Raw genomic sequence first — 72,089 nt, 5'->3', positions numbered from 1 at the left:
TCGATGGGCCCAGTCTTGGGGTTCACCCTGCAGGAGGGAGATGACGAACCCTACCTTCACGGATTCAGTCACGAAGGTTCGGGGTTGTAGCTCAAAATAGAGGAGGCAGGACTCGCGGAATGATCTGAAGCGTGTGCGGTCCCCGTGGAAACGTTCCGGTAAGGGTACTCGGGGGTCGGCCGCCGGGAGTGGTGCGGATGCCTCAGACACCAGCACAGGGGCTGCTATGGCTGGAGGTGCGGGGACCGTGGCCTGTGGGGCGGGAACGGATATAGTGCAGGTCTGGAATTGAGTTTCAATCCGCTGACATCTATCCTGCAGGGCCGATACGGCCTGTGTCAAATTGGACAGGTGCCTGCAGATCTCCTCCAGCGGCGAGGGACCTCCTCTAGACTCAGTCATGGCCTTCTGGTACTGTAAGGGACCGCCCGGCGGTACTACTAGCACTCCACTGAATAGGCGTCCCCAGCGCACGGAGTCTAAGTCCCAGGGTGCTTGTTCACCAGGGCCCCTGATGGTGGGGATGGACTTGGAGCTCCCTGAGACCAGGTCGTGACTACTGGGTGCGCCCGTCAGTGGTAGTAGTATGCGCAAGGGGCTCCCACGGGGAAGAGTCTGATGTGAGGAGGTCAGAAGACCCCGCTGCAAGGGATGGATGGATGGATGAGCAGGGTCAGACGGGCCGGGTCGGTAACAGAGAGGACGGCAAGGTACAAGGCAGCGGGCATAGAATGGTCGGGTCACACGCCAGGTCAGCAACAGCAGGTCAAATCCAATAGGGGGCATTCAGGAGAGAGGTCAGGCAAAGCAAGGGTCAGAGCAGGAGAAAGCAGCAAGGTCAGGTACAATCCGGGTCAAAACTTACAAGGGGCACAGGATCACAGGTTCACAGGATGCAGGGAAGACCAGAAGGCACTGAATGACAGCTCAGGGCCATTTAAATATCCCGCCCTGCGCTGCCATTGGTGCCCAGCGGGCGGCCGCGGCTTCTACTGCGCATGCGCGAACTCGAACGCCGCGGCCGGCCCGGACCTAGTGCCCGTGTCCCTGCACAGGGCGGTGCACTGCGCCTGCGCCGGGACCACCGCGGCAGGGATCGAGGAGATCCCTGACACAAGCACTCCACCATCTCCACAAACCCCTTAGGCATCCCCATTTTCTTCAGAACTATAAACAAAAACTGGTGTGACACTAAATCATACGCCTTTTCCAGATCGAACTCTGCAGCTGCCAACGGTGTATTGTTGCACTGGGCGTAATAAACAAGATCTCTTAACTATATCAAATTGTAATCCTCCTGCCCGGGACCGCACACACCTGCCCATCCCCCACCACCTTGTCAATAACCACACACATCCTGCAAGCCAGCAGTTTCGCCAACAGCTTGTAATCACAATTCAAAAGAGTGATTGGCCGCCAATTTTTAACCTCTCTGGGATCCCCTTTCTTTTTGAACAGTAGCGTAATCACCCCTTCCTTCATAGACCGTGACAATCTTTTCCTTGCCATACAGTGCTGTAATACCTCACATACATGTCTCTTCAAAACGTTCCAGAATCTTAAATAGAATTCCACTGGGAGTCCATCTCCTCCCGGCGTCTTATTTTTCTGCATCCTCTTTAGGGTATCCTCCACCTCCCTTTCCACTATCGGATCCACTAACATCTCTCCATCTTCCTTACCCAATTCTCCCTCCAACACCTCACAATATTCCTCCATTTCTGATTCAGAGACACCACCTTCCCCCCTATACAGATCACTGTAAAAGCTCTTAATCGCCTCCTCCATCCTCCTGCCCTTCACTTCCTCCTCCCCATCCATCACAGACACAAACACTTTTTTAGGTCCAAAGGCCTTCTTAAAGAAAAAACGGGAGCAGCCTTCACCCTCCTCCATCTCTTCCACTTTTGCCCTGTACACAAACCTTTCCCCCCGCTCTTTCAAAAACTGATTCCTCACATCACGTGCCTCCTTCAACTCCTCCTCCACCTCCAACCCCATCCTCTTACACTGAAAAAGAAAATGTAACTTAGCCAAGATTCTCTCCTCCTCCTCTCTTTTTCTCTTAGCCTTTTCCTTCCCCTTCCTCTTGAAGAAGGCCCCAATGCACCGCTTGGCCCAATCCCACCATACCAACACGTCCTCAAACTCCTGCTTTCGGAACACGAGGCTTTCAAAAAAGGCCTCAAAACGTGTACACACATCCTTCTCCTCCAATACAGCGCAATTGAGCTTCCATACACCTCTGCCAAAGCTCACCCCACCTTCCAGATCAAAGGATCCCGATATCAAAACATGATCTGAAAAAAGCACAGGGTCCACTTCATATCCCACCACCTCCATCATTGCAGAGCTAAGAATAAAGTCAATTCTAGACCTCACTGATCCCTTGTCAGAATTGAACGTAAAGGATACATTCCCACCCTCCACCTCCTGCGCGACATCTTTCAAGTGAAAACCACCTATCACCTCATTCAGCAACCTAGATGATGCATCCACCCCACCCTCCTCACTTTCACCTTGCCGCTCCTCCTCACGCAATTCAGGTCCCCTACCACCACCGTTGGCATTCTCCCAGGCAAGCATGCTTTTAAGGTTTCCAAAAACGCAATCCTCTCCCTCTTATCTGCAGGCGCGTAGCAGTTTATTACCCGCACCTTCTTCCCCAAAACCTCGAGCACTGCCACTTGCATTCTCCCAAGCACCACCACTTCATGTGATACGCACTGCACAGTATTATTCTTAATGAGAATACCGACTCCCTCACTCCTGGAGGCGCATACAGGAGACCACAAGGAAGCTCCCAACTCCCATTCACCATCCGGAGCTTTCTCCACCCCACACTCCTGCATGCAGATAACATCAGCCTTAACCTTTTTTAAGTAATCGAACACCACAGCCCTCCTCCACCCTGAACATATACTTCTCACATTCACAGAACTAACCGTCAAAGCCATAAGTAGGTACAAACAAATCAGCATTTTCCCAGCCATCACCAATCAATTTACTGATTTTCCATCAACTCCACATTTCCACTGTCTCCACTCACCACATTGCTTTGCCTTCTCCTTGAAAATGGAGAGCTGGCGGACTCCACTTCGGAATCCCCATCACCTACACCTGGCAGACCGCCCTGACCACCCCCACCAGAGTCCTCCACCCTCGCCCGTTTGGACGAGGATGCCGATGGCATCTCGGACCCCTTGGTGGCGATAATCAGCCGCTGGCCGCACTCCAAACTCTCATCGCTGTCCACCCCCACCATCTCCTCCTCGCTCTCTTATAGTTCACCTAATAGGGCTGCGAATCTTCCTGGACTGTACATCCCCGAGAATAGACTCTCCACCTGCCCGACATCTTCCTCTTCCTGTGGAAAAGCCGGAACGGATCCTCCTCTTCCATCGTCCTGACCTCCTACAAACATGCCATCCGCCACGTGGCACTCCGTCACCTCTCCGGCCGCAGCATCATCAGGGCAGACACTGACACCCCCCACCGGAACCCCAGCAGCAGGGGCAGCATCACTCACCCCCTCCACTGCAACTAGCCATTCAGCAGGCACAGCCTCATCAGCCAGGCGCTCCGGGACCGGGACAGCCGAGTCTGTTACCACAGGATCCGCATTCTCCCCCTCCTCCCGTCGCGACCTTCTCGGCCTCCGCTGCTCTTTGAACCTCCCACCTGCATCTCTGTGCCAGTTACCAATCCTCTCTTCCATAGCCGTTCTCCTCCTGGCATCAAAATACTCGTCGCATTGCCTCGCCAAATGTCCGACCTTCCTACAAATGTCACATACCTTCCTCTCCCGGCAGTCCTTCGCAGGATGTCCCATTTGTCCACAAAACCTGCACTTCGGGTTCCCCTCACACTCATTACTGGTATGTACATATACAAAGCACCTCCAACTGTAACTTGGCTGTCCAGCGTGGAAAAGGAACCCTCTTTCACCTCCAACATTAAACACAGCAGGGGGTCTCCTCACACCACCTACACATCCCTCATCCTCACGGAATCAGCCAATAAATCTGTATTTGCCCGACCATATCCCAAACTTATTCATTACCTTAGTTCCTCCTCTCAATTCTTCACAGTATGTCTGCAGAAAGGCTCTTACCAAATTTAAGTCAGCAAACGGGTTATATAAGTGCAAGACAATAACCTTCTCCTCCTGCATAAAGAGGGGTACCACTTCAAACTTGGCCACAATCTCCTCTTCCGCACTCCGGGCTTTCTCATACACATTCCAGCACACCTCGGTGGAAACAAATGTAACGTCATATAACCCTTGCTGAGGGAAGTCCTGCAAGCACACAATGTCTCTTACCCGGATATCCAGGGCCTCCATCAAAAGATCCACAACAACCGCTCTCAAATCCACTTCATCCTTCCTCCCCGGCTTCACCACGAACCTTATAGAGTCGCGAAGTCCCCGATTTGCCATGTCTGCGGCACAAAAAGCGTGCCTCGCCTCCTCCGTGTACCGAAGGAGCACCCCACAAAGGGGGCCCCCCGGTAGCTCTTCCCACACGCGACCAACAACAATTGATCGTGCCAAAAGGCCGAGAAGCGATGAGCTCTAATCAGGTGCAAACTTTGGCCAGTGATGGTTTAGGCCTAAGTTGCAGCCCACCCACTATAAAAGGCTGCTCTGCCAGTATGTGGGCATTTAGGGAGAGTGAAGGACAGCTGAAATTGCTTTTAGGTGAGAGAGAATTGGTCAGTGTAGTGTGCTACCACTGCTTTGTGCTTTACAGTCCCACACTATCCTAATCTTTATTATGTCTGGCAGGCCTACAGGCTGAGGCAGACTTTGCTGTGCAGCTAAAAAGGGGTGAGCAGTCTATATGTTCACAGGCTAAATTGGTGGTCATAGGTGTGGTGCATCATCTACATGCAGGGCACGTTTGTCATTTCTTTCAGGTGCTGGGCATTCTAAAGCATGTGGAGGAGGTGGTGAGTAGCTAACTAAACCTTCAACACTAATTAGCGCGTTGTATAATATAGAGGTGGTTTGTCAGGTATCCCTTCTCAGGGTGTATCTGGGGGTAGTCAGCCTTCCTTTTGATTACAGGAAAGATGGTCAGCCGGAATTCCCCTTTAGGAAATGTGTGGAACACCCTCTTCCAGGCACTGGGATGGTCATCAGGGGATAGCTGGGAAGTTAAAGTGCTCGGTGCAAAATAAGGGTGGGGATACCCATAGTGTAGTATTTTTAAAATTAACGTGCTTAAATAGTAACTCATAAAAGGTAAAAGTAAACATACACTGTGGTTTGTGCAAAGAATAAGGCAATACAATGGAAATTGCTCTGTAAATACTGACCAGCTGGTGAATTAGAGTAGCCGCCGGACCTCCATGATCCGGCGGCGTGACGTCACGGCGTGCCGGGCTCCTCCTTGATGCGTTTCGTACTATGGTACGTTTTCAAAAGGGGTGTGCTCCATATGCAGCCTGAGTCTTATGCAGCTATATATAGCCTTGAAAAAGCGCGCACTAATTAACATGCGCCATCTTTCCAAAGACAAAACGCTAATGCGTGAGCATGCGGGCGCCATTTTGCGTTAGTCTATAGGCAAGATAACATGGGACCGGAGCTCGACAGGGAGTGCGCATGCGTGGGCGCCATTTTCCCTGTCTCTGCTTCATAGATAACACGGCTGAAAAGATGTAGTCTCGCTAAGCCTAACACCATAATATTCAGGGGAATTAAGTCTATATTCATTATGCAATGGTGGCATAGCGCTGTTAGTAATTATAATAGTTTGATTGACGTGAATAATAGCGTATATGGAACACAGAAAAAGTCCATATGGAGACATAATAGAATGATGATATAAAATTATAAGACCATGTAAATAACAATGCTATAAGAAATTATAAAAAAATTATATAAAAATTATATTTAAAAGCTGCCTGTGTTGCATAAAAAGGTCACCTTGGGTATTAAAAATTATTATAATATATAAAATTGCTCATTAAACAGTACAGTATATAGCATGGAGTAATATAGTATAGTATGGCCATACAATATAATCTTAAAATAGAGTAAAGGGTACAGATGGTTAATAATTTTATTGTGTGGTAGTAATATATTTGTCTATTATCCATTATATGTTAAAAGTTACCCAGATTATATAAATAATCGTATTACTTGATATAAATGTGGTGGCTGAGTATTGTAGTCTTTCTTTGGACTCCTAAAAAATGGCCACCGGAGATCCCTGAATAAAGCAATAACGCATAGCTTTAGAATAGGCATTTGAATATAGAAAGTTTTTTTTCCCCTTTGAGCTCCTTTTAAAATGGCAGCTGGAGACTCCGTGTTGTTAATATAATGACCGAGAGTCTGCCTATCAGCATTGGAGTGACATTCAGGCTCCTATAAAAAGGACGTCCGTTTTCTGTAGTGCTAGCCCTGAGGAAGTCACGTGACTAAAGTGATGTAACGCGTAAGCGCGGTGACGCACTTCTGAGGCGGATGCCATCTTGCTGCGCACAAATTGAACTACCCATACAGATACACGCAGAACATGAGGTTCTGAAATGCTGGTTTGCTAAGGATCCAAAGGTGATCCAAAAGTGTTTTGACCCCCTGCGGGTCGCAGCAAGGAGGTGAGCGGCCAATCCAGCATTTGACGAACACCCTTCTGTGATTACTCACACCATCCACGTGCACGAGTGTCATTTGTTTATTTGAATATACAGTGGTGTAGTGCCACATTTGGACTTTTTTTCACATTTTTTTCACATTTTTTCACTTAAATTTGGAGTCATGCGTTTTGCATGATATAGGTTTACTATTGTTTTTAATATAGATTTTGTCTGGTTTGCTTATGCATTGATTTGTGTATTAATATTTTATTATTATTATACAGTATTTATAAAGCGCCGATAGTTCGCTCAGCGCTGTACTTTACAAAGGGGGACAGAACATGTGACAGAACAATAACAATACAATGCAAAACATGAGGAGATTGAGGGCCCTGCTCTTTCGAGCTTACAATCTAGGGAGGGAGGGGATGGTGGCACAGGAGGAGATAGCTGTGGGGGATGGAGTGGTAGGAAGAGTGGAGGAGGTCGGCAAGTTAGCAGGGGGTGGGGTAGGCTGAAGAGATGGGTTTTCAGGGTGCGCCTAAAGGAGAGGAGAGTAGGTGATAATCTGATGGGTTGGGGCAGGGAGTTCCAGAGGATGGGTGACACCCTGGAGAAGTCCTGGAGGCGGGCATGGGAGGAGGAGACCAGGGAACCAGAGAGAAGGAGGTCTTGTGAGGAGCGGAGTGTGCGTGCTGGGCGGTACTTGGATATTAGGTCAGTGATGTAGTTCGGGGCAGTGTGGTGGACGGCTTTGTACGTCAGTGTTAGGATTTTGAATTTGATCCGTTGCGCAATCGGAAGCCAGTGTATGGAAACACTTTATAATTTTTGGGGATTTGGATAATTTGTTTTTACATGTTTATGCACTTTTATGCTCTTTTATGTGTTTTTTGAGTCTTAATGTTGGACATATCACCTATTAGTCCGATTTGGGCTATATATATTTGTTTGTTTGATTTGTTTACACTAGAGATGAGCGAATTATTCAAAAATTCGATTCGGCCGATTCGCCGAATTTCAGGAAGAAATTCGATTCGATGCGAATTAATTCGCTACGAAGTTAACTTATAAAAAGGGTTTCTAGGTTTCAGAGAGCCTTTAAATTAGTGCAGAACACTGTACCTTTAATTTAAATGCCCTTGGAGATGAGGAAGGAGAAGGATGAGAAGGAGAAGGATGAGAAGGAGAAGGAGAAGGATGAGAAGGAGAAGGAGAAGGATGAGAAGGAGAAGGATGAGAAGAAGGATGAGAAGAAGAGAAGGTTGAGAAGAAGGAGAAGGATGAGAAGAAGGAGAAGGATGAGAAGAAGGATGAGAAGAAGGAGAAGGATGAGAAGAAGGATGAGAAGAAGGAGAAGGATGAGAAGAAGGAGAAGGATGAGAAGAAGGAGAAGGATGAGAAGAAGGAGAAGGATGAGAAGAAGGAGAAGGATGAGAAGAAGGAGAAGGATGAGAAGAAGGAGAAGGATGAGAAGAAGGAGAAGGATGAGAAGAAGGAGAAGGATGAGAAGAAGGAGAAGGATGAGAAGAGGGATGAGAAGAGGGATGAGAAGAAGGAGAAGGATGAGAAGAAGGAGAAGGATGAGAAGGAGAAGGATGAGAAGAAGGAGAAGGATGAGAAGAAGGAGAAGGATGAGAAGAAGGAGAAGGATGAGAAGAAGGAGAAGGATGAGAAGAAGGAGAAGGATGAGAAGAAGGAGAAGGATGAGAAGAAGGAGAAGGATGAGAAGAAGGAGAAGGATGAGAAGAAGGAGAAGGATGAGAAGGATGAGAAGGATGAGAAGAAGGAGAAGGATGCGAAGAAGGATAAGGATGAGAAGAAGGATAAGGATGAGAAGAAGGAGAAGGATGAGAAGAAGGATGAGAAGAAGAGAAGGATGAGAAGAAGAGAAGGATGAGAAGAAGAGAAGGATGAGAAGAAGAAGAAGGATGAGAAGAAGGAGAAGGATGAGAAGAAGGAGAAGGATGAGAAGAAGGAGAAGGATGAGAAGAAGGAGAAGGATGAGAAGAAGGAGAAGGATGAGAAGAAGGAGAAGGATGAGAAGGATGAGAAGAAGGATGAGAAGAAGGAGAAGGATGAGAAGGATGAGAAGAAGGAGAAGGATGAGAAGAAGGAGAAGGATGAGAAGAAGGAGAAGGATGAGAAGAAGGAGAAGGATGAGAAGAAGGAGAAGGATGAGAAGAAGGAGAAGGATGAGAAGAAGGATGAGAAGAAGGAGAAGAAGGATGAGAAGAAGGAGAAGAAAGATGAGAAGAAGGAGAAGGATGAGAAGAAGGAGAAGGATGAGAAGAAGGAGAAGGAGAAGGATGAGAAGAAGGAGAAGGAGAAGGATGAGAAGAAGAAGGATGAGAAGAAGGAGAAGGATGAGAAGAAGAGAAGGATGAGAAGAAGAGAAGGATGAGAAGAAGGAGAAGGATGAGAAGAAGGAGAAGGATGAGAAGAAGGAGAAGGATGAGAAGAAGGAGAAGGATGAGAAGAAGGAGAAGGATGAGAAGAAGGAGAAGGATGAGAAGAAGGAGAAGGATGAGAAGAAGGAGAAGGATGAGAAGAAGGAGAAGGATGAGAAGAAGGAGAAGGATGAGAAGAAGGAGAAGGATGAGAAGAAGGAGAAGGATGAGAAGAAGAAGAAGGATGAGAAGAAGGAGAATTCCAAGCCGGCAAAAAGTGTATCTGCAGAGCTCCGCTATTTCTTAGTGGAGCTCTGCAGATACACTTAGCGGAGCTCTGCAGATACACTTTTTGCCGGCTTGGAATTCTTCTTATTTTCATCCTACTTCTTCTTCTTCTTCATCCTCATCCTCATCTTCTTCTTCTTCTGAGGATGAGGATGAGGATGAAGAAGAAGAAGAAGAAGTAGGATGAAAATAAGAAGAATTCCAAGCCGGTAAAAAGTGTATCTGCAGAGCTCTGCTAAGTGTATCTGCAGAGCTCCGCTATTTCTGACAGTTCTGTGACATTCCCTCCATACAGCGGTTGAAACATTGTATCTATTTGTTTCCATAAATGGTTCCATTTATGGAAACAAATAGATACAATGTTTCAACCGCTGTATGGAGTGAATGTCACAGAACTGTCAGAAATAGCGGAGCTCTGCAGATACACTTAGCGGAGCTCTGCAGATACACTTTTTGCCGGCTTGGAATTATTCTTATTTTCATCCTACTTCTTCTTCTTCTTCTTCTTCTTCTTCTTCTTCTTCTGAGGATGAGGATGAAGAAGAAGAAGAAGAAGTAGGATGAAAATAAGAATAATTTCAAGCCGGCAAAAAGTGTATCTGCAGAGCTCCTCTAAGTGTATCTGCAGAATAGAGGAGCTCTGCAGATACACTTTTTGCCGGCTTGGAATTATTCTTATTTTCATCCTACTTCTTCTTCTTCATCCTCATCCTCAGAAGAAGAAGAAGAGGAAGAAGAAGAAGTAGTAGGATGAAAATAAGAAGAATTCCAAGCCGGCAAAAAGTGTATCTGCAGAGCTCCTCTATTCTGCAGATACACTTAGAGGAGCTCTGCAGATACACTTTTTGCCGGCTTGGAATTATTCTTATTTTCATCCTACTTCTTCTTCTTCTTCTTCATCCTCATCCTCTTCTTCTTCTGAGGATGAGGATGAAGAAGAAGAAGTAGGATGAAAATAAGAATAATTCCAAGCCGGCAAAAAGTGTATCTGCAGAGCTCCTCTAAGTGTATCTGCAGAATAGAGGAGCTCTGCAGATACACTTTTTGCCGGCTTGGAATTATTCTTATTTTCATCCTACTTCTTCTTCTTCTTCATCCTCATCCTCAGAAGATGAGGATGAAGAGGAAGAAGAAGAAGAAGTAGGATGAAAATAAGAATAATTCCAAGCCGGCAAAAAGTGTATCTGCAGAGCTCCTCTATTCTGCAGATACACTTAGAGGAGCTCTGCAGATACACTTTTTGCCGGCTTGGAATTATTCTTATTTTCATCCTACTTCTTCTTCTTCTTCTTCATCCTCATCCTCTTCTTCTTCTTCTGAGGATGAGGATGAAGAAGTAGGATGAAAATAAGATTAATTCCAAGCCGGCAAAAAGTGTATCTGCAGAGCTCCTCTAAGTGTATCTGCAGAATAGAGGAGCTCTGCAGATACACTTTTTGCCGGCTTGGAATTATTCTTATTTTCATCCTACTTCTTCTTCTTCTTCATCCTCATCCTCAGAAGAAGAAGAAGAGGATGAGGATGAGGATGAAGAGGAAGAAGAAGAAGAAGAAGTAGGATGAAAATAAGAATAATTCCAAACCGGCAAAAAGTGTATCTGCAGAGTTCCTCTATTTCTGACAGTTCTCTGACAGCTCCTTCACATGTACAGCGGTTGAAACATCTGTTTCCGAATAAAAACATCTGTATCCTAAATGGAAACAAATAGATACAATGTTTCAACCGCTGTACATGTGAAGGAACTGTCAGAGAACTGTCAGAAATAGCGGAGCTCTCTGTAGGGACACTTTTGCCGGCTGATCGGGAAAAATCCGATTCGCGCACCCGAAGTAGGCAAATATTCGGATTCGACGCGAATTGAATTTTTCCTGAAATTCGTATCGAATTCCACTTCGCCTGGTTCGATTCGCTCATCTCTAGTTTACACCATCACTTTGGATCCTAATTTTGGATATATGCGCATATGCACATACAATTAGTATTGGTTAATATCTGATATTACCATCTTTTAAGTGGTCTAACATTCACTGTGTATACTTTGGATCCATTGAGGATCAGTTGACTTATAATTATAGATCCCTGGAGGATCAGGTCACTGTTTGTGTGTCTGTTGCACATTGTGTCACTTTATATATATATATCATTCATTTATGTGTATATATTTATTTAGTATCAGTATTATTATTATTATTATTATTTATTATTATCAGAGTAGTGCTGCATCACTTCCTTATTGTATAATTTTTTTGATATACCTTTAGACTGCCTTGGCTGTTGAAATCTCTTAAAAAATCTCCTCTGAATAAGCCCGTGAGGGCGAAACATGTAGGGAGTAACTACAATTATATAATCAAGTCTTATTTCATTATCCTAGATCATTTTGGTATATGATTGGATGCTAGCAGCTTCCTTATATTTGTTTAGATTAGTTATTTTTAGGTTAAAGCGCAGGAGGTTTCCACCATCATTTATCAAAAAATGTATACAGTTACCAAACAACTTTAATATATCAAGTACAAACAGTGTATCAATCAAATATGTGTATGGGACTCAATGGCTCACAGAGCTAAAAGGAAATAACCTATCAAAGATCTAATCGGCCTATACGTCAAAAACAGTTGTAGAGGATATAGTGGGCATCAAATATCCATCTAGGCATAATAGGATAGACATAGGAAACAAAAAAGTAATTCAATTTTACGAAGGATATAAGGAGGAGGTCATAATTTGTTAAATGGTTATGGTTAACTTAAGCAGTTTTACCTGTTGAATGTTGTAGAAGGATATATAGGTTTAACCTAACAAGGATCTAATTGACCCATACGTCCAAAACCATAGTAGAGGGAATAATGGACATCAAACGTCCATCTAAACATAGTAGAATAGACATAGAGGAATCAGAAATTAATTTAATTTCAAGAAAGATATAGGGAGGAGGTCAAAAGTTGTTAGGTGATTAAAATTAACTTAAGCGGCTTTACCTGTTGAAAGTTGCAGAAGGATATATGGGCATATTCTGTCTAAAGCTTTAATTGCCCTACACGTCCAAAACAGTTCAAGGATATAATGGGCATCAAATATCCATCTAGGCGTAACAGGATAAACATAGGGGAATCAAGAACTAATTTCATTTCAAAGAGGGTATAGGGAGGAGGTCATAAATTGTTAAATGGTTAGGGTTAACTTAAGCGATTTCACCTGTTAAATATTGCAACTCAGGTAGCAAGGACAGTGTGCGGAAAATTTTTTTTTAATTGAAGATCAATTTCAAACTCCGCCATTAGGTGTCAGAAATGGACACCAGTCCAGACGATATTAGCTGAAAAAACAATTCACTACAGTAAGGCCCCATGTACATGAGACACTTCTCATTGATGGAAACTGACCGCTGGAAAACATAGGTTAAAAAAATGTCTGTTTAGCTGCGTTTGCATAATGCGTTTGTGCGTTTAGAAGTGTTTTTTAAATATATGCACAGGCGAACCTCCCAAATTCTCAGAATGCACTGAAAAGTGGTAAATTATTGACTGTTTCAGAGAAATACAGAGAGTAGAAGCATAGACAGCAGTAGATGTTGAAATTAGCTTAGGTGTGAGTAGCTCATTAGCATTTCTTTTGTTTCCTAGGGTGGAAAGGTGTCTGCTGGAGTGTGTCATTAAGGCCACCTGCCAGGGGGTCTTCATGAGGAATTTGAGGTGTGAATGAACATATCTTTTGTTTCCAAGGGTGGGAGAGGTCTGAGGTGTGAATTGGTCATTGCAATGTGTGACAAGCTTGGTAGGAACATCCTGCGTTCAGTGTTTTGTCCATCTGAGTACCTTGAAATGCTTTGCAGGCATTTTTCATGATGAAAAAAGGCTCTGGACAGCATCAGGGACTGGAAGAGTTAAAAAAAAATTTCAGACATAAACACGATTTGCCACATTTGAAACGCTGATAAAAGTTTTCTGCGTTCAAAAAAATGACTGTAAACGAAGATGTGTACATGGACACACAGGAAAACATTAGGGAGAGTTCAGGGGCTGCTCAAAAAAACACCTGAACAGCTCCTAAACGTGAGTGTATATGAGCCCTAAGAATGCAATATAAAGCAAGCCCTTAGGTGACAGAGAAGTCATCATTTTCTTGAAGCCCACCCATTTGAATAGATCAATCAAAATACTTCCCTTCTGTTCCAAAACAGCTTCCAAGATACTGAATATAAACTGGTGATTAGCAGAAAGGCCATTTTAAAATTCCCGCCCTCATTTATATCCTCCACGCCAGCCGGGTGTGGATGTCCGGGATACATGTGCGAAGGCTCCACTGCGCATGCGCAAGCCAATAATAGGCTGTCACAATGAGAAATAGCTGACAAGACAGAGATCATTAGGGGAGGGATCAATACAGATGAAACTTCCCCAGGACTGGCCTGAATAGACCAGACCTCAATTCTATTGCCATCTTGTGGCTGAAAAAGAAAATTACAGCCAAAAGAAAAGGAATATATTAAGGATTGGTCAACATGGAAACATATATCACTGAATAAGAGAAACAGAACACAAGAACATAGATAAGCAAATTAAAGATTTACCCAAATAAACTAGCCCTTTTCTCTACTGCCCCCTTGATACTGGAATCAAGAATTACTTCAAAAAATTAATAATTAAATGGCACAAATTCAATGGATTAGTAAAAGTGAACCAGAAGGCGCAATTTATATATCCTGCGCTTAAGATTATGGATTTGTTTCGTTTTTGAAGCCTTAAAATGGCCTGTTTCACTTGCATGGACAGCTCCTTTGAACACATGATGTAGGTTCACAGCAATAGATTTCAAATGCAAATACCACACTTGGAATCAATTCCAGACCTTTTACCTGCTTAATTGATGAAGAAATAATGGAGTAGCCCACACCTGGCCATGAAACCGCTTTTAATTCAATTGTTAAATTACTTTTGGTCCATTGAAAAGGAAGGATGGCTACTCTTGAGCTGTAATTCCTAAACCCTTCCTCCAATGTGGATGTACATACCCTCAAATTAAACCTGAGAGTGTGCACTTTCAGCCCATATCCATTATATAACTATAGCTTGAATATGTTTTGATAAATATCTAAAAAAAACTGAAATTGTGCCAGTGTCCTGATATATATGGGCCTAACTGTTTGTCAGTAACCAATACGTATAAAGGATAACCCTTTTTATTGGTTGCCCTGGCCCCTATGCCCTTACTCCAAGGCTTACATCTAGCCCTGGTAAGAACAATTATTTCCTAATGCAGTATCATGAATAACAAGAAATTGATTTATTATTTTTTTGATTTTTGTTCTGTAATTTTCTTGTTGTATTTGTTGTTTTTGGATGGTTGGATCATTCTTGTGTAATATTCTGTATTCAACTCATGTCCGTTATTCTTTATACATATTGGTTACTGGCATACGTGTTGTATTTTCTATAAGATTTGGATGAAGATATTTGCATATTTGCGGAGGATTGAAGACCCACCCTACAGGTATCTGAACCCACAGGCAGGGTCCACAGTGGATTAATTATGTAGTTTGCAAAGACGTCTCCCCATTCATGAGCATGTAGAGGTGGGGAACAGCCTTTTGGGACCACTGTAGGGATGCTTGGGGCGTTTGGTGTTTTGTCCATGATCTTTGTCCTCTTGGCTAACCCAGTGTCCCTTAATCTGGGGCACTGTGTATGACGCACCAGGTCCCATTTGATGTCTCCCCTCATTCATGCCCCTGATCTCCCTTATCAGGATAGGGAACTGACACTTTGAAGATGGTGTCATCATTGTTTCTTGTCATCTTCGATATCACCTGTAGGGGATGCTCGTTGTACCAGAGAAAGGCTTAATTTCTTTATGGATGCTTCCTTGTTACTCAAGCCTCGTATACAGCCACAAACTTGTAGGTTAGTGGGTGGTCTGAGATGGAGTTCCAGGTCTGCAGTGCGCATGCACGGGCCTTGATATCATGTCTGCATCCTGCCGTGATGTCACACACTGGCGGGATGGAGGAGGTAGATAAGTTCAGGGTATTTTGCAGAAGTTTAGGGAGCCAGTGGTATCTTCACAGATACTCTTTGCCCAAGCAAGTGTACCTCACATACTTTTTCGCTGCAAAGTGACAGTATAAACTATTTGTTTTGAGGGATGGAGGAATTAAAACGCCTTGTTATCGTATGAAATTTCCCTCTTGTACTTTATTTGATTACTTTAATACATATACAAGTATATTTTTGAGCACCTATCTATTTATATATGGAAAAATATTTTTCTATATATGTATTATTTGTGTATTCATATATATTGGGCTTTTCCTATTCTGTAACACCCTGACTTTCCCTTTGTTGGGACTGCTTAACCTGAAAACCCTCTATGAGTATGGAATGTATAAGAGAGGGAATAGTTTTAACTGTACCTTACAGAAATTAAATAATAATAAATATAACTCATATTTATAGGATTTTATATTTGCTGATTATACCTCCTCTGCGGTGGACCCCAGACTAAAACACTCCTTTTGTTGGCTGTTTGGTGAGGTTTATTCCATCTTAGTGATGCCTCTCCATTGTGGACCGTCTGTGGAGTGCATACTTGTTTGTGGGTGGGTTTCTTCGCCTCTGCATATGATGCACTTACTTTAATCAATTGTGCTTTATATCTTATATTTAGTTTTGCTAGTATCCTGTATGCATACTTCCTGAAGAAGCCATATGGCGAAACATGTAGAAGAAAGTGCATAGAGGACCCTGCTTACAACAATTGTAGAGGATAATTATCAGAACCATTTTGTGAAATTCTTCTTTGGTTTTAAATGGACTTGTAATAAATATTACTGAATTTGAACTGTTCCATGTTTTATTTATGGATATAGCACCTTTAAAGTCCCATTCCCTTTAAATCTATCTTCATATTTTCTTATACAAATTGTTGTCTTCTAGCAGGGAGATGCTCAGCTACCAAAAGCCCTGTCCCACTTTTGGTTCAGCTGGGCTTGAATCTCTAAAGATCACCACCTTTGTGCAGGCATTACAATGGCATTAAATATTTAGAAACAAAAATATAATAAATTCTTGAGCCAGTATCTTTACTTTTCCATGTATCCCTATTCATTAAAAGCGCATTTTTGTTTAAAGCCGTACTAACGTCCATAATATTTTTCACTATCCGACACCTGCAAGGTAGGTACCTTCTTCTTGTCTTCTTATACTGAACTGCGCATACACAGCTTACATTGTAAAGACTGCAAGCAGGCTGGTAGGTTTATTTTATTGCAGAAGAGACATTGCATGTCTTTTCTGCAATAGACAGCTTTCCTGCTCGCAATTTTTTAACCACTTCAAGTCCGGACACTTTTACCCCCTTCCTGTCCAGGCCAGCTTTCAGTGCTATCACACTTTGAATGACAATTGCGCGGTCATGCAACACTGTACCCATATGAATTTTTTAACATTTTTTTGAGACAGATAAAACTTTATTTTGGTGGCATTTTATTCACCACTGGGATTTTTTTTTTTTTTTTTGCTATATAAATAAAAAAGTCCAAACATTTTGAAAAATAGTTTTTTCTTATAAAATTTTGCAAATAAGTAATCTTTCTTCATAAATCTTGACCAAAATGTATTCAGTTATCTTTTTAGTACAAAAAAATAACCCAGATTAGTTTTATAACCAAAAATTATTTTTTTTAAATTTTTTTTTAAATTTTTGTTTATATTATTATTTGTTTTTTTAACATACTGTCACTCTAGCAGTACAGTGTCACCATAGTGACACTGTACTACTTGTGGGGGGTGATGATTTTTTTTTTTTTACACTGATTGCTTTTACACCCATAAATGCTGTAAAAGCAATAATTTCTCCTTCTCTCTGCCTGCATTCTTGCAGCCATTGATAAATACTGTGTGAGCTGTGATTGGTCACAGCTTGTCACATGGTACAAGGCTGTTGTAAATAGCCCTGTACCATGTGACCTCTGTGATCATTCACAGATTTCACATGTAGTAAGCAATGATGTCAGAATTGACATCGTTGTTTACTACTATTCATTTGATCACTGTGATTACATGATCAGGACCTCACACAGAGGTCCCGTACAGGATCGTGGTGCCGCACGCTCACAGGGAGCGCGCACCGTTCAAAATGGTGGGCGCCGTTTATGAACGGCAACCCCACCCTGCACTGCCCCCGTCTGGCCGTTTATATACATGGGCCGGACGGGAAGTGGTAAAAAGACTTTTTACTTTATGGTCATAAAAATATCTTTAAACTTAAAATCAGTTATAATGATTTTTAAAGGGTTAGCTGATCTATCCGTATTTCTAATGCCTGGTTCATATCTGTCTATATAGTTTAAGGTACAGTATTCTGACTCCAATTGATGTGATAGAAACTATCCCTTCCTGAGACCTTTTATGCATGCCCTGAATGTGGCAGACACTCAGCAACAACAATCTTCAGATAGTTGAACTCATGAAACACTTGGCATCTGTGTATCTGTATTGAGGCAATACACTTAATATTCAATGTTTAGGTGGCTATCCTAGCCCCAATGGGTGTCTTGAAATGAAGGAAGAGGAAGAGGAAATTACATCACAGAAAGGGGAAGAAATTACAGAAAATTACAAGTAATAGGAACAATGGTCACAAGGTGGCAGCATAATCAGTGAACAATGTACTAGAAAACATCTTAGGGGTGCTATGCTAGCTATACACAAGCAATCTGCATTTTCCATACATTCCTAGAGGCAGCACACATGGTTAAAATCACCTGCTACAACTGTTGGTTTAACATTAAAAAAAAAATCTAATGAAAAAAATGTATAGTTTCAAACTTTCCAATGTGGTCTTATGTATCTGGTACTGTATACACATTTATAAGATTCCACGTAATGCCATCAATAAAAACAGTAACTAAGAAACTCTCCCTGGCACAATATCTTGTACCTAATATACAGTATCTTTGCTGGTCCTTTCAAAAGAACCGCAGCTCCTGCATTAGTGTTCACATTTGAACCTGTCCTCACAGAAGGGCCAAGAGTCCAGTCTTTTGCAAAAGTCTCATAATGAATTGTGTGTGGTATAGCACATTCTTGCAGGAATAAAATGCTCACATACAGTTGTGCTCAAAAGTTTGCATACCCTGGCAGTAATTGTGAAAATGTTGGCATTGATATTGAAAATATGACTGATCATGCCAAAAAAATGCTCTGTTATTGAAGGATGATGATCATATGAAGCCATTTATTATCAAATAATTGTTTTGGCTCCTTTTATAAATCATAATGATAACAGAAATCACCCAAATGGCCATGATCAAAAGTTTACATACCTTGGAATGTTTGGCCTTGGTACAGACAAACACTGGTTAAAATGCCAATTAGAGGTTCATATCCCACATCTGTTGTGTTTTTAAATTGGAATTAGTGTCAGTGTAAAAATAGTCAATGCGTTTGTTAGCTCTTAACTGGAAGCACTGACTAGGCTAGATACTGAGCCATGGGGATCAGAAAAAAAAACTGTCAGAAGTCCTGCGTAACAAGGTAATGGAACTTTATAGAGATGGAAAAGGACATTAAAATGCAATGGGTGCTCCAGCTAAACAGACTTGTGGCGAATGTAAGAATGGTCTAGATGGGGCCAAGCTGGCAATGGTTTTAAAGATTTTGAGAGCTTGTCCACTACCACAAGTTGGATTTCATCTTCAGATTAATAAATGTTCTCTGGGATAGAAACCGCTGTTGAAAAAATCATAGTTGCCACCTTGCCCACTTCTTTTTTTTTTTTTTAAGAGGTGTTTATTTAGTTTTAACAAAAGTTACAAGAGGCACATAAGCAATCAGTAGCTCCAAAAAAGTAGTGACAAAGTAAGCTGTACACAGCAAGAACCAAAATAGCAAGTGTGTAGAGATTTATACAAAGTCAAACTTACATACACCTCCTTCTCCCCATAATCACCAGGAGAGAGAGAATACCCATCACAGCCACCACAGCAGTGATGAAGCAACCAGCTTAATTTGTGGAGCGATAGTGACTGAGGAAATGGAATATCAACCAGAAAGAATCTGAGATGTTTAACCAGGGTTGCTACACATTTTGTGCAGAAATTTGCTGGGAGAAGGGAAAATGAGTACTTTTGGCAGAGATTTACCTAGTGTAGGGAGATTTTTTTATTGAACGGCAGATATTTTTGCTTAGAGGGAAGGATAAATATTTACTGATATGTAATAGGTACATTTTTGCCAAGAAATATTTTACTTGTGGTGGGGGCTGTGGAATGGGGAGATGTTTGCCTGAACTCTGTGTCTGTGTTAGGGCTCATTGACACCAACAGTCGCTCTGAACACATGGTCACTGACACTGAGCGTAGACAGCACCATGTGCATTGTTTCCTATTTTTGTAAGAACTTTATTGAAATGTTAAAGGTGACATTTTATTCTGTTCTGGTCAATATGAACAAGTGCAAAGAAAAATATGCTGGCATGCAGCATACGGTTTCTTTTGTGTTTATTTTTAACTCTAAGAGCGCTTACCACTGTTTTGGTGCCCTTTGCAATGCCCAGGTTGCACAGTATGTTAGGCTAGTATCCAGTTGTAGCATGCCACTTGGGCAGCTGCAGAGTGCACCATATTGTGGCAGTCAGTTCACTGCCTGCCATAATATGGTGCTGTTTGGACCTGCTCAGTTTGTACACTAAGACTGGATAAGAGCCAACCCTACTGACCAGGTGCAAAGGGCACCATTTTATAGTAGGTAGTTTTCTTAGAAAACATTTCATAAAATTTATTATTTTAGGGTACAGTTTCTTAACCACATGCCGCCCAGCCACTGTATAAATACGGCGGCAGGTCTGGCACGGCTGGGCAAAAGCACGTTTTAAAACGTGTGTTTTGTAAACAGGTAAGGGGCGCTCGCGAGGTGCGCCGCCGCCCTACCTGTCCCACCGATCACAGCCGCGGATGTCAGTCGTTGGGTCACAGCCGGTCGTTACCGGCTATGTCCCGGCAATTGGCGGCAATCGCTGACAGAGATCACAGCTGCAGTAGCTGTGCTTTCTGTCAGTTCCCTGACAGCTCCAGGACACGCTGATCGGGACAGAAGAGTTCCTCTCTCCCAATTAGCGGTGTTCCCTGCAGTACACACCCCCACCCCCTAGTAAAACACTCCCCTCACACAGTTAACCCTTTCCCTGAAAAATAAATTTAACCCCTTCCTCCCCAGTGCCATTAGTACAGTGTCAGTGGTTTTTTTTTTTTGCACTGAATTGGTGTCACTGGCGATTTCAGTGACCCCAAGTCAGTACCCCCCAATGTCAGAATGTCCGCTGCAGTCCCGCCATAAGTCGCTGATCGCCACCATAAGTCGCTAATCGCCGCCATTATTAGTATAAAAAAACCCCTAAAAATCCCAGTATCTTTCCCGCAATTTGTAAACGATATAACTTTCACGTAAACCAATTAATTTAAAGCTATTGGGTTTTTTTTTTAGCAAAGACATGTCGCAGAATGCATTTTGGCAGAAATTTATGACTCAATTTGATTTTTACATTTTTTTTTACTGGACATGTTTTATAGCAAAAAGTCCAAAATATTGTTTTTTTTCCTCAAAATTGTCAGCCTTTTTTTTTGTAGCGCAAAAAATAAAAACTGCACAGGCGATCAAATACCACCGAAAGAAAGCTCAATTAGTGGGGAAAAAAAGATGTAAATTTCATTCATGTACCGTATTGCATGACTGCGCAATTGTCCGTTAAACTAGCGCAGCGCTGTATAGCAAAAAAATGGCATAAATTGCAGTATCTATACCATAGTTTGTAGACGCTATAACTTTCACACAAAGCAATCAATATACACTTATTGGGATTTTTTTTTTACCAAAAACATGTAGCAGAATACGTTTTGGCCTAAATATATAACCAACTTTGAGTTTACTATATATTTTTTATAGCTGAAAGTAAAAAATATTGTTTTTCTTCAAAATTTTTGGCCTTTTTTTGTTTTATAGCGTGAAAAATAAAAAGCGCACAGGTGATCAAATACCACTGAAAGAAAGCTCTATTTGTGTGAAAAAAGGGTGCAGCATTGCATGACCGCGCAATTATCAGTTGAATTAGTGCAGCGCCGAGTAGCAAAAAGAGGCCTGGTCATTAAGGGGGGGTAAATCCTCTTGAGGTCAAGTGGTTAAAGTTAAATCAATCAATCATTGAGTTTACTGCCTAGCACAATATGTTGCTCTTTTTTACCTGCTCAGGTTGCACAGTAAGGTTAGCCAACATCCAGTCTTAAAGTTATTATAAAGTCTGAAGGTTTTTTTTTTTACCTTTATGCCCTCCCTCCAGCTCTACCAATACTTACCTAATGCAGGCCATAGATGGGGAGAAAAACGACAGATTTTTCTTTTAAAAAACGAAAATTCGGTCGTTCAAGCGGCCGACGTTGCCATCAATGGTAAAAAAAATCGGCCGATTTTCATCCCTTCTACAGCCAGCAAAAAGTGTCCCTGAAGAGAGCTCTGCTATTTCTGACAGTTCTCTGACAGTTCCTTGACATTTACAGCGGTTGAAACATTGTATCTATTTATTTCCATTTAGGATACAGATGTTTTTATTCGGAAACAAATAGATACAATGTTTCAACCGCTGTAAATGTCAAGGAACTGTCAGAGAACTGTCAGAAATAGCGGAGCTCTCTGCAGAGACACTTTTTGCTGGACTGGAATTATTCTTATTTTCATCCTACTTCTTCTTCTTCTTCATCCTCATCCTCATCCTCTTCTTCTTCTTCTTCTTCTTCTTCTTCATCATCCTCATCCTCTTCTTCTTCTTCATCCTCATCCTCTTCTTCATCCTCATCCTCTTCTTCATCCTCATCCTCTTCTTCTTCTTCATCCTCATCCTCTTCTTCATCCTCATCCTCTTCTTCATCCTCATCCTCTTCTTCTTCTTCTTCTTCTTCATCCTCATCCTCTTCTTCTTCTTTTTCATCCTCATCCTCTTCTTCATCCTCATCCTCTTCTTCTTCATCATCATCATCCTCTTCTTCTTCATCATCCTCTTCTTCTTCTTCTTCTTCATCCTCATCCTCTTCATCCTCATCCTCTTCTTCTTCTTCATCCTCTTCTTCTTCCTCTTCTTCTTCCTCTTCTTTTTCTTCATCCTCATCCTCTTCTTCTTCTTCTTCTTCATCCTCATCCTCATCTTCTTCATCCTCTTCTTCTTCTTCATCCTCATCCTCATCTTCTTCATCCTCTTCTTCTTCATCCTCATCCTCTTCTTCTTCATCATCCTCTTCTTCTTCATCATCCTCTTCCTCTTCATCCTCATCCTCTTCTTCTTTTTCTTCTTTTTGTCTTCCTCTTGCAGGTCACTGCTCATGCGCAGTTTTTTTATCGGTAAAAAATCGGCCGATTCGCCCACTAATTGCCGCGAAAATCGGCCGATCGGCAAAATCGGCCGATTTTTTTCCAACTTTACCGAAAAAAAAAAAACGGCCAAAATACCGAAAATCGGCCGACCAAATCGCCCACTAACGATCCGAAAATCGGCCGATTTTATTTTCGGCCGAAAAATTGGCCGATTTTCGACCCATCTATGGCCTGCATTAGCCCCGTCGTGATCCATGTGCACAGCAGCCTTGGCTCACTGGCTGAGATAACAATGGGAGCTATTGTACAAGCAGGTATTGGCAGTATATTTGCTGTACCAGGGAAAGTATTACTGACACCTAAGACTGGATATTACATAGCTAATCAGGTCTTTGTGAAGTTGACCTAATTTCTTTAATTTAAAAAATATTTAGCTGGTACTTGCTGCATATTGTTACAAAGTGAAAATATGCAGTACGTATAAAATACCAATTACAACTTTTTTTTTTAAACACTTTATATTCTGGCAATCCTGTAAAGAAACAGGTAGATTATAAATCCACCCATGTGCCTCAGGATCCTCCCTAATTCTTACTTTAAATTTTATTTTGCTGTTGTATTGCCAAAAGTAATTCTCAGCTCTTTCCCATCACTCACTAAACACAAACTCAAAAAATTGTGTATAAGGTGGGTTTCCTAAAAAGGTTTGTAAAGGTGACCTGTAACATACTGTGACCCTGAATGAAACCTAAACTCAACTGCAGACACCACACAGTGCTCCCACACTCAACTTGGACCAATTATAAAATAGAGCTAGTGCTGCAATAGTAAACACACACCTAGGGTTCTAATACACTAATTGAAATTGAGAAATAAAGGGTGTATGAAATAACTAGTGGGAACAAGGGCAATAGAAACAAATAAACAATATGCTCATTTTTTTATTGTTATATAGGTGGAGCTCAGCCAGGTGTTTATTCAAAAGCAAATAAATGTGTGATTTGTGACAAGTATTCACATAAACTCTATTGTCAGGGATATCCTAGAGGGGAAAGATATCATTCAACATGATTCAAGATTCCATGTAGAAAGGTTTAATGGAAGTGTTTTTTTTTACCAAACTCCAATTACTACTAGGGGTTCATAAGTATCCTAAACATGATGTGTACCTCCAGCTTTAGCATATCCATTGTGCGCTATTAGATGATCACACCCATTGTTATATAACCTCAGGAAAAGCCCCCATCATCTAATAAGCAGGCATCAAAACCGACTTGCTCCACCAGAATGAAAAACTGAGAAAATTGTTGAAGCGCTGAACAAGTGAGTGTAACCCCTTGCAAATAATATAAGTGCAGTCAGAATCATATATCCTCCCTTGCACAAGAGGCGACGATGATAACAAACGACTAAGCAATATCAGAAAAAACAAACTTAAAATGTATTTTTGCAAAGTTCATAATATTCATTAGTCTCTTTATAAAATGTTATCTGCTTTATTATTATTATTATACAGTATTTATAAAGTGCCTTTATAAGTATATATATTTCATATTATGGAGACTACATCAGAATTATATAGAGTATAAATAAAATCAATATAGGTTGTCAAACAGACTGGCACTCCCCAGTTGGGGCTACACTTTGTCCCCACACTTTCAGAGTATTTTCCAGAAATTGCAGGGATCAGCACAGCCAGAGTGCCTTGCCCTGGCAGAACCACCTTCGTTTTCGTTTTTAAATAACTTTTATTAAAGCAAATCATAGTATACAAGTTCAAAATTCAAAGTTAAGCATAAAGATTGGTACAGAGTTCACTTTACATGCAAAACATTCTGTCTTTTCATTAGTACATCACATTGGAAGTCTAGACCAGGTTTCTTTGCACCACAATTTACTTTTATGTTTGTGATTCTTTTCATCAAGCAAAACATATAAATGTATTACACTAAAACTCAAGGATAAGCATTCACTTACTGGTACCTCGTTAGAATTGAAAATTATTTTGTTACGGACTTTCCATAAAGCTTCTTTGAATAAGTTAATCATTTTCCATAAGATTACAAATTTATCCCTTGGTATAGTTTCCACCTTTCCATAAAGAACCAACTCAATGTACATCCTTAATTCCCGACACCCTTTCTAGAAGCGGTTTTACCACCCTCCAGAGCTCTTTGGCATAAAAGCAATCCCACAGAAGGTGCTTTACTGTATCATTGGATCCACAGGAGGACCTTGGGCACTTAGCTAATGGTACCACACGTCTTTTGTGCTGAAAAACTCTGGTAGGCAGACACTCATGAACACAGGCCCATGCTAAATCCTTTTGGCTATTAAAGAGCTGTTTAGAGCTAACCTTTGACCAAATAGATTTGGCCTCATCTTCTGGGATTTGTGCGATAGGGATCAAAATCTCTGCAGCATTAAAGTACAGTTTCAGCTTTAAATTGTTAGAAAGCTCTTCCAGTGTTTTACTATGCAAGTTAAAGTCAGAGATGATGGTTGACAAAAGGTTATAAAACCATGGAGGATGAAAGCAGAATGGGCTTTTCAGAGATAGATTGTACCAACCATGCTTTTTAAACGTAAACCCTGCTGAGTACTTCAGAAAAAAAGACCAAAAAGAATCCGTATTGTAAGCTTGGAGACATAGAACCAAGTATTTTGTATGCAAAAAGCGCTTTATATTTGGCATACCTTTCCCACCTTTCTCTGGGGGTTTCATCATGTGTATTCTTTTTAACCTCTCCATCTTTGAACCCCAGACAAATAAAAAGCATGTTCGGACAACTTGAGTCAAATGCAAATCTGTTGGAGGGAAAGTGAGAGCTATATACAATAAAATAGGCAACAGAACCATTTTAATCAATAAAATCTTCCTTTCCATGGTCAACTGTCGCATTGTCCAGCCTATAACCTTTCTGTTTATCCTTTCCGTGACCACATTCCAGGACTCTTCTCCGTCATTCTTAGAAGTAAAAATTAAGCCCAGGATTTTGATCGATTCCTTCTTTTGTAGTGGGCAATCTAAAAGGGGCTCCCAATTCCCTACTTCCATCATACTGCTTTTATTTACATTTAATTTAAAACCCGAATCGCCACAAAAATATTCTGTTCTTCTAATTGCTCTTTTTACAGATGTAGTGTCAGTGCACAATATTGCAATATCATCCATGTATCCAATTACTTTCACCTGCAACCCTCCACTACCTGGCACATGGACTCCTCTGATCACCTTATCTTTTCTGATGGAACACAAAAGTGGCTCAATGGCACAGACAAATAGTAATGGTGATAAAGGGCATCCCTGCTTGACACCACACTTCAAGATAAACCCATCTGTCATGAAACCATTAACTAGAACCTGACTGGTACATTGGTTGTATAGTGACTTTAAAGAGGACAGGAAGCCATCTGGAATACCCATTTTGTGCAGAACATTAAATAGATACACGTGTGATATGCGGTCGAATGCTTTTTCAAAATCTAAAGACAGGATTGCCAGGCGTTGCTTACGGTCTTCAGTGTACCAAATAGAATCCCTAATAAGGTTTGTGAAGTGGTGAATTGTACGCCCCGGGATACCGCACACCTGATTACTATGGATCACTCTGTCTATCACTCTTTTCAGCCTGTTTGCCAAGACTTTGGCAAAGATTTTATAATCCAGGTTTAAGAGTGTTATAGGCCTCCAGTTCTTTAAATTGTCTTTATCCCCCTCCTTTGGAAGCAGAGTAATGATTCCTCTCCTCCAAGAATGGGGCAGCTCCATGCACAGAAAACGTTTGCTAAAAAGATGTAACAAGTCACTTTTCAAAATATCCCAAAACTGCAGGTAAAAATCAATAGGTAACCCATCCAAGCCAGGTACTTTCCCTTTTTGAAACCCCTTGATGGTTCTTAAAAGCTCATCTTCAGTTAAACTCTCATTTAGGGTCTCTGCATCATCTGGGTTTAAAACCATAGTTACATCCTTGAGTGTGTCATTCATGAAATCAGTGTCAATGTTTTTGGTGTCATATAGGGATTGATAGAAGGCAAACACTTTTCCCATAATGCCACTCCTGGAGTTCTCCCCTTCTATTTCTCTTATTCTTTCCTTTGACATGTGGATTTTCCTAAAGAAACACCTAGTACATTTTTCATTCTCCTCTACATGCTGTACACGACTTTTAAAAATGACCTCCTTCGCTTTATCCTCCAGATCTTTTTTAATCTTCTCTTTTGCTGCAGCTATGTAATCAGCTACATCGCAACCAATTCCTTTAAGTTTATACAGAGTTTGTAGCTGGGTATTTAAATGATCAAAAAATTCTCTTTTTGCTTTAGCTTTTTGAACCCCTAATTTTATGAAGAAACGTTTAATCCTTTCTTTTACTATATCCCACCATGTCAGAATATCCAAAGTGTGTAGCCTTTCTGTCTGCCAATCCTTAAAAGCCTTGCTGAAATCTTGATAAACTTTCTCACCTTCTAGCAGGGAGATATTCAGCTTCCAAAAGCCCCTTCCCATTTCCTGCTCAGCTGGGCTTGAAACTGTGAAAATCAACACCTTGTGGTCTGAAATCACATTTTCTTTGTGTGTGCAGGACAATGGCAATAAATACTTAGCAGCAAAGATATAGTCATTTCTTGACCCAGCATCTTTACCTTTCCATGTAACCCTCTCAGTTAAAGATGTGTTTTTATTGAGGGTCATAAAGATATCTTTAAACTTTAAATCTGTGAGGATGGTTTTTAAAAGGTTGGCTGATCTATCAGTAATCCTAACACCTGAGCCGTATCTGTCTGTGGGATTTAAAGCACAGTTAAAATCACCAGCTACAATCATTGGTTTAGAATTTGCTATAAAAACATTCAAAGTTTCAAACATCTCAGTACGGTCTTTTGGGTCTGGCGATGCATACACATTTAAAAGATTCCACTTGATCCCATCAATAATAACAGTAACAAACAAAACTCTCCCTGTTACAATTTCTTGGACATGCTGAATCTTGGCTGGCCCTTTAAAAAGAATAGCAACTCCTGCATTTCTGTTCACATTGCAGCCTGACCACACAGAAGGGCCATGAGTCCAGTCTTTCGCAAAGGTTTCATAATTTCTCATGTGTGGTATCGCACATTCTTGTAGGAATAAAACACTTGCATTAAAAGTCGCCAAAAAATTTAACACGGTCATTCTTCTTAGCTGGCTCTTTATGCAGTGTACATTAAATGATACACCGTTCAAAACAGCCATGAAGGTATCGGGAAAAGACTCTTAAAGGGGACTTACTGAAAACCCATGCTGTTATCAGAAAGATTCATTCCCATCATCTCAGTCAGTTGGTGCACCAGGTCAATGTTTAAGAAATTCTGCCCAGGAGATGCCAGACTTACTGGGCTAGTAACAGTCTCCTTTCCAAAGAAATGATCATTTGGCATATTTCCCACTGGAAAAAGACTGGACTCCATATTTTCTGAATCATTGCTGGCATGGGACTTTACAACCTCTGCCCATGACCTCCCTTCAGCCTTTTGTACTCCAACAGCACTCTCTGACCCTCTCCGTGGTTTCTTGGCCTTTGATTTCTCTGCATGTTCTGAGTGTTCACACCCAGGAGACTCACTCTTTTCCAATAACTGATCTCCTTCTCTGGATCTTCCATGTAGTTTTACCATCGCATTTGAACACTGCTCCTCTTCCCGTGCTCCCTCCGGTGCAGTAGCCTCCATCTCCTCCAAAACAGGCGCTGCCTCCTCTTGCATTGGATCTGGGTGTGGAGCTGGACTTTCTGTTTTGGCACGTTTTCTTGCTTTAGTGGTGCCAGAAGGCAATTCATTTGTAACGTTCCCCAGGTCACCAGTATTGGGTGCTGGACCAGCAGTTTCCTCTTTTTGGGCAGATGGCTCCCCCTGAGGATCAGCTGTGGCTGCATAGCTTGATTTGTCAGGGTTGTTTCGATGTGGGCAGTTTGAATAGACATGGCCCGGACGAAGGCAAAAATTGCATCGCTTTTCTTTAGGGCATACTACAGTCTCATGTTCAAAAGAATCACAATTCCTGCATCTGTGTCTCTCTTTGCATAATTCAGTTGCATGACCATACACATGACATATCCGGCAGAAATTGGCCATTCCATCAAAAAACAAGTCCCCGTTATACTTTCCAATGCTAAAACGTGCTGGAGGAAACACGCCTTTTTTAAATGACACAAGGTATTTCCTTTTCCCAGTCCATAACCCAAACTGGTTGGTAATGTTATGTAAAAATTTTACCTTATCGCAAAAAATGGACAGCCATTTGGTAATATCCTCCTGAGGCATATTCGGATTGTACATTTTCACCACAAGTGATTGAAAAACCTCTTCCTCATAATGTGGAGTGACTTTTACACAGCCCAATAACTGATGGTTCTGATACTCCTGCAGTTTCCTGACAAAGTCCAAGCAAGTTCTCTTGTTGACAAAAGTAACGTCATAAACTCCCCTTATGTGGTAATCCTGTAGCGCAAGAATCTTGTCCGGCGTTAACTGGAAAAAACCAAACAGCAAATCTTTGACGATATACTCCCAGGCCTTTCTCTTGTCTTATCTCCGCATCAAACTCCATTTGTACAGAATTATTCACCCACACATAAGCTGGAATCCTCACGTTTTTTGCCGCCGCCATTGCAGAGCTTCTCCTTTTGCTGTCAGTGGAACTGAAGATCTCAGGAAAACTCAGTAACCAGCCCACACTCCAAAGAGCAGAGCTAGCGATAACACCTTCGTGATCATGGTATCTCCCCTGCCAGGTAAGTATGAGTTGGAAGGGACCAGCTAGTGCTCCCCGGTTGGGGCCACGCTTTGTCCACGTTATGGGAGCTTTCTGGGTATCTGCCAGAACTAGCTGGAGTCAGAGCTAGGCCACAGAGCAATGCACATCTGTGTAAAGAGTGGAGCAGGAGTGTTGTAGTTTTTTTTTTTCTTCTCTTCTTCTCCCCCCCAATGTCTGGAGAGATGCAAAGGAGTTGTGAAATAGTCCCAGTGTAAACTGCGTCAGCGCATGTATTTGCATAGGAGGCAGCCCTTAAGCATCCAGCAGCAGCGCAAGCTTCCTGCCACGAAACTAAGCATAGGAATATGGCGCAGCGGGAGGGGGCTCTTCCTACAGAGTTGGCGATTGTCCTGTAGCAGAAATGGGGACTGAAGTCATGCACCGAAGAAGCCATTTGGCAAGGGATGCAATGCAGGTGCAAAGAGGCTAGAGAGAAGGGAGCAGGAGCTGAAAGAGCAGCCCACCCGGTGTCTCGTCAGAGAAAGCTTTTAGCTGAACTATCATTGACCAGAAAGAATAAGGGGAGAGTGCACTAATAGTGGCAGGACACACGCCTTCACCACCACCGTCTTCCCAGTGAAGGACAGGTTCCTCAATTTCCATAAACCAAGCTTTTTCTCTATCTTTGCCAGCCCCACCTCCGCATTCTTCTGACAACACAGATTACGGGAGAAAAACACCCCCAACACTTTCATCTGTTCCACCACCTCCACTTTCCCTCCCACCACCTCACATGACCCGCTCAAAGCGCACACCTGGCTCTTCCCCCAATTCACTTTCAGACCCGACATGCATCCGAAAATGCTCAGCAACAGCTCCGCCCTCAACAGATCTCTCCTGGAGCTACAAACAAAAGCAGTGTCATCCATGTAGCACAACACTTTAACATTTTCATTGTCACCTCCGGGCACAAACACACCCTTAAACACTTTGTCCTTCTTTACATGCTGCAACAGGGGTTCCATCACGCAGATAAAAATAATGGGGGACAGGGGACACCCCTGCCTCACTCCCGATCTGATCTGCACCGGTTCCGTCAGGTTCCCATTCACTAAAATCCTACTGCTAACTCCCTTATATAACCCCCTTACCATCTCCACAAAAGCCGTCGGCAGCCCCATCTTCTGCAACACCATAAACAGAAACTGGTGCGATACTTGATCATATGCTTTTTCCAAATCAAAGCTAGCCACAGCCAATGGGGCGTTGGTACTTTGGGCATAGTAAATCAAATCTCTCAGAAATATCAAGTGATCCGTCACCCTCCTACCCGGCACAGCACACGCCTGACCATCCCCCACCACCTTTCTGATGATCTCCCGCATCCTACCAGCCAGCAATTTGGTCAGCAACTTGTAGTCACAATTCAGCAAAGTTATCGGCCGCCAGTTTTTCATATCCTTGGGGTCACCTTTCTTAAACAGCAAGGTGATCACCCCTTCCTTCATCGACCGAGATAACATCTTCCCTGCCATACAGCACTGAAGTACCTCAACTACATGCACCTTCAATACCTTCCAAAATCTTAAATAAAATTCCAAGGGAATTCCGTCCCCTCCTGGTGTCTTATTTTTCCTCATTCCCCTAAGGGTATCCTCCACCTTCTTTTCTGTCACAGGATCCACCAACATACCACCATCCTTCTCACCCAATCCACCATCCAAGATCCCACAATACTGCTCAACTTCCTCAACAGAGGCACCACCTCCTCCCTTATACAACTCCCCATAGAAACCTCTGATCACCTCCTCCACCCTCTCACCTTGCACTTCTACCTCCCCGTCCATTACAGAAGTAAACACTTTCTTAGGCCCATATGCCTTCCTAAAAAAAAACCGAGAGCACCTTTCTCCCTCCTCCATCTCTTGCACTTTTGCTCTAAACACAATACCTTCCCCCCGCTTCTTCAAGGACAACTTCCGCTCTTCCCGCACCTCCTTTATTTCATCCTCTGCTTCCAGCCCCAACCTTTTGCATTTGAACAAGAACAACAATTTAGACAGGATCCTCTCCTCCTCCTCTCTCCTCCTTCTAGCCCCTTCTCTCCCCTTCTTCTGAAAGAAGGTCCTAATACATGCCTTAGCCCAATCCCACCAACCCAGCACATTAGCAAACTCAGCTTTCCGACACACTAATGCTCCAAAGAACACCTCAAACTGCTCACAAACTTCCTCCTCCTCCAATAGAGTGCAATTCAGTTTCCATACCCCACCACCAAACCGCACCCCAACCTCCAGATCAAATGACCCCGTAAGCAGCACATGATCAGAGAAAGTCACCGGATCAACCCTATAACCGGTCACCTTCATTGTAGGGGAACAAAAGAAAAAATCGATCCTGGACCTTACAGTCCCTTTGTCAGAATTGAAGGTGAAAGATACCTTCCCACCTTCCACTTCCACAGCAACATCTTGAAGACGGAAATCCCCCACCACCTCATTCAGGAGTTTGGACGACACATCCATCCCTCCCTCCTCCCTTTCACCTTGTCTATCCTCCTTCCTCCTTATACAATTAAGATCACCAGCCACTATCGTAGGCAATCTTCCAGGTAACCACAACTTCAAGGTCTCAAGGAATACCACCCTCTCCTTTTTTTCAGCCGGAGCATAACAATTTATTAAACGCACCTCCTTCCCATACACATCCAATACCACCACCTGCATTCTCCCAGGGATCACAATCTCATGCGATAAGCACAGTACATCCTTATTCTTGATCAAGATCCCCACCCCCTCACTCCTAGATGCACATGCTGGTGACCATAAGGCATGCCCCCGCACCCACTCCCCCTCAGGGGCTCTCTCCACTCCACACTCCTGAACACATATCACATCTGAAGTCACTTTTTCCAGGTGCTCAAAAACCACCGCCCGCCGCCACCCAGAACAAATGCTCCGTACATTCACAGAAGATACAACAAACAGCATAATGAAAAAAGGATGTATCATTCTCATATCAGCCATAATAAAGCTATTTACAGGTGTTTCATTGACTCCACCTTTCCACTTACACTCTCTACACCACCATGCTGTCTTCTCCTAACCAAAGGAGGATTGGCGGACTCTACATCAGAATCCCCATCAAGGCTGCCAAGCAAAGCACCCAGACCACCCCCACCCGAATCATCCACCCTCGCACGTTTGGATGCGGATGAAGATGGTCCCGCCCCTTCCCCAGAGGCGACAATCAAACGCTGCCCACACTCCAAACTACCATCACTTTCCACCTCCACCATATCATCGTCCTCATCACTGTCCGATAGATCCCCTATCAGAGCCGCAAATCTATTTGGATTACTCAGTCCAGCAAGCACACTCTCCTCTGGCCGTTCACCAGCGTGTTCTTCCTGCCGACAGGGCAGTGAGTCACCGCTTCCTCCGCATTGCAGTCCTCCTGTCAGCCTGCTCTCCTTCACGTGGCATCCGACACCCATTCCCGCCACCACCGCCGCAGCAGCTTCACCGGGGTGAACACTGACACCGCCCGCCAGAACACCGGCAGCGTCATCAGCGACACGTGTCCCCTCCGCCGCTACTGGCCGGTCTGCAGGGACAACATCATTAGCCAGGCGCTCCAGGATGAGGACAGCAGAGTCCGCAGCCGCGGGGCTCTCACTCCCCCCCTCCTCCTGTCGCGCCCTTCTCGGCTTCCGCTGCTCCTTGTACAATCCACCGGACCCCAACCGCTTCACAAGTCTCTCCTCCAAGCCACTCCTCCGTCTTGCCTCGAAGTATTCATCACACTGCCGGGCAAGATGTCCTGCCTTCCTGCAGATATCGCAAACTTTCCTCTCTCTGCACTCTCTGGAAGGATGACCCTCATGGCCACAAAAACGACATTTAGGGATCTGTTCACATTCCTGGCTTGTATGGCCATATACATAACATTTTCTGCAATAACTGGGCTGACCTGCATAAAACAGGAACCCCCGCTCACCACCAACATTAAACACTGCAGGGGGTCTCTGCACACCCCCCACACACCCCTCATCATGAAAAAAACGCCCAATAAATCTGTACTTTCCAGACCATATACCGAACTTATTCCGAACTTTATCCCCCCCTTTCAGCTCTTCACAGTAGGTTTTCAAAAAAGCTCTAACCAAATTCATGTCCGCAAATGGATTATAAAGATGTACAATAATGACCTCCTCTTGCATAAACAGGGGGATAACATCAAATTTCAGCACAATTTCCTCCTCCATCCTCTTAGCTTTCTCATAAACATTCCAGCAGACATCCGGACAGGTAAAAGTCACATCATATATCCCCTGTAGGGGAAAGTCCTGCAAACATACTATGTCTCTTAACCTAATGTCCAAAGCGTCCACCAAAAGATCCACAACCACTTCTCTTAGGTCCACTTCCATCTTCAAGCCTGGCTTCACCAAGAACCGCAAAGAATCGCGCATCCCACGATTCGCCATGTTGATGGCACCAAAGTGCCTCGCCTCCAACTTCCACCCGAAGAGCACCCCAACAAAGGGAGCTCCCCGGCTGCCTACTCACTGGCTGTGAGGAGTACTACACTCAGGAGAAGTCTCGCCCTGGGAGAACCACCTTTGTTTTTTTTTTCGTTTTTAAATAACTTTATTGAAGCAAATCATAGTATACAAGTTCAAAATTCAAAGTTAAGCATAAAGATTGGTACAGATTTCACTTTACATACAAACCATTCTGTTATTTCATTAATACATCACATTGAAAGTCTAGACCAGGTTTCTTTGCACCATAGTTTACTTTTGTGTTTGTGATTTTTCTCATCAAGCAAAACGTATAAATGCATTACACTAAAACTCAAAGATATGCATTCTCTGACTGGTACCTCTTTAGAATTGAAAATTATTTTGTTTCGGACTTTCCACAAAGCTTCTTTGAATGAATTAATCATTTTCCATAGGATTACAAATTTATCCCTTGGTATTGTTTCCACCTTTCCATAAAGAACCAACTCATAATCTACATCCTTAATTCCCGACACCCGTTCTAGAAGCGGTTTTACCACCCTCCAGAGCTCTTTGGCATAAAAGCAATCCCACAGAAGGTGCTTTACTGTCTCATTGGATCCACACGAGGACCTTGGGCACTCAGCTAATGGTACCACACGTCTTTTGTGCTGAAAAACTCTGGTAGGCAGACACTCATTAACACAGGCCCATGCTAAATCCTTTTGGCTATTAAAGAGCTGTTTAGAGCTAACGTTTGACCAAATAGATTTGGCCTCATCTTCTGGGATTTGAGTGATAGGGACCAAGGTCTCTGCAGCACTAAAATACAGTTTCAGCTTTAACTTGTTAGAGAGATCTCCCAGTGTTTTACCTTGCAAGTTAAAGTCAGAGATGATGGTTGACAAAAGGCTATAAAACCATGGAGGGTGAAAGCAGAATGGGCTCTTCAGCGATAAGTCGTACCAACCATGCTTCTTAAACGTAAACCCTACTGCGTACTTTAGAAAAAAAGACCAAAAAGCATCCGTATTGTAGGCTTGAAGACATAGAACCAAGTATTTTGTTGCAAAAAGCGCTTTATATTCGGCATACCTTTCCCACCTTTCTCTGGGGGTTTCATCATGTATATTCTTTTTAACCTCTCCATCTTTGAGCCCCAGACAAATAAAAAACACGTTCGGACAACTTGAGTCAAATGCAAATCTGTTGGAGGGAAAGTGAGAGCTATGTACAGTAAAATAGGCAACAGAACCATTTTAATCAATAAAATCTTCCCTTCAATAGTCAACTGTCGCATTTTCCAGCCTATAACCTTCCTGTTTATCCTTTCCGTGACCACATTCCAGGACTCTTCTCCATCATTCTTAGAAGTAAAAATAGTGCCCAAGATTTTGATCGATTCCTTCTTTTGAAGTTGGCAATCTAAAGAGGGCTCCCAATTCCCCACTTCCATCATACTGCTTTTATTTACATTTAATTTAAATCCCGAAGCGCCACAAAAATATTCTGTTCTTCTAATTGCTCTTTTAACAGATGCGGGGTCAGTGCACAATATTGCAATATCATCCATGTATCCAGTTACTTTTACCTGCAGCCCTCCACTACCTGGCACATGGACTCCTCTGATCACCTTATCTTTCCTGATGGAGCATAAAAGTGGCTCAATGGCACAGACAAATAGTAATGGTGATAAAGGGCATCCCTGCTTGACACCACACTTCAAGCTAAACCCATCTGTCATGAAACCATTGACTAGAACCTGACTGGTACATTTGTTGTATAATGACTTTAAAGAGGACAGGAAGCCAGCTGGAATACCCATTTTGCGCAGAACATTAAATAAATACTCATGTGATATGCGGTCAAACGCTTTTTCAAAATCTAAAGACAGAATTGCCAGGCGTTGCTTACGGTCTTCAGTGTACCAAATAGAATCCCTAATAAGGTTGGTAATGTGGTGAATTCTACGCCCCGGGATACCGCACACCTGGTTACTATGAATCACTCTGTCTATCACTCTTTTCAGCCTGTTTGCTAAGACTTTGGAAAAGATTTTATAATCCAGGTTTAGGAGTGTTATAGGCCTCCAGTTCTTTAATTGGGCTTTATCTCCCTCCTTTGGAAGCAGAGTAATGATTCCTCTCCTCCAAGAACGGGGCAGCTTCATGCACAGAAAACATTTACTAAAGAGGTGTAACAAATCACTTTTCAAAATATCCCAAAACCGCAGGTAAAATTCAATAGGTAACCCATCCAAGCCAGGTACTTTCCCTTTTTGAAAACTTTGAATGGTTCTTAAAAGCTCATCTTCAGTTAAACTATCAGTTAGGGCCTCTGCATCATCTTGGTTCAAAACCATAGTTATATCCTTGAGTGTGTCATTCATGAAATCAGCATCAATATTTTTAGTGTCATACAGGGATTGATAGAAGGCAAAAACTTTTCCCATGATGCCACTCCTGGATTTCTCCCCTTCTATTTCTGTTATTATTTCCTTTGACATGTGGATTTTCCTAAAGAAGTATCTAGTACATTTTTCATTCTCCTCTACATGCTGTACACGACTTTTAAAAATGACCTCCTTTGCTTTTTCCTCCAGATCTTTTTTAATCTTCTCTTTAGCTGCAGCTATGTAATCAGCTACATCGCAACCAATTGCTTTAAGTTTATACAGAGTTTGTAGCTGTGTATTTAAATGATCAAAAAAATCCCTTTTTGCTTTAGCTCTTTGAACCCCTAATTTTATGAAAAAACGTTTAATTCTCTCTTTTACTATATCCCACCATGTCAGAATATCCAAAGTGTGCAACCTTTCTGTCTGCCATTCCTTAAAAACCTTCCTGAAATCTGCATACACTTTCTCACCTTCTAGCAAGGAGCTATTCAGCTTCCAAAAGCCCCTTCCCACTTTTTGCTCAGCTGGGCTTGAAACTTTGAAAATCACCACCTTGTGGTCTGAAATCACATTTTCTTTGTGTGTGCAGGACAATGGCAATAAATACTTAGCAGCGAAAATATAATCAATTCTTGACCCAGCATCTTTACCTTTCCATGTAACCCTCTCAGTTAAAGATGTGTTTTTATTGAGGGTCGTAAAGACATCTTTAAACTTTAAATCTGTTAGAATGGTTTTTAGAAGGTTGGCTGATCTATCAGTAATCCTACCACCTGAGCCGTATCTGTCTGTGGGATTTAAAGCACAGTTAAAATCACCTGCTACAATCATTGGTTTAGTATTTGCCATAAGGACATTCAAAGTTTCAAACATCTCAATACGATCTTTTGGGTGTGGCGATGCATACACATTTAAAAGATTCCACTTGATCCCATCAATAATAGCAGTAACAAACAAAACTCTCCCTGGCACAATTTCTTGGACATGCTGAATCTTGGCTGGCCCTTTAAAAAGAATTGCAACTCCTGCATTCCTATTTACATTGCAGCCTGACCACACAGAAGGGCCATGAGTCCAGTCCTTTGCAAAGGTTTCATAATTGCTCATGTGTGGTATAGCACATTCTTGCAGGAAAAACACACTTACATTAAAGGCCGCCAAAAAGTTAAACACAGTCCTTCTTCTTAGCTGGCTCTTTATGCAGTGCACATTAAAGGATAAACCGTTCAAAACAGCCATGGTGAAATAAAGAAAAAGTTCTTAAAGGGGACTTACTGCAAATCCATACTGTTCTCAGAGGGATCCATTCCCATCACCTCAGTCAGTTGGTGGACCAGGTCAATGCTCAAGAAATTCTGCCCAGGAGATGCCAGACCGACTGGGCTAGTAACAGTCTCATTTCCAAATAATAGATCGCTCGGCATATTATCCACTGGAGAAAGACTGGACTCCATATTCTCTAAATCATTGCCGGCAGGGAACTTTACAACCTCCGCCCATGACCTCCCTTCAGCCTTTGTTTGTACTCCAACAACACTCGCTGAGCCCATCCGTGGTTTCTTGGCCTTTGATTCTGCAGCATGATCCGGATGATCACCAACAGTAGACTCACTCTTTTCCAGTAACTGCTCTCCTTCTCTGGATCTTCCATGTAGCTTTACAATCACATTTGAACACTGCTCCTCTTCCCGTGCTCCCTCCGATGCTGTAGCCTCCATCTCCTCCAAAACAGCCGCTACCTCCTCTTGCATTGGGTCAGGGTGTGGAGCTGAACTTTCTGTTTTGGCAGGTTCTCTTGCTTTAATAGTGCCAGAAGTCAGATCACATGTAACATTCCCCAAATCGCCAGTAGTGGGTGCTGGACCAGCAGTTTCCTCAATTTTAGCAGATGGCTCCCCCTGAGAATCAGCTGCTTTTCCCGATTTGTCAGGGTTGTTGCGGTGCGGGCAGTTTGAATAGACATGGCCCGGACGAAGACAAAAATTACAACGCTTTTCTTTGGGACATATCACAGTCTCATGCTCAAAGGAGTCACAATTCCTGCACCTGTGACTCTCCTTGCATAACTCAGTTGCATGGCCATACACATGGCATATGCGGCAAAAACTGGCCATTCCATCAAAAAATAAGTCCCCGTTATATTTTCCAATGCTAAAGCGTGCTGGAGGAAAAATGCCTTTTTTAAACGAAACAAGGTATTTCCTTTTCCCAGTCCATAACCCAAACTGGTTGGTAATTTTGTGTAAAAATTTTACCTTCTCGCAAAATATGGACAGCCAGCTGGTAATGTCCTCCTGAGGTATATTTGGGTTGTACATTTTCACCACAAGCGATCGCAAATCCTCTTCCTCATAATGTGGGGTGACTTTTACACAGTCCAATAACTGGTGGTTTTGATACTCCTGCAGTTTCCTGAAAAAGTCCGAGCAGGTCCTCTTATTTACAAAAGTGATATCATAAACTTCTCTGATGTGGTAATCCTGTAGAGCAAGAATCTTGTCCGGCGTCAACTGAAACAAACCAAAGAGCAAATCTTTGACAACGTACTCCAAGCCTTTTTCTTGTCTCTTCTCTGTTTCAAACTCCATTCTGACAGAATTATTAACCCGCGCATAAGCCGGAATTTTCACGTTTCTGGCCGCCGCCATAGCAGAGCTTCACCCTTCACTGTCAGCAGAACTGAAGATCACAGGAAACCTCAGCAACCAGCCCACACTCCAAAGAGCAGAGCTAGCGATACACTACAAGCAGTGAGAACCACCTTTGTGATCATGGTATCTCCCCTGCCAGGTAAGTATGAGTTGGAAGGGACCGGCTAGTGCTCCCCGGTTGGGGCCACACCTTGTCCACGTTATGGGAGCTTTCTGGGTATCTGCCAGAACTAGCTGGAGTCAGAGCTAGGCCACAGAGCAATGCACATCTGTGTAAAGCGTGGAGCACGAGTGTTGTAATTTTTTTTTTTTTTTTTCTTCTTCTTCTCCCTTCTCCTCCCCAATGTGTCGAGAGACGCAAAGGAGTTGTGAAATGGTCGCAGTGTGAACTGCGGCAGCGCATGTATTTGCATAGGAGGCGGCCCTTAAGCATCCAGCAGCAGCGCAAGCTTCCTGCCACGAAACAAAGCATAGGAAGATGGAGCAGCAGGAGGGGGCTGTTCCTACAGAGTTGGTGATTGGCCTGTAGCAGAAATGGGGAGTGAAGTCAATGCACGGAAGCCATTTGGCAAGGGATGCAATGCAGGTGCAAAGAGGCTAGAGAGAAGGGAGCAGGAGCTGAAAGAGCAGCCCACCCGGCTTCTCCTCGGACAAAGCTTTTAGCTGAACTATCATTGACCAGAAAGAATCGGGGGAGAGCGCGAACGCAGTCCCCCACTACCACAAATTATGCAGTCGAGTTTCCCGCATTTGGGGAAATCGCAGGGGTCAGCACAGCCGGAGTGCAATGGTTGAGCCTCGCCCTGGGAGAACCTTTTATTACAGAAGCATCAAAAACAACATGTTACTTGTAATCGGGGTACATCTCACCCTGTTCTGCGACACAGCGCACCACATTGCAATACAGTTCCAAGCATACAATAAATACATTCAGAAATAAATACATTCGCTCAGCGGTATGATGCCTGACGTGATGTGCGTGGAGGACGAATCTCCAGACCACCACGTCATGCATAACACCGCTTACCCCAAAAACTGTAGCATCCTAATATACATTACGTTTCCTAATAATACTAATGCATGCAAAAACGAAAACCGGATATTACGATCGACAATAGGCATCGGGTGTGTGGGGGGGGGGGGAAGGGGGGGAAAGAACACACGCCCGAAGCTTTATTGAAAAGACAAAGACACGCAAGGGGGAGTAGGGGGAAGGGGGAAATCTTCAGACGTCCTCTTCCTCCTTAAAGTCCATCAAGGAATAGTCTCTGAGCAGACTGAGGATCAGTCTGCGGCAGTCCTCAATAGACATCCTCTCCCGCTGGTGGATGAGGCGCTTTCTGGCGCACCATAAAGCGTCCTTAAAACAGCACAGCACCCGCCAGGCGCCGTCAATGTCCTCCAAAAAAAAAAAGTCTGACAGAATAGTCCATTCAACACCCCAAAGTGAGTGATGGCTGTCTGTGGTACAAAGTCCTTGAGTTCAGGTTCCAGGGCTCCCAACAGGGCCTGAGCAAATGAGCACTCCCAGAAAACGTGGTGAGACGTTTCCTCGTGGATGATGCAGAAGGGGCAGTGTCTGTATCTGCTCAGGTTCCTGGCATGCATAAATGTCCTGAGAGGCAACCCCCCTTGGATTGCCATCCATGCCAGGTCTTTGTGCCTGTTAGTAAGGATGTTGGAAGAAACATTCCTCCAGACCACCTTGCAGGTGTCTGAAGGCAGGCCTGGAACCGACTCCAAAATGTCGCTGGCTCGGATGAGCTTGTAGATAGTCTTTGGCTTCCACAAGTCAGGCTTGACTCCCTGCAGCCCTTGCTCCCTGATGAACTTGAAGGTATCCAAGTAGTACCAAGGAGTGTCCCAGTTGTAGGGGATGGAACTATCCCAAGTGTCCCACCACAGGGACCTCCAGAGAGGCAACAGGAAGAAGCGAGACATTGCGTTCCCGCCAGAGTCCATAATCCGTCTGGGCAAAGTTCTGCGGATGCAGTTGCAAGCGAAGAACACCCTCAGCTGGATGGCGATGTCAAGCACGCCCTTACCGCCCTTGAGGGGTTCCTTGAACATGACTGCCCGCTTCACTCTGTCCATCTTGGAGCCCCAGATAAAGTGGAATACTGCCCTGGTGATGGCCTTACAGGTGTTGACCCGTGGGGGCCAGGCCTGGGCGAGGTACTGCAACACAGGGAGAATCTCGCTGCGGAGTACCAGTGTCTTCCATTCGATGGAGAGGTCTCTGAGGCTCCATAGTCCAAACTTTTGACGCATCTTGGCCAGTCTCTCCTCCCAAGACTTCAGGGCTGCGCCCTCGGTGCCAAACCAAACTCCCAAAATTTTCATGAAGTCTGTCTTGATGCCAAAGGGCATGGATGCAGAAGAAGGCAGGAACCACTTTCCGAAGAGCATGACTTCCGACTTCCCGCAGTTGACCTTTGCCCCCGAAGCTTGGCCGAAGTCCTCGCAGGTCTGGACGAGCAGGTCGATGGAGCGCTGGTTGGCACAGAACACCGTCACGTCGTCCATGTAGAGCGAGCACTTCACTTCCCGTCTGTCTGGTCCCGGTGCGGTGATTCCCCCGATCTCTGGATTCCGTCTGATGCATTCGGCGAAGAGCTCTATACAGCAAACAAAAAGCAGAGGTGAGAGAGGACAGCCTTGTCTGACCCCGGAGAGGACCGGGAAGGGGTCAGTCTTCCAGCCGTTCACCTGCACGGAACTACAAATGTCATTATACATCATATCCACAACCGAACAGAACATTTCCCCAAGACCAAACCTGCGCAGGGCTCTGCACATAAACCCATGGGAGACACGGTCAAAGGCCTTTTCCTGGTCAAGACTGACCAGGGCCGCGTGCACACGGCGGTCTTTGATGTACTGGACCGTGTCCCGGACAAGCGCTAGGCTGTCCGCAATCCTGCGGCCAGGAATGCCACAAGTCTGATCCGGGTGGATTATCTGTCCGATGACAGCCTTCAACCTGTTCGCCATAACTTTGGCGAGGATCTTGTAGTCCACGTTCAAGAGAGAGATGGGACGCCAATTTTTCAAGTCACATCTCTCCCCCTTACGCTTGTACAGGATCGTGATCATCCCCTCCCTCAACGAAGGCGGCATCTTGCCCTCCACCACCATCTCCTTGTACAGCTCGAGCAGGTCCGGGCCCACGAGATCCCACAGCGCTACATAGAGCTCCGCTGGGAGACCGTCGCAGCCCGGGGTCCTGCCTCGCCTAAAGGATTTAGCAGCAGAGTGCAGTTCCTCCAACGTCAAGGGGGCGTTGGTGGCCGACAAACCTGCAGGATCAACAGCATTAGAGATACCTGACAAGAACCTGTCAGCCACTGCCGTGTCTGTTTCTTTGGGGGAGTAGAGGTCGGAGTAGTAGTCGCTGACCACTTCCATCACGGCCTCCTTCCCCTTCTGGAGTGTTCCAATCTTGTCGCTCAGCTCAGACAGGGGTGTGTGTCCTGAGTGGAGTTTCCTGAAAAAGAAAGAGTTACATTTCTTGCCTTTCTCTAGGTGCTCCACCTTGGCACGGAAGACAATGTGCCTGGATTCTTCCTCAAAGTGCTTTTTCAAGCTCTTCTTGGTGTCCTCCAGGTCTTGCCTCACGTCCCAGCCACAGAGATGAAGGTCCTGCAGGGACTGCAGCTGACGCTGCAGCCTCCTGAGTTCCCTCCTCCTGGCACACACTTGCTGGCGTCCCCTGGCCTGAAAGAAGCTGCGCAGCTTGACTTTCACGAACTCCCACCAGTCGCTTACCTTGGGAAAGAAAGACTTCTCCCCTCGCCAGGCACCGTAGGTTTCCCTGAGCTCCTCTAGCAGTTCCTCATCGTCCAGCAGGGTGCAATTTAGCTTCCAGGAGCCTGGGCCCGGGGCAAAGCCCTCTCCCAGATCGCCTTGAAAGTGAATGGCCCTGTGGTCAGAGAAAAAGCAGGGAACCATGGAGAACCCGCGGTGCCTGACTGCCCTGGAGGTGAGCACAAAGTCAATCCTGGAGCGCACAGATCCATCGGGGTGGCTCCATGAGTAGTTCACGGAACCGCGCCCCACGGATCCCACTGCGTCTCGCAGGGAAGCCTCCGCAATCACCTCCCGGAGCAGCTTCGAGGTGGCGTCGAGTTTTGCGTACATGCTGGGGCTGCGCCCATCCTCCTCTATCGGACAGTTAAAATCACCGCCGATTACTACTGTTCTCGTTGTGACGAGTTGCGTCCGCAGGGTTTGGAAAAGTTCCAGCCGCGCGTTCTTCTCCGGGGAGGCGTACACGTTGATGAGCCTAACGGGCTCCCCCGCCCACGAACCGTCTATGACCAGAAGGCGGCCACAGACGAGCTCATGGACGGAGTCAACAGTGAAACGTCCTCCCCTGATAAGAACCGCTACCCCTGCGGACTTGCAATCGCCACCCCCAGACCAGTAGGAGGGACCGTGGGTCCACTGTGAGGACAAATGAGTGTACCTCCTCAGAGGGGGAAGTGCGCACTCCTGAAGCATGTACACATCACTCTGCTGTGTGGAAAGAAAGGTCAGCACAGTCTGCCTCCTAGACACATCCTTGATGCTCCTCACATTAATGGAAAAGATAGAGATCTCAGCCATCATGGGAAAGAGATGAAGGGGTTAGTCGGCAGGGGCTGTGCTTACCTCCCCTGGAGAGGGGGGGCGACCTCTGTGGCCTGACAAATGTCCTGGCCCAGACCAATCTGGTTGAGGACCTCATCGAAGTCGGTGGAGAGATCTGGCCCCGACTGGGTCAGGGCCATCTCTTCTTCCACCAGCGTGTCGAGGTCCTCCCCCACGGGGTCAGGACCTGCGACATTCTGGAGGACGGCAGGCCGTTTGGTGGCGGAGGAGGGGTCCTCCGCCGCCGGGCTGGCCTGCTCCTTCTTCCGCTTCCTGTACCCCGCCGCAGAGCTGCTGACGGGGGTGGCAGGGGAAAGGGGCGGGAAATCCTCCTGTGAGGCCAGGTCAGGGGGGGTTGAACCGGGCCCGGGGCGGGGGGGGGCAGGAGGGCAAGGGGCAGGGGGACCCGGGGGGGGGGGACCGGGGGCAGGAGAGCCAGGGGCAGGGGGACCAGGGGCAGGGGGGGGGGGGGCGGGGTTCCTCTTACCTGGGTCCTTTGGAGGTTTCTGTGGCGCTGGTTTGGTGGCAGGGCCCTTGCTCAGGGCCCCCGCATACGACCTGCTTCTCTCTGGGCAGTCTCTGTAGACGTGCTCTGACCGTCCACAGAGGTTGCAGGTTCTGGACCTCGGGCAATCCTTGGTCTCGTGACCTGCAGACCGACAGAACCTACATGAAAGCACCTGGCAATCCTTACCCTTGTGCCCCGGCTGTCCGCACCTGCGGCATGACTGGGGTTGGTCCGGGTAGTGTAGGAGTCCTGTTGACGCTCCCAGGGAGAAGCACTGTTGCAGGTGTTGGAGATCTCCAGCGGGACGATCTCTCAGCAGCCTGCAAAACACAGCCCACTTACCTGTCCAGAAGCCGTTGGCGTCTAGTATCCAGACTGGGTCCTTCAACACGACGCAAAACCTTTGGAGATAGGTGGCGATGTCTCTACCAGGGACGTGAGGGTTCCTCATGGACACCGTGATCCGCCTTTCGTCCCTTTGAATGGGAGAGTTCGCAATGAACTTGCGGAAGAGGGAGTCGGGTCCAGAGGTCTTCACTGCCTCCCAGTACCTTCTGCATACCTGTAGAGAAACAAAAGTTACAAAGAAAATACCTCTCATGAAGGACTGCACCGACAGGGTCTCTGCCTTGCTAAATCCTTGTTCAAGGATCATTTTCTTCCCAAAGACTTCCGGGGTCATGTCTGGGACTCTGCCTTCCACTTCTTTTAGCCGCAGCACGACTTTCTGCTTCATCCAGGGCTCCAGGGGAGGGAGACCGTCTGCAGGGCCGGGGCGATCTGAGGTGGAGGGGGCTTCTCCCGGGGTCTTGGTGGGGGCGGCGGCAGAGTTCTGTGGCTTCTTGGTGGTCTGTCTCTTCCCCATCTTGTCGCAGAGGAGTTCTCAGGAGGGCTTCCCAGAGATCTTGATCGGATTCCTTCTCCTTCTTCTTCCTCGGCGGCTTCACTCTCGCTTAGCCTTTGAAAAGGCTATTGAGCGTCTACTGCCCGGAGGTAGTAACGCAGAGTGAACAAGGGGGGGGGAAGATCACAAACTCGTTCTGTGTGGGGGCTAAGCCTCAAACCCAATAGCAGCAAGCAGGTGAAGCCGAATTTAATCGACGATCCTACAAGGCCGAGAAGAGGGTACCCCACACAGACCAAATGGCTGGGATAGATGCAAGTGAAATTAAAAATTAGTGAAGCGCTTGTATCACATGAATACAATCATGTATCTCCATATAGTGTAATTATAAATCAAAGTGACCACTATATATAATAAATGTGTGTTGACTCCCTCTAGTGAAAAGAAAAAATAGTGTCAACCAAAATAGCTAAATAACACACATTAGGAAACTAAATATATAGTGCATAAATCAAATATAATGAACAGAATATATATACGTGAAAACAGAATATTGGCCACATACAATGGTGTCTAAATTATACATAAATTATATATGCCATAGGTGAACAAGACAATATCAAAGGTGAAAAAAATATTCCATGCATGTGACTGTGCTTTAAGCTGGAACACACACGTGATCTCCACTTCTAAGTGCAAGTACTCTCCTTCAAATGGCAGCAATGCCTGCTCACCTCCCTTCCTCGACCCACACAGGGCCTCAAAGCAGTTACCACCTCAGTGGTGTATTCCTCTGGCAGACTCCTTATTCCTCCTCCTCTCTTATGCAACTCATAAAAAGACAAGAAAGCCTTCCATAGTGTAGTAAATTTAATAGGCAAAGTTAAAAATTACAAAGTTTTCCACTCACATGCTCCTTTCCATAAAAAAGCGTTTTTCCCAGCCTGTGGGTAGATATGCATGCACCTGGGGGAATCCAATATGGCCACTGTGTCCGGACATACGTCACCAGGAAGTAGACAAACCGACGCGTACCCTGATGAAGTCACGACGCACGTGACGCTACGCGTCGGTTTTGTCTACTTCCTGGTGACGTATGTCCGGACACAGTGGCCATATTGGATTCCCCCAGGTGCATGCATATCTACCCACAGGCTGGGAAAAACGCTTTTTTATGGAAAGGAGCATGTGAGTGGAAAACTTTGTAATTTTTAACTTTGCCTATTAAATTTACTACACTATGGAAGGCTTTCTTGTCTTTTTATGAGTTGCATAAGAGAGGAGGAGGAATAAGGAGTCTGCCAGAGGAATACACCACTGAGGTGGTAACTGCTTTGAGGCCCTGTGTGGGTCGAGGAAGGGAGGTGAGCAGGCATTGCTGCCATTTGAAGGAGAGTACTTGCACTTAGAAGTGGAGATCACGTGTGTGTTCCAGCTTAAAGCACAGTCACATGCATGGAATATTTTTTTCACCTTTGATATTGTCTTGTTCACCTATGGCATATATCATTTATGTATAATTTAGACACCATTGTATGTGGCCAATATTCTGTTTTCACGTATATATATTCTGTTCATTATATTTGATTTATGCACTATATATTTAGTTTCCTAATGTGTGTTATTTAGCTATTTTGGTTGACACTATTTTTTCTTTTCACTAGAGGGAGTCAACACACATTTATTATATATAGTGGTCACTTTGATTTATAATTACACTATATGGAGATACATGATTGTATTCATGTGATACAAGCGCTTCACTAATTTTTAATTTTATTTTGCACTTATTGGTATCAGCTAAGTGACAGCAGCTGTATTTTGTCAATTATTCCCATGAGCGCAGGAGGATCCCTTATTAGATAGATGCAAGTGGTTCTCAACGTCCTAGCTGGAAGCAGGGACACCCCTAAAGGCAAGGTCGATACTACACTTGATCTTAGCCAAAAGGCCGAGAAGCGATTTCAAGACAGATATGGTCCACATGTTGTCACCATCAGGAAATGTGAAATGCCAATTAGCCATAATTGGAGTATGTATAGACAGAAGGTGGCTGCAAAGTAACTGCATGAGACCAAAAACACTGAAATGTGACAAAGGATAAAAACAAAATGCAATCAGTATTTTAATTTCACAAGGCATTTGAATACAATACACAGTATGTTAAGCAGCCCACAGCTTATTCAATTTTCTTATCTAAATAGATACACATGTGATATGCGGTCGAATGCTTTTCAAAATCTAAAGACAGAATTGCCAGGCGTTGCTTACGTTCTTCAGTGTACCAAATAGAATCCCTAATAAGGTTTGTGATGTGGTGAATTGTACGCCCTGGGATACCGCACACCTGATTACTATGGATCACTCTGTCTATCACTCTTTTCAACCTGTTTGCCAAGACTTTGGCAAAGATTTTATAATCCAGGTTTAGGAGTGTTATAGGCCTCCAGTTCTTTAAATTGGCTTTATCCCCCTCCTTTGGAAGCAGAGTAATAATTCCTCTCCTCCAAGAATGGGGAATCTCCATGCACAGAAAACGTTTGCTAAAAAGATGTAACAAGTCACTTTTCAAAATATCCCAAAACTGCAGGTAAAATTCAATAGGTAACCCATCCAAGCCAGGTACTTACCCTTTTTGAAAACCCTTGATGGTTCTTAAAAGCTCATCTTCAGTTAAACTCTAATTTAGGGTCTCTGCATCATTTGGTTTTCATACCATAGTTACATCCTTGAGTGTGTCATTCATGAAATCAGTGTCAATGTTTTTGGTGTCATATAGGGATTGATAGAAGGCAAAAACTTTTCCCATGATGCCACTCCTGGAGTTCTCCCCTTCTATTTCTCTTATTATTTCCTTTGACATGTGGATTTTTCTAAAGAAATATCTAGTACATTTTTCATTCACCTCTACATGCTGTACACGACTTTTAAAAATGACCTCCTTCGCTTTATCCTCCAGATCTTTTTTAATCTTCTCTTTTGCTGCAGCTATGTAATCAGCTACATCGCAACCAATTCCTTTAGGTTTATATAGAGTTTGTAGCTGGGTCTTTTTGCTTTAGCTTTTTGAACCCCTAATTTTATGAAAAAACATTTAATTCTTTCTTTTACTATATCCCACCATGTCAGAATATCCGAAGTGTGCAGCCTTTCTGTCTGCCATTCCTTAAAAGCCTTGATGAAATCTTGATAAACTTTCTCACCTTCTAGCAGGGAGATATTCAGCTTCCAAAAGCCCCTTCCCAATTCCTGCTCAGCTGGGCTTGAAACTGTGAAAATCAACATCTTGTGGTCTGAAATCACATTTTCTTTGTGTGTGCAGGACAATGGCAATAAATACTTAGCAGCAAAGATATAATCAATTCTTGACCCAGCATCTTTACCTTTCCATGTAACCTTCTCAGTTAAAGATGTGTTTTTTTTAGGGTCATAAAGATATCTTTAAACCTGTGAGGATGGTTTTTAAAAGGTTAGCTGATCTATCGGTAATCCTAACACCTGAGCCGTATCTGTCTGTGGGATTTAAAGCACAGTTAAAATCACCAGCTACAATCATTGGTTTAGTATTTGCCATAAGGACATTCAAAGTTTCAAACATCTCAGTATGGTCTTTTGGGTGTGGCGATGCATACACATTTAAAAGATTCCACTTGATCCCATCAATAATAACACTAACAAACAAAACTCTCCCTGTTACAATTTCTTGGACATGCTGAATCTTGGCTGGCCCTTTAAAAAGAATAGCAACTCCTGCATTTCTATTCACATTGCAGCCTGACCACACAGAAGGGCCATGAGTCCAGTCTTTTGCAAAGGTTTCATAATTTCTCATGTGTGGTATCGCACATTCTTGTAGGAAAAATACACTTACATTAAAAGTCGCCAAAAAATTGAACATGGTCATTCTTCTTAGCTGGCTCTTTATGCAGTGTACATTAAAGGATAAAGCGTTCAAAACAGCCATGATGGTATCAGGAAAAGACTCTTAAAGGGGACTTACTGAAAACCCATGCTGTTATCAGAAAGATTCATTCCCATCATCTCAGTCAATTGGTGCACAAGGTCAATGTTTAAGAAATTCTGCCCAGGAGATGCCAGACTGACTGGGCTAGTAACAGTCTCATTTCCAAAGAAGTGATCATTCGGCATATTTCCCACTGGAAAAAGACTGGACTCCATATTTTCTGAATCATTGCTGGCATGGGACTTTACAACCTCTGCCCATGACCTCCCTTCAGCCTTTTGTACTCCAACAGCACTCGCTGACCCTCTCCGTGGTTTCTTGGCCTTTGATTTCTCTGCATGTTCTGAGTGTTCACCCCCCAGGAGACTAGCCTCCATCTCCTCCAAAACAGGCGCTGCCTCCTCTTCCATTGGATCTGGGTGTGGAGCTGGACGTTCTGTTTTGGCAGGTTTTCTTGCTTTAGTGGTGCCAGAAGAAAATTCATTTGTAACGTTCCCCAGGTCACCAGTATTGGGTGCTGGACCAGCAGTTTCCTCTTTTTGGGCAGATGGCTCCCCCTGAGGATCAGCTGTGGCTGCATAGCTTGATTTGTCAGGGTTGTTTCGATGTGGGCAGTTTGAATAGACATGGCCCGGATGAAGGCAAAAATTGCATCGCTTTTCTTTAGAGCACACTACAGTCTCATGCTCAAAAGAATCACAATTCCTGCACCTGTGTCTCTCTTTGCATAATTCAGTTGCATGACCATACACATTACATATGCAGCAAAAACTGGTCATTCCATCAAAAAATAAGTCCCCGTTATACTTTCCAATGCTAAAACGTGCTGGAGGAAACACGCCTTTTTTAAATGACACAAGGTATTTCCTTTTCCCAGTCCATAGCCCAAACTGGTTGGTAATGTTATGTAAAAATTTTACCTTATCGCACAAAATGGACAGCCAGCTGGTAATATCCTCCAGAGGCATATTCGAATTGTACATTTTCACCACAAGCGACTGAAAAACCTCTTCCTCATAATGTGGAGTGACTTTTACGCAGCCCAATAACTGATGGTTCTGATACTCCTGCAGTTTCCTGACAAAGTCCAAGCAAGTTCTCTTGTTGACAAAAGTAACGTCATAAACTCCCCTGATGTGGTAATCCTGTAGCACAAGAATCTTGTCCGGCGTTAACTGGAACAAACCAAACAGCAAATCTTTGACAATATACTCCAGGCCTTTCTCTTGTTTTATCTCCACATCAAACTCCATCCTTATAGAATTATTCACCCGCATGTAAGCTGGCATCCTTACGTTTTTGGCTGCCGCTATGGCAGAGCTTCTTCTTATGCCGTCAGAGGAACTGAAGATCTGAGGAAAACTCAGTAACCAGCCTGCACGCCAAAGAGCAGAGCTAGTAATACACTACAAGCAGTGAGAACCACCTTAATGATTATGGTATCTCCCCTGCCAGGTAAGTATAAATTAGAAGGGCCAGGCTAGTGTTCCCCGGTTGGGACCTCACTTTGTCCACGTTATGGGGGCCTTTTGGGTATCTGCCAGAACTAGCTTGAATCAGAGCTAGACCACAGAGCAATGCACGTCTGTGTAAAGAGTCAAGCACGAGTGTTGTTTTTTTTTTTCTTTTTTTCTCTTCTCCTTTCTCCTCCCCAATGTCTCAAGAGACGCAAAGGAGTTGTGAAATAGTCCCAGTCTAAACTGCCGTAGCACATATGGCATAGAAGGTGGCCCTTAAGCATCCAGCAGCAGCGCAAGCTTCCTGCCATGAAACAAAGCATAGGAATATGGAGCAGCGGGAGGGGGCTCTTCCTACAGAGTTGGTGATTGGCCTGTAGCAGAAATGGGGACTGAAGTCATGCACCGAAGCCATTTGGCAAGGGATGCAATGCAGGTGCAAAGAGGCTAGAGAGAAGGGAGCAGGAGCTGAAAGAGCAGCCCACCCGGTGTCTCCTCAGACCAAGCTTTTAGCTGAACTATCATTGACCAGAAAGAATCAGGGGAGAGCGCGAACGCAGTCCCCCACTACCACAAATTATGCAGTCGAGTTTCCCGCATTTGGGGAAATCGCAGGGGTCAGCACAGCCGGAGTGCAATGGTTGAAATTTTGAAGTGGTGCAACTTACAGTGAAGTCGCATGATTTCAGCATTGAATTTGATGTGAATGGAGCCTATAGGGGACTGGGAGTACCGCTGACAATGGTAATACTCAAAGGGCTGGGAGTACCGCTGACACTCTGCTAATACTCTCAGGGCTGGGAGTACCGCTGACACTCTGCTAATATTCCAGGGCTGGGAGTACCGCTGACACTCTGCTAATACTCCAGGGCTGGGAGTACCGCTGACACTCTGCTAATACTCCAGGGCTGGGAGTACCGCTGACACTCTGCTAATACTCCAGGGCTGGGAGTACCCGCTGCCCCTCTGTTAATACCCTGGGTCAGGACTACCTGCTGTGGGCCCCACAATCCTCTGCCTAATACTCTGGGGCCTGGATTACCCACTGTTGCTGTGTGCTGAGCAGGGTCGCTCCTGCTGCCGTGCGCTGTGAGCCAGGACATCCCTGCCGGAGCCGTGAGTGTATACACCCCTGTTTATTCCCCCTGGACTGTTCTTTAACTCTGTTCTCCCTCTGTTTCCTACTTGGATTACAATTTGCTAGAGACTCTAACTTTGCCCCCCTTGGGCCAGATTACAATTATTTTGAGCCCTCTCCTTGCTAATATCCTAGACTGGGTACTGCCACGCTACCTGCAGACCCCAATTGAGTGACTGTCATTTCTTTAATAAAGCTTTGTGTGTTTATCATCTGCTCTGTGTGTTCTGTCCTGCCTACCCTCTGTCACAGCACCAAACCTCCATTCAGGAGTAGATTTTATCAGTCTTTCAAACACCAAACAATTATAAATGTGGCTAACTGCGTTTATAAGCGTTTGGAAAAATTGTTTAAGTCTTTCAATTGCAGATGCTGTCCGGAGCCTTTTTTCATCATGAAAAATGCATGCAAAGCATTTTCCCTGTACTCAAATGGATCTGATACACCATACTTTGTGGTTTCACATGAAAGAAAATATGTTAAACAATGCTGCAATAATTTCTGCACAGAAATGAGCTGGAACACATCCAAACACCACAAAAAAAAAAAATCTTAACACATACTACTCTCTCTGCTTCTGCTCTTTTTCTCTCAAAATGTCTGAAATAGTAAATTTTTTACTGTTTTTCAGTGCATTCTGGGCATTTTGGAAGGTCTCCTGAGGTTATTTTTAAAAATAGCTTCTAAACGCAAACACTCAAACGCTCAGAAATGTGGTATGCAAACGCAGCTAAACAGACATTTTTTAACCTACGTTTTCCAGCAGTCAGTTTCCATCGTTCAGAAGTGTCCCGTGTACATGGAGCCTAAAGTGTGTTTTGGTGTGTATTATTGTACAGTTTCGTGTGTTTATGGTTTGGGAGCATATGATGATCTTTGCATTGTGATCCTAACATGTCAATTTCTCTGGTCTTCCAAATCTGCACTTGGCTACAATCTGCTTGCTTATTTAGACTAAAATGCAGTTTTAGGACAAACCTGATCAGAAATGTATGTGTGGGGGATTTGGGGAGGTGTTAGTTATTTTGGCACTTTATTATGTATTTTTATATTGATATTTTGACCTGGGGCCTGTTTTGTGGATAGATAATCCTGCTAATAAGTGATGGTGTGTGCTAATTTTACGGCCTTGAAGATGTTGATTGATTCATATTAACGGTTTGCTGCTGTACCGTGTAAAAGCACTGTTCATTAGAAGGTATAATCTTTTAGATTGTAAGCTCTTATGAGCAGGACCGTTCTATTTTAGCAACATCTTTTTTCCACCAAGAAATGGATTATACCTATTTGTTGCTGCTGTCCAAATAAATATTGAATATGTATTTGATCAATAAATGTTTTGACTATGTATTGTTTGATTTTTTTTTTTGGTTATTTCATGTTCGAGCTGAATGTATTGGCACCCATAACACTTATTTTTGCTACCTATATAATATGCACAAATCTTCCTTGTTAGAGCGCACATATGCAAGTATGTCCCAAATAACCCAAAAGCACCCTATTGCACCACAAGACAATGTTATGTACCAAAGAATAGGTCGTGTTCAATGTGCAGTTAGCTATTCTTTTTCTACAATCCTCTTAACAGTAATAAAGTAGGCCCTCAATTTGTGTTGACTTTGGGCCTTTACCAGCAAACATATATTCACCAATGCTAGGTATTCAATTGAGCTGCAGGGAAAATCACTAAGGTGCACCAAGATGGCTGTCATACCGGAAATACATCACGCTTGCGGAAGGACGTTCGCGGCACCCGGAAGTAGTAGTGGGGAGTGTCTGTGGTTCGCACAGCAGTTAGGAGAGTTGGAGATTTTTTTTTTGAGTGACTAATTTCTGGGAGAATACCTGACCACATCTAGGAATGGTGAGATCACTGTTCTCGCCAGAGGAGCTGATCCTCATTTACAGAGTAAGTGTGGCAATTGCAACAATGTTCATAGCATGTGCAGGTTATGTGATAGTTTGATTCAGCTAATGTGCAGCTTTTGGGGCCTAGCAGCATGTCATTTAGCGCACATGTGCATACACACGCTACTTCCTGTTTATCTGCACATTAGCGCGCGGGTATTGATGGGTCACAGATATTAACCATCCCAGCAGCTAGGCCTTCAATGTTTAAACATTGCATATATGTACATACCGTGCCTTAGTGTACAATGTGTTAGAGTGTACAAATATTATTATTGTTATTATACAGGATTTAGCGCCAACAGTTTGCTCAGCACTTACAATATAACGGTAAACAATACAGTCCAATACAAGAGGGATAGGAGGGCCCTGCTCCTTGGAGCTTACAATCTAGGAGGGAACAATGCGTTAGGGTGTACAATGCATTAGAGTGTACAGTGCATTGTACTCTAACGCAGGGGTTAAAATTTCGAGTCCAGACCTACTAGCCGATCACAAAACTTACCCGCCACCAGTTGCCCCACCCAACCTTGCCCAGGTTTGCCCCCGGCCTGCCCCAAACCACGCCCCCTTAACGCTTATGAAATTACATTTTTCTTTAGAATAAATAGTCCGAATATAACTGTACACAGTAATGTATATCCCCCCTCCCCTGTACTCCATTATAGTGAAATGACATGTATACGGTAATGTATATCCCCCTCCCCTGTACTCCATTATAGTGATATGACATGTATACAGTAATGTATATCCCACCTCCCCTGTACTCCATTATAGTGATATGACATGTATACAGTAATGTATATCTCCCCTCCCCTGTACTCTATTATAGTGATATGACATGTATACAGTAATGTATATCCCCCCTCCCCTGTACTCCATTATAGTGATATGACATGTATACAGTAATGTATATCCCAGCTCCCCTGTACTCCATTATAGTGATAGGACATGTATACAGTAATGTATATCCCCCTCCCCTGTACTCCGTTATAGTGATATGACATGTATACAGTAATGTATATCCCCCCTCCCCTGTACTCCATTATAGTGATAGGACATGTATACAGTAATGTATATCCCCCTCCCCTGTACTCCATTATAGTGATAGGGCATGTATACAGTATTTATATCCCAGCTCCCCTGTACTTCATTATAGTGATATGACATGTATACAGTAATGTATATCCCCCCTCCCCTGTACTCCATTATAGTGATATGACATGTATACAGTAATGTATATCCCTGCTCCCCTGTACTCCATTATAGTGATATGACATGTATACAGTATGTATATCCCAGCTCCCCTGTACTCCATTATAGTGATATGACATGTATACAGTAAAGTATATCCCAGCTCCCCTGTACTCCATTATAGTGATATGACATGTATACAGTAATGTATATCCCAGCTCCCCTGTACTCCATTATAGTGATATGACATGTATACAGTATGTATATCCCAGCTCCCCTGTACTCCATTATAGTGATATGACATGTATACAGTATGTATATCAGAGCTCCCCTGTACTCCATTATAGTGATATGACATGTATACAGTATGTATATCAGAGCTCCCCTGTACTCCATTATAGTGATATGACATGTATACAGTAAAGTATATCCCAGCTCCCCTGTACTCCATTATAGTGATATGACATGTATACAGTATGTATATCCCAGCTCCCCTGTACTCCATTATAGTGATATGACATGTATACAGTATGTATATCAGAGCTCCCCTGTACTCCATTATAGTGATATGACATGTATACAGTAATGTATATCCCAGCTCCCCTGTATTCCATTATAGTGATAGGACATGTATACAGTAATGTATATCCCAGCTCCCCTGTACCCCATTATAGTGATGACATGTATACAGTAATGTATATCCCAGCTCTTCTGTACTCCATTAAACTGATATGACATGTATACAGTAATGTATATCCCCCTTCCCCTGTATTCCATTATAGTGATACGACATGTATACAGTAATGTATATCCCAGCTCCCCTGTACTCCATTATAGTGATACGACATGTATACAGTAATGTATATCCCAGCTCCCCTGTACTCCATTATAGTGATATGACATGTATACAGTAATGTATATCCCAGCTCCCCTGTACTCCATTATAGTGATACGACATGTATACAGTAATGTATATCCCAGCTCCCCTGTACTCCATTATAGTGATATGACATGTATACAGTAATGTATATCCCAGCTCCCCTGTACTCCATTATAGTGATAGGGCATGTATACAGTATTTATATCCCAGCTCCCCTGTACTTCATTATAGTGATATGACATGTATACAGTAATGTATATCCCAGCTCCCCTGTACTCCATTATAGTGATATGACATGTATACAGTATGTATATCAGAGCTCCCCTGTACTCCATTATAGTGATATGACATGTATACAGTAATGTATATCCCAGCTCCCCTGTACTCCATTATAGTGATATGACATGTATACAGTAAAGTATATCCCAGCTCCCCTGTACTCCATTATAGTGATATGACATGTATACAGTAATGTATATCCCAGCTCCCCTGTACTCCATTATAGTGATATGACATGTATACAGTATGTATATCCCAGCTCCCCTGTACTCCATTATAGTGATATGACATGTATACAGTATGTATATCAGAGCTCCCCTGTACTCCATTATAGTGATATGACATGTATACAGTATGTATATCAGAGCTCCCCTGTACTCCATTATAGTGATATGACATGTATACAGTAAAGTATATCCCAGCTCCCCTGTACTCCATTATAGTGATATGACATGTATACAGTATGTATATCAGAGCTCCCCTGTACTCCATTATAGTGATATGACATGTATACAGTATGTATATCCCAGCTCCCCTGTACTCCATTATAGTGATATGACATGTATACAGTATGTATATCAGAGCTCCCCTGTACTCCATTATAGTGATATGACATGTATACAGTAATGTATATCCCAGCTCCCCTGTATTCCATTATAGTGATAGGACATGTATACAGTAATGTATATCCCAGCTCCCCTGTACCCCATTATAGTGATGACATGTATACAGTAATGTATATCCCAGCTCTTCTGTACTCCATTAAACTGATATGACATGTATACAGTAATGTATATCCCCCTTCCCCTGTATTCCATTATAGTGATACGACATGTATACAGTAATGTATATCCCAGCTCCCCTGTACTCCATTATAGTGATACGACATGTATACAGTAATGTATATCCCAGCTCCCCTGTACTCCATTATAGTGATATGACATGTATACAGTAATGTATATCCCAGCTCCCCTGTACTCCATTATAGTGATATGACATGTATACAGTAATGTATATCCCAGCTCCCCTGTACTCCATTATAGTGATATGACATGTTGTATACAGTACTTACTGTCCCCCCCCGAGTCCTCCGCGGTGGTGGAGAGGGTGTCTCCTCTCAGCGGAGCACAGCGGACCTCTCCTGTACTTTTCCCTTTGGCGGCGGTGCTGCAGAAGCCGGAAACCGGAAGTTGGAAACTGGAACTCGGCTTCACAATGAGGCCTGGAGCGCAGGTGCAGTCACTCCAAGCTTCATCTGGAGCAGCCGCTCGCCACAGAGGAATTTCTCCTCACATTTGGTAAGCGGCTTTTTCAAGCCCTGCTCTAACGCATTGTACTCTAACACAGTATATTAGTGTACAGTGCCTTGGTGTAAAATGCATTACAGTACAATGCACTGTACACTAACGCATTGTACACCGACGCACTGTACATCAGCGCATTGTACTCTAACACATTTTACACTAATGCACTGCACTAAAACAGTACAATGCAAGAGTGTACAGTGCGTTAGAGTACAATGTGTTACAGTACAATGCATTTTACACTAAAACAGTACAATGCATTGGCGTGTACAGTGCATTACAGTGTACTCTGCATTTCCAATATGGTGTATGTTTATTAAGCAGAGATAATTTCTCTCATTTCAGGGAGAAGTCTTCTCCTCTGTCGCCCTGTTTATGAGGCGGAGGACATTTGTTCTCAGAAGAAGAGAGAAGTTTTTTTTCTCTGAGAACAGCTGAGATCTGTGTAGAAGGGGGAGGGGCTGCATGTGGTCTCCTGAGATAATTGTGATTACAGATCACCTGGAGTTTAAACAGTGAAAGCAAAGTTACAAAGACCATTACATGAAAATAATAAGCACTGACCACTGGTATTTTTTAAGGCACATTCCGGGTTCACACTGATGCAGTGCGGAATTTGCAGCGCTTTCTGTGCGTATTCTGGACCGAATCACAATCGCACCCCGTGTATGCCACCTGCTGCTGGTGTGTATGTTAACAACACCACGAAATCGGACCACAAAACGCGGTGCAATGTGCAGAATAGGATCACATGGGTATTCACACCCATGTGCGGAAAAAAAAAAAAGGTTCTGCACCTTTTTGGTGCGGATGCGTGTGATTTGAGCCATTTATGGATCCAATCGCACCGCACACAATTCGCATGTGATTTGCACAGGAATGCGGTGTGGTTCCTGTGTGAATCATATGTGATATATTGCATCATTCAAGTGTGAACCCAGCCTCAATGTGTATTTTGGTTCCTTTTTATTGCGCATTTTATCATTATTTACGTGCATTTTGCCGTTTAACATGCTGTATATTTTAACATGCATTTTGATGTGGTGGTTATTTTATGTGCATTTTGCCACTTTTCTAAACACACAGTTACCCTAGGTCCCAGGGGCGGACTGACAACTCTTGGGGCCCCCGGGCAATAGGGGATCATTGGGCCCTTGTGTCCTTGCCCAAACTCAAAAAAAGCCTATGAAAAAGGTACCAGGGGCATCTCATGGGGCCCCCTACTGACCCCGGACCCTCGGGCAGTGCCCGAGTTTCCAAATGGTCAGTCCGCCCCTGCTAGGTCCACACCACATTTTCAGCAGCGTTTGGCAGAAACGCAGTGCAGTCCATTTAAGATGATTTCCTATGGGACATGTTCACACCTGTGCGTTTTCACCAGGGACATTTTTTGGAAAGGGTCAGGGTTTTTTTTTTAACGCAAAAAGTTGTGTTTTTGGTTCTAAAAACGTAAATGAAAACGCTGCAGAAAAGCATGTATTGCAATTTTGCTGCCTATTTGCTTTTTGCATTTTAAATCTGCCTAGCAACAAGAACGATGAAAAAAAATGCAAAAAAAAAACCCCACATCAAAAATGTATTAAAAACGCAACACAAATCACAATGCAGAAACGACTCAAACGCAACCTGCGTAGGTGTGAACCTAGCCTTAGGCACTTAACACAGTTTGGCAAAGGTTATTTTAACATGCATTTTGGTGTGGTTTGTAACCAGGGGCGGACTGACCATTTGGAAACTCGGGCAAAGCCCGAGGGCCCGGGGTCAGTAGGGGGCCCCATGAGATGCCCATGGTACCTTTTTCATAGGCTTTTTTTGAGTTTGGGCAAGGACGCAGGGGTCCCATGATCCCCTATTGCCTGGGGGCCCCATGAGTTGTCAGTCTGCCCCTGTTTGTAACACACATTTTGGCCCTTTTGTTAGCACGTATTTTTGCAGTTTTTTAAAGTGCATTTTGATTTGTTTTTTATGCATATTTTGGCAAACTGCACATCTGCTATCCACTTTTGGTGCCATTAACAAATAATAGCACCGCAAACATGACATGCATTTTGCATGTGTTTCCAGAACACACACAAAATCTCAGGTAAAAAAAATGAGCCAAAAACACTTTAAAAAAGCAACAAAATGCAACTAAAAATTTCAGTTCACATTTTAAAAAAAAAGTGTGTTGAAAATAGCAGCAAAATGGTTGTTAAAAACTTACCCAAATTGTGTATAAAAAAAAAAAAGGCCCCAAAAAGCCAAACTGAACCTTTTTGGGCATGGAGTGTTGTGTTTTTTCAATATGCATTTTGTTGCATTGATAGCGTATTTGTCAAATGCCAAAATGTATGTCTGCTAACAGCATTATGGGTGCCATTACCAATGAATGGCACCCAAAAGCACACCGCATATTTTAGCACAATTTGGAACTGTACAATGCAGTCAACAATTCTGTATTGCTCAGGTGTGCGTCCTAAACGACAATACATAAGATGTCCATTTCAGGAAGAGAGAACAGCCAAAATCCTGATGATCACAGCTGATCTCTCAGGTGTGCCAGTTTAGGAAGCTGAGGTGAGGAGCGGAGAACATTTTCTTCACTTCTCATAATAGGACACACCCTTCTGTCATTCACTTTATGGCTAGGTTTACATCTGCCATTGTGGATCTGCACGAAAATCCATGTAGCTGCACCACCCCCACAGAGCAATGTGGACCTGCGGGTGGGTGCCATTAGTTCTAATGGCATGCAGCCCGCACTAGAAAATGCAACCATACTGGGAACCTAGGCTCCCGTGCGGACTGCATTTTCAGAAGTGCAGGGACTTCTTACCTGCGTGGAACGGGGCATGGGAGACTATTCAAATGAATGGGCTCTCGTGCCCACACAAAACGAGGCCCGCACGGCTGCATATATGTGAACCAGGGCTTACAGAGAGAGCCAGTTTTATGAAGCTGAGATCTGAAGATCTCACTGGCAATCTCTTTAAAATATCTCCATCCCAGATTCTTCAGTCCAGAGCTGGAGAATCTTGATGAGAAGCTGCTGTGATGTGAGGAAGAAGGCTTCTTTCTTCCTAATATCAGCACCAGCGGGGTTAAACATTGATATAAATTATAACTACCATATTTTCCGGCGTATAAGGCGACTGGGTGTATAAGACAACCCCCTAATTTTCCAGTTAAAACATAGGTTTTGGGCTATACTCGCCATATAAGACTACCCCCCTTCCGAGGTAACACCATTTAAAAACAGATTTTTTAATTGAAATGGTTATGACTTACCGGTACTTAAAATCCTTCAAAATCCTCATGTCCATCCTCTGACATCATAAGTTCATGAATGACATCTTGTAAGACAGTCATCATATGGATCAAATTCCAAATCAGATGTAACCGCTGGATGTGCGGTAATACGGTAGCTTCGGCTACATACAGTATATATACAGCTCGCTGGATGTCCAGTATACATACAGAATACCGTGCTGAGCCAAGCTGGCTCAAAACAAATGTCCCTATAACAGATTAAACTGTCAGCCCGCTGGATGTGCGGTATATACAGTATACTGAGCCAAGCTGTTTCAAAACGTACCGGTACGTCCCTACGGTAATCAGACCGCTGGATGTGTGTATGTATAGTAGCTGAGGCTACATACAGTATACGCTGAGCCAATCACGGCGAGCGATGTATTCTACTAATGAATACAAAGTCAGCTTGGATTGGCTGAGGTTGTGACATCATCAGCCCACCTCTCTGACTCAGCCAATCCGAGCAGGCTTTGTATTCATTAGTAGAATACATCACTCGCCGTGATTGGCCCAGTGTGTACTGTATGTAGCCACAGCTACCGTACATACACGCATCCAGCGGGCTGATTACAGTAGGGACGTACCGGTACATTTTGAAACAGCTTGGCTCAGCGCAGTATACTGTATATACCGCACATCCAGCGGGCTGACAGATTAATCTGTCATAGGGACATTTGTTTTGAGCCAGCTTGGCTCAGCACGGTATACTGTATGTACAGTATTACCACACATCCAGCCAGCTTGACCCAAACAAACTCAAGGTTCACATTTTATACCCCGCGTATATTAAGTATAAAAAGTAGTCTTATACGCCAGAAAATACTGTATATGTATATTTGTGTTTTATATATAGTGTACAGTAGTTGTATGTGTATATCTATCTATCTAGTACTTGTATAGTGCCATCAGTTTATGCAGCGCTTTTACATATGTATTGTACATTCACATCAGTCCCTAACCCTCAAGGTCCCTAACTCACATTCATACATACATGTGCCAATTTAGACAGGATCCAATTAACCTACCAGCATGTCTTTGGAGTGTGGGAGGAAACCCACACAGGCAGAACATGCAAACTCCAGGCAGGTGGTGCCATGGTTGGGATTCAAACCAACGACCCTAGTACTGCCAGGCAGAAGACAGACAGACACACACACACACACTTTGGCATTTGACAAATACCCTATCAATGCACCAAAATACATATTGAAAAAACACAACACTCCATGCCCAGAAAAGGTTCAGTTTGGCTTTTTGTTGCACATTTTGGGGAAGTTTTTAACAAACATTTTGCTGCTTTTTTTCCAACACATTTTTTTAAAAATGTGAGCTGAAATTTTTATGTGCATTTTGGTGCTTTTTAATGTTTTTGCTCTTTTTTTTTACCTCAGTTTTTGTGTGTGTTCTGGAAACACTTGCAAAATGCATGCCATTTTTGCGGTGCCATTATTTGTTAATGGCACCCAAAAGTGGCTAGCAGACGGGGCGGACTGACCATTTGGAAACTCGGGCACTGCCCGAGGGCCCAGGGTCAGTAGGGGGTACCTTTTTCATAGGCTTTTTTGAGTTTGGGCAAGGACACGGGCCCCATGATCCCCTATTGCCTGGGGGCCCCATGAGTTGTCACTCTGCCCCTGCTAGCAGATGTGCAGTTTGCCAAAATATCCGTAAAAAAACAAATCAAAATGCACTTTGAAAAAAGTGCCAAAATATGTGCTAAGAAAAGTGCCAAAATGTGTGTTACAAACCACACCAAAATGCATGTTAAAATAACCTGTGCCAAAATGTGTGTTAAAGTGCCTAATGCCCCGTAAACACGGTAAGAAAATTGTAAGAAATATTTTGCAGAACCAGTGATTGAACGATTTTCTCTTCATTGATGAGCAGGATGTTTTAATTGATAGAGATATTGTGAACGAAAAAATCTGGATGAACAACAGTGAAAAATGTTGTTGTTTCGCATACGAACGATCGACTTTTCTATGCGGTGGTACGGAAATTTTTTTTTTATCAAGCGCTATCACGCATGAGCGGAAACAGAAGATGACTCGGATTTTTATGTCCAAGGAATCTTCCTAAACGCAAACGAAAATCCAAATGTTAAAAGTAGATTGGCCTAATGAGATAATGAAACCAGAATTCTGCATATTAGATTTTATGTATCACTATTTATGTATATAGGTAATGTAATAAACTATATTATACTCATTGCTGGTCATTGTTGTGTATATCGCTTGTTCTGGCCGGATGGGCTACAAGGTCACATGCACACTGCATCACTTCCACTTGTACGGAAGATGTCAACACTACGTATTGCCCGACGAATGATTTGTTTTAGATTGATTAATGTGGGCACGATTTCGACCAACGAAAGAACGTCTCTCGGTCGTCGGATGACCGATCGGTCAATTTTCTAATTGTGTATTCCCACCTTTAGGCTAGGTTCACACCTATGCAGGTTGCGTTTGAGCTGTTTCTGCATTGTGTTTTGTATTGCGTTTTTGCACTTGCGTTATTGCTGCCTGTTTGATGCATTTTGCATTTTTTTTTTATTGCTCTTGTTGCTAGACAGATTTAAATATAAGAAGCAAAACACAGCAAAAATGCAATACAAGCTTTTCTGCAAGGTTTCTATTGAAATTTATAGAACCAAAAAAATGCAACTTTTGGCGTTCAAATAAGTCCCTGACCCTTTCCAGAAAATGCACAGGTGTGAACATGTCCCATAGGAAATCATCTTAAATGGACTGTACTGCGTTTCTGCAAACCACTGCAGAAAATGCTTAGGTGTGAACCCAGGGTAAAGGTGTGTTTGGAAAAGCGCCAAAATGCACATAAAAACACCCACATCAAAATGTGTGTTAAAGAATACAGCATGTTAAAAATGAACATAAGTAATGCTAAACTGCACAATAAAAAGGAGCCAAAATACACTCAAAGAATGTGCCAAAATGTACATTCAAAAATACCAGGGGTCAGTGCTTATTATTTTCATGTAATGGTCTTTGTAACTTTGGTTTCACTGTTTAACCACATGCCGCCCAGCCACTGTAGAAATACGGTGGCAGGGCGGCACGGCTGGGCAAAAGCACGTTTTAAAACGTGTGTTTTTAAAACAGGTAGGGGGTGCGTCGCCGCCCTACCTGTCCCGCCGATCACAGCAGCGGATGTCAGTCGCCAGGTCACAGCCAGTCCATATCGGCTATGTCCCGGCGATCATCGCTGACAGAGAGCACAGCTGCAGTAGCTGTGCTTTCTGTCAGTTCCCTGACGGCTCCAGGAGAAGCTGATCGGGACAGAAGAGTTTCTCTCTCCTGATCAGCGGTGTTCCCTGCAGTACACCCCCCCGCCCCCTAGTAAAACACTCCCCTCACACAGTTAACCCTTTCCCTGAATAATAAACCTAACCCCTTCCTCCCCAGTGCCATTAGTACAGTGTCAGTGTTTTTTTTTGCACTGATCACTGTATTGGTGTCACTGGGGATGTCAGTGACGCCCAAGTCAGTACCCCCCAATGTCAGAATGTCTGCCGCAGTCTTTTTTTTTTTATAGCGCAAAAAATAAAAACTGCACAAATACCACCGAAAGAAAGCTCAATTTGTGGGAAAAAAAAAGCATGTAAGTTTCATTTATGTACCGTATTGCATGACTGCGCAATTGTCCGTTAAATAGCGCAGCGCTGTATAGCAAAAAAATGGCATAAATTGCAGTATCTATACCATAGTTTGTAGACACTATAACTTTCACACAAAGAAATCAATATACACCTTTTGGGATTTTTTTTTTACTAAAAACGTAGCAGAATAAATTTTGGCCTAAATTTATAACCAACTTTGAGTTTACTATATATTTTTTATAGCTGAAAGTAAAAAATATCGTTTTTCTTCAAACTTTTTGGCCTTTTTTTGTTTATAGCGTGAAAAATAAAAAGCGCACAGGTGATCAAATACCACCGAAAGAAAGCTCTATTTGTGTGAAAAAAAGGATGTATATTTTGTTTGGGTGCAGCATTGCATGACCGCGCAATTATCAGTTGAATTAGTGCAGCGCCAAGTAGCAAAAAGAGGCCTGGTCATTAAGGGGGGTAAATCCTCTGGAAGTCAAGTGGTTAAACCCAGGTGAGCTGTAATCACACAATTATTTCACAAGATCACATGCAGCCCCTCCCCCTTCTACACAGATCTCAGAGAAAAAACTTCTCCTCTCTTCTCCTTCTGCGAACAAATGTTCTCCACTTTATAAACAGAAGGAGAGAGAAGACTTTTCCCTGAGAACTGCAGAGAACTGAAATGAGATAAATGCTCTGCATCTTCACAGCCGGGAGCGCACTGCACATACGTGAGTAGCGCTGCACTTTGTGAATGGTCCTGTAGCCTTAGGGGACCTGTCACGTGTCCCAGAGGGCTATGGGGGGGGGGACTTCCAATTCCAATCACAGTAGACAATTGCAGCAGAAGTGGGAAGGTCAGGACCTGGACTTGAACCTGGGACCTCTACTAGTGTCAGGCAGTAACTCTTCTCACTGAGCTACCTGGAATGCTGGACAACACTCTGCCTAATCCATTGGACAATCCTGCCTTGTTTTCTGATGAACCTTGAACTCCTTGCTCCTCCAATGAACTTCCTAATTTAAGCCATGTCTCTGCACTTCCTGGTTGCCAGATTATTGTGCTTTCTGCAGCCAGTATCCAGCTTGGCTTGCCTGCTGATGTCTATGCCTTCGCTACTGACCTTTGGCTTGTTCCTGGACTAGGATTTCGCCTCATCCCATCTACTACCGCTTGTTACCAACTCTTGGCTTGTTGACGGACTCCGCTTCTGCTAGATCCCTACCTGCTCTATCTGCTATTGGATTCCGGCCTGCTCATTCCCTGGTGGGGTGATCCTGAGATCTGTGACCTGGTACTAACGCGCAGCTAAATCCATCTCCACCACTAGGAGCTCTGGTGAAAACCGGTTAGTGCTTAGACCCCGCACCTCAGGTGAGCCTGCGTCATTCCCAGGGTGACCCGCTGGTATACCTATCCTGCTGCTTTCAGGTAAGCCTTACACTGCTATAGCAACTGGTACCTGAACCAGACCTCACACTGACAGGGAGAGGGTACCTGTCAAATTTGGGGACTTGCTCCCCAAAGGTGCCAATTCTTAATGGGGAGTGGGGGACATGCGTTTAAAGCAGAACTTACACTTTTTGGTAAGTATCTGGTTGGTCAATGGATAGAAGAGGGTAAGAGGAGCCATGGCTGCCAATGACATTTATACCACGTGAAAGCAACACCCATTCAATTCTCTGGCCAAGGAGTTGGCATTGGTAAATTAGAAGGGGGCATCACTTTCAAACCCCAGGAAGTACTGTGCCATCCTGCACCCTCCAGGAAGTAGGTCATTGGTTCCACCAGGGGGGGCCCGCTATATTGACATGAATCTTCCTGCCCCAGGGCAACATCACAGCCCACATCGGGCCCCCCCTTTTGATGTCAGGAAATCAGCCACTTTGTAAATTCACAGCACTCTGAATTCTGGACTCCTGCTCTTCTACCTCCATAAATCACGGGGGGGGGGGGGACTTATGAGAGAACATCCTTTTGAGAGATGACTTCCCGTTGGTGACCCCTTGTAGCAAACACCCTGCTGTGTCAATTGATTTGCTTGTTGCCTCACAACAGTACTAGATGGCAACTTTGAGGGCTCTCCCTCACATGCACACAGATGTTAGACTTGCCATCCTGAGGTTTCCCCCCGCCCCCTTCCTGACCAGGCCATTTATTACATATACATTCTGAGTTACTTTAACTGGCAATTGTGTGGTCATGCAACGTTACACCCAAATTAAATTTACATCCTTTTTATTCAACGAATTGAGCTTTCCTTTGGAGTTATTTGCTGGCCTGTGGCTTTTTTAATTTTTTGCGCTAGCTACAAAAAAAGACCGACACTTTGAGAAAAAAAAAATATTTTTGGACTATAAAATTTCCATTGTCCATTTCTGTAGTGCAAAATGTATTCTGCTCCATGTCTTTGCTCCCACAAATCCCAATACATGTAAATTGTTTGCTGTTAAAGTTCTAGTATCTACAAATGGCAGAACATATACTTTTTTTTATATACTTTTTGTTTTATTAGCAATGGTGGCAATCTGTGACTTATAGTGGGTATTCTGCCACTGGGGGGAACTAACTTGGTGTCCCTGACATCCCCAGTGACACCAATACAGTGATCAGTGCTAAAAAAGAGCACTGTCACTGTACTAATGGCTTGGGCAGGAAGGGGTTAACATGTGGGGCAATCTTAGGGTTAACTGTGTGCGGTTTTACTCTATGCTGTCTTCACTGTAAGGACATTGCTTTGGAAGGCTGTGCTGGGTACATCCATTCAAAGCAATGTGCACGAGCTGGCACGTAGAAGAACTGTATTGTTAACATACAGTCCTCCTCCCTATCGGAGATGCTTGTGAATCAGCGGGGGGATTGACAGCCGAGGCCACGAAAGGCAGCACAGCAAGGGCGTGCGCGCCCCTTTTGTGCCACCCTGTAGCAGGATATCTGCTATAGAGCGGGCAGAAAGCAGTGGTTGCAATTTTAGCCAGTGTGTAGTCAACATAACAAGTTGCCCTGGCCACTCAAACATTAAATAACTAACTGCTGTGGCTTTTGGCAAGAGGAGAAAAAAAAAACACAGCTGCGTTTTCTCATCTGGTACACAAATAGGACAGCCTGCGCTTGTTCACCACCTAGAGACCATATCTGGCATTGCTCCTAGAAATGTGTCTAAGCTGTTTCCATATTTACAAAGAAAACTGTCTAGAAGATGTTTTTAAATCTGCTTGGCATTTTTCTGGCCACTGAAATGTCTTAATTGAGTTTGGCTGAATGTTCAGCATCTGCTGTGTAACAGGGTTAGCCCAGCAGCGGGTGTGTGTGACCCCCTGGATGAGTTCACAACACAAAAATGGGCACAGCAAAACAGCAGTTTAGGTGAGAAAACAAAGGTGTGCTTTAGTACAATATTTACAAGAGGAAAAACATTAAAACAAAAAACATGAAAATAAATCCTTGCCAACTTGGCCACTTGCTATACACAAAGCTTCCCTCTCTATCAGCTAGGTGCAGCCTTGTGCTGCATCCAGTCCCTATCTGCCTGTTATTTAGAGGTTGGCCACACAGATGTTTTGTCTCACTGCACAGACCTGGTTCCAGGATGGAGCAACTCCCTATGCAGGCTGGGAAGTTTTATAGAGGCCCTAATGAGCCCACTTGCTTCAGCTGGGCTCATTACCTCACTGCTGAAGGGCTCAACAGTTCCCCCAAGTTGAACAAATCCACAAAGAGCCTAAATCTAGGACAAATGTACCTGCCATCCTGGACGCAACCAGGTGATTTTTTTTTTCCTGCCTACTGTCACCGCTGTTAGACACCATTCTTAATAAATCGGGGCCCTTGAGTCAAATGCAAAGCTGTTGAAGGGAAAATGAGAGCTATATACAATAAAATAGGATATAGAACCATTTTAATCAATCTTTCCTTTAATGGGTAAACGGTCGCATTGTCCAGCCTATAACCTGTTTATCCTTTCTGTAACCACATTCCAGGACTCCATCATTTTTAGAAGTAAAGATGATGCCCCAAATTTTTAATGATTCCTTCTTTTGTAGTGAGCAATCTAAAGGGGGCCCCCAATTCCCTACTTCCATCATACTGCTTTTATTTAAATGTAATTTAAATCCAGAAGCTGCTCATAAATATTCTGTTCTTCTAATTGCTCTTTAACAGATGTGGGGTCAGTGCACAATATTGCAATGTCATCCATGTATCCAGTTACTTTTACCTGCAAGCCTCCACTACCTGGCACATGGACTCCTTTGATCACCTTATCTTTTCTGATGGAGCATAAAAGTGGCTCAATGACACAGACAAATAGTAATGGTGATAAAGGGCATCCCTGCTTGACACCACACTTCAAGCTAAACCCATCTGTCATGAAACCATTGACTAGAACCTGACTGGTACATTTGTTGTATAATGACTTTGAGGACAGGAAGTCATCCCCATTTTGCGCAGAACATTAAATAGATACACGTGTGATATGCAGTCGAATGCTTTCAAAATCTAAAGACAGGATTGCCAGGCGTTGCTTACAGTCTTCGGTGTACCAAATAGAATCCCTAATAAGGTTTGTGATGTGGTGGATTGTACGCCCCGAGATACCGCACACCTGGTTACTATGGATCACTCTGTCTATCACTCTTTTCAACCTGTTTGCTAAGACTTTGGCAAAGATTTTATAATCCAGGTTTAGGAGTGTTATAGGCCTCCAGTTCTTTAAATGGGCTTTATCTCCCTCCTTTTGGAAGCAGAGTAATGATTCCTCTCCAAGAATGGGGCAGCTCCATGCACAGAAAACCTTTACTAAAGAGATGTAACAAATCACTTTTCAAAATATCCCAAAACTGCAGGTAAAATTCAATAGGTAACCCATCCAAGCCAGGTACTTTCCCTTTTTGAAAACTTTTGATGGTTCTTAAAAGCTCATCTTCAGTTAAAGTCTCATTTAGGGTCTCTGCATCATCTTGGTTCAAAACCATAGTTCTATCCTTGAGTGTGTCATTCATGAAATCAGCGTCAATGTTTTTGGTGTCCTATAGGGATTGATAGAAGGCAAAAAACTTTTCCCATGATGCCACTCCTAGAGTTCTCCCCTTCTATTTCTGTTATTTCCTTTGATATTTGGATTTTCCTAAAGCAGTATCTAGTACATTTTTCATTCTCTACATGCTGTATATGACTTTTAAAAATTACCTCCATTGCTTTTTCCTCCTTTTTTTTTTTTTTTTTTTTTTTTTTTTTTAAATCTTTTGCTGCAGCTACATCACAACCAATTGCTTTAAGTTTATATAGTTTGTAGCTGGGTATTTAAATGATCAAAAAAATCCCTTTTTGCTTTAGCTTTTTGAACCCTAATTTTATGAAAAACTGTTTAATTCTCTCTCTTACTATATCCCACCATGTCAGAATATCCAAAGTCAAAGTACTGAAATCTTCATACACTTTCTCACCTTCTAGCAAGCAGATATTCAGCTTCCAAAAGCCCCTTCCAACTTTTTGCTCAGCTGGGTTTAAAACTCTAAAAATCACCACCTTGTGGTCTGAAATCACATTTTTTCTTTGTGTGCGCATGACAATGGCAATAAATACTTGGCAGCAAAAATATAATCGATTCTTGACCAAGCATCGTTACCTTTCCATGTAACCCTCTCAGTTAAAGACATATATTCTTATTGAGGGTCATAAAGATATCTTTAAACTTTAAATCTGTTAGAATGGTTTTTAAAAGGTTAGCTGATCTATCAGTAATCCTAACGCCTGAGCCGTATCTGTCTGTGGGATTTAAAGCACAGTTAAAATCACCTGCTACAATCATTGGTTTAGTATTTGCCATAAGGACATTCAAAGTTTGAAACATCTCAGTACGATCTTTTGGGTCTGGCAATGCATACACATTTAAAAGATTCCACTTGATCCCATCAATAATAACACTAACAAACAAAACTCTCCCTGGCACAATTTCTTGGACATGCTGCATCTTTTCTGGCCCTTTAAAAAGAATAGCAACTCCTGCATTTCTATTCACATTGCAGCCTGACCACAGAGAAGGGCCATGAGTCCAAACTTTTGCGAGGGTCACATAATTTCTCATGTGTGGTATAGCACATTCTTGCAGGAAAAATACACTTACATTAAAAGCCGCCAAAAAATTGAACAGTCATTCTTTTTAGCTGGCTCTTTATGCAGTGCACATTAAAGGATAAACTGTTCAAAACAGCCGTGGTGGAATAAAAAAAAGATTCTTAAAGGGGACCTACTCAAAATCCATGCTGTTCTCAGAGGAATCCATTCCCGTCATCTCAGTCAGTTGGTGGACCAGGTCAATGCTTAAGAAATTCTGCCCAGGAGATGCCAGACTGACTGGGCTAGTAACAGTCTAATTTCCAAATAATAGATTGCTCGGCATATTACCCACTGGAGAAAGACATGACTCCATATTCTCTGAATTATTGCTGGCATGGGACTTTACAACCTCTGCCCATGACCTCCCTTCAGCCTTTGTTTGTACTCAAACCGCACCAGATGACCCTAACTGTGCTTTCTTGGCCTTTGATTCTGCAGCATGTTCTGAGTGTTCACCCTCAGGAGACTCACTCTTTTCCAATAACTGCTCTCCTTCTCTGGATCTTCCATGTAGTTTTACAATCACATTTGAACACTGCTCCTCTTCCTGTGCTCCCTCCGATGCTATAGCCTCCATCTCCTCCAAAACAGCCGCTGCCTCATCTTGCATTGGATCAGGGTGTGGAGCTGAACTTTCTGTTTTGGCAGGTTCTCTTGCTTCAATAATGCCAGAAGTCAGTTCATTTTTAACATTCCCCAAATCACCAGTAGTGGGTGCTGGACCAGCAGTTTCCTCTATTTTAGCAGATGGCTCCCCGAGTATCAGCGGCATTTCCTTGATTTGTTAGGGTTGTTGCGATGTGGGCAGTTTGTATAGACATGGTCCGGACAAAGGCAAAAATTACATCGCTTTTCTTTGGGACATACTACAGTCTCATGCTCAAAGGAGTCACAATTCCTGCACCTGTGTCTCTTTGCATAACTCGGTTGCATGACCATATACATGACATATGTGGCAAAAACTGGCCATTCCATCAAAAAATAAGTCCCCGTTATATCTTCCAATGATAAAGCGTGCTGGAGGAAAATGCCTTTTTTAAATGAAACAAGGTATTTTCTTTTCCCAGTCGATAACCCAAACTGGTTGGAAATTTTACCTTATCGCAAAATATGGACAGCCATTTGGTAATATCCTCCTGAGGCATATTCGGATTATACATTTTCACCACAAGTGATTGCAAATCCTCTTCCTCATAATGTGAGGTGACGTTTACACAGTCCAATAACTGGTGGTTGTGATACTCCTGCAGTTTCCTGACAAAGTCCAAGCAGGTTCTCTTATTAACATCATAAACGCCACTGATGTGGTAGTCCTGTAGAGCAAGAATCTTGTCCGGTGTCAACTGGAGCAAACCAAACATCAAATCTTTGACGACATATTCCAGGCCTTTCTTTTTTTCGCCATTTGAAACCCACGCATAAGCTGGAATTTTCATGTTTTTTTGGCCGCTGCTATAGCAGAGCTTCTCCTTTCGCTGTCAGTGGAACTGAAGATGTCAGGAAAACTCAGCAACCAGCCTGCACTCCAAAGAGCAGCACAGCCAGCGATACAATCCAAACAGGGAGAACCACCTCCATTTCATTTTTAATTTTTTAAACACTTTATTGAAGAAATTCATAGTATACAAGTTCATAAGATTACAAATTTTTCCCGTGGTATAGTTTCCACCTTTCCATAAAGAACCAACTCATAATCTACATATTTAATACCCGACACCCGTTCTAGAAGCAGTTTTACCACCCTCCAGAGCTCTATGGCATAAAAGCAATCCCACAGAAGGTGCTTTACTGCAGGGGTGTGTCAGGGACCGCCGCGGCTCCGTCCCCGACGCACGCGCACTAGCAGCGGCTCACGCCGGGACACAAGCACCAGGTCCCAGCAGGCCACGGCTGACAGGATGCCGTGCATGCGCAGTAGGAGCCTCGGGCGGCCAATGACAGCCCGGGGGCACGTCCTGGACGGCCAATGACAGTGCAGGGCGCAATATTTAAAGATGCCCTGCACTGTCATAAATCGCCACAAGGTCTGACCTGTTATCTGAA

At 43.5% G+C, this 72,089-nt stretch overlaps 2 non-coding genes and 1 pseudogene across 2 annotated transcripts; all 3 read right to left on the bottom strand.

Annotated features, from left to right (window-relative positions):
- Positions 1 to 39,611: 39,611 nt before the first annotated feature.
- LOC149453928 (U1 spliceosomal RNA) lies at positions 39,612 to 39,774 on the bottom strand. The gene has a single exon (XR_016314629.1). It is a non-coding gene; the product is annotated as a U1 spliceosomal RNA (small nuclear RNA).
- A 7,002-nt stretch (positions 39,775 to 46,776) lies between these two features.
- LOC149453927 (U2 spliceosomal RNA) lies at positions 46,777 to 46,869 on the bottom strand (annotated as a pseudogene).
- Positions 46,870 to 50,866: 3,997 nt separating this feature from the next.
- Positions 50,867 to 51,026, bottom strand: LOC149453926 (U1 spliceosomal RNA). The gene has a single exon (XR_016314631.1). It is a non-coding gene; the product is annotated as a U1 spliceosomal RNA (small nuclear RNA).
- Positions 51,027 to 72,089: the final 21,063 nt, after the last annotated feature.

This window comes from Staurois parvus, unplaced genomic scaffold (genome assembly GCF_062004578.1).
Source record: "Staurois parvus isolate SC_StPar_1 unplaced genomic scaffold, SC_StPar_1.0 ptg000445l, whole genome shotgun sequence".
NCBI lineage: Eukaryota > Metazoa > Chordata > Amphibia > Anura > Ranidae > Staurois > Staurois parvus.
Note: the sequence above shows the minus strand (reverse complement) of the source record. Positions and strands in the feature narration are given on the sequence as shown.